The sequence below is a fragment of the Anolis carolinensis genome, chromosome 2 (genome assembly GCF_035594765.1).
Source record: "Anolis carolinensis isolate JA03-04 chromosome 2, rAnoCar3.1.pri, whole genome shotgun sequence".
Lineage (NCBI taxonomy): Eukaryota > Metazoa > Chordata > Lepidosauria > Squamata > Dactyloidae > Anolis > Anolis carolinensis.
In genome coordinates this window covers 288,821,990-288,882,937 of record NC_085842.1, presented here as the reverse complement: position 1 = coordinate 288,882,937, position 60,948 = coordinate 288,821,990, and the positions used below count along the sequence as shown (strand labels likewise).

At 39.1% G+C, this 60,948-nt stretch overlaps 2 protein-coding genes and 1 non-coding gene across 3 annotated transcripts in view; 1 reads left to right on the top strand and 2 right to left on the bottom strand.

The window, feature by feature from the left end:
* The first annotated feature begins 13,330 nt into the window (after positions 1-13,330).
* Positions 13,331-13,462, top strand: LOC134297281 (small nucleolar RNA SNORA47). The gene has a single exon (XR_010004009.1). It is a non-coding gene; the product is annotated as a small nucleolar RNA SNORA47 (small nucleolar RNA).
* A 2,090-nt stretch (positions 13,463-15,552) lies between these two features.
* aggf1 (angiogenic factor with G-patch and FHA domains 1) lies at positions 15,553-36,814 on the bottom strand. Its single transcript, XM_003216305.4, has 14 exons — positions 36,397-36,814; positions 33,219-33,321; positions 31,642-31,826; positions 30,816-30,962; positions 29,834-30,022; positions 23,914-24,253; positions 22,161-22,272; positions 21,372-21,423; positions 21,162-21,263; positions 20,756-20,921; positions 19,725-19,807; positions 18,641-18,768; positions 18,230-18,329; positions 15,553-16,978 (listed from the first exon to the last, which is right to left on the bottom strand). The coding sequence occupies exons 1-14, from the start codon at positions 36,532-36,534 to the stop codon at positions 16,781-16,783; spliced, it is 2,043 nt and encodes a 680-aa protein (XP_003216353.2). The 5' UTR covers positions 36,535-36,814; the 3' UTR covers positions 15,553-16,780.
* A 23,509-nt stretch (positions 36,815-60,323) lies between these two features.
* crhbp (corticotropin releasing hormone binding protein) overlaps positions 60,324-60,948 on the bottom strand; it is a 14,602-nt gene continuing 13,977 nt past the window's right edge. Inside the window, exon 7 of the mRNA XM_003216306.4 lies at positions 60,324-60,948. This exon is cut by the window's right edge and continues 126 nt beyond it. Within this exon, the coding sequence (XP_003216354.2) occupies positions 60,917-60,948 (32 nt within the window). The 3' untranslated portion in view covers positions 60,324-60,916.

Below are 60,948 nucleotides of genomic sequence, written 5' to 3'. Positions count from 1 at the left end.
CCTCCAGGAAATAATGCCCGGCTGCCCACTGGAAGGAAGGATATTAGAGGCAAAAATGAAGTACTTTGGCCACATCATGAGAAGACAGGAAAGCTTGGAGAAGATCATGATGCTGGGAAAAATGGAAAGAAAAAGGAAGAGGGGCCGACCAAGGGCAAGATGGATGGATGGTATCCTTGTAGTGATTGGCTTGACCTTGAAGGAGCTGCGGGTGGCAACCCACCAACAGGGAGCTCTAACTTAGCTGGTCCATGAGATCATGAGGAATCGGAAGCGACTGAACGAATAAACAGCAACGACAACATCTGAAGAGAGTCACACCTTCTCCATTCCTGGAGTGCAGTCTACTGATGAGATTGTTGTTAGAATTTTATTTTATTTTTGCAACAGACTGGAACTTGTGTTGTCGAAGGCTTTCATAGGGTTGTTGTGTGTTTTCTGGGCTGTATGGCCATGTTCCAGAAGCATCAGGAGATAATGCTTCTGGAACATGGCCATACAGCCCGGAAAACACACAACAAGACCATATCCAAAAGTTGCTTTAGGTAATGAATGGTGTTTGCTTATTAGATGATTGATCCCATAAGTGCTTTTGTGGGCAGAACTGAAGATTGACCCAGGCAGAGGGTTGTCATTTTAACTTATTTCAGTTTCAGACAATTTGCGTCATGCCTAAAAACATACGTAAGCATGTGAAAAGTTTCTATGGTATTAGCAGCTCATTGCTCAGATATTAATCACTTATTGTTAAACTATAATATTTGTATCCTGCTGTTGTAGCCATGCATGAAAGAAATGGTACCGGGTTCAAGGGAGGGCAGCAGCCATCAATAAAAGCTGTATGCGTAAGTCATTAATATTTATAAAGCCCAGATTCACCCCACAGAGAGGCGAGTGAGTGCCAAGCAAACAAGAAGGAATTGCTGTCAACACATCTGTAACTGAAATGTACATAGGTAAGGTAAGAATAATTCAATAAATTATTACACAACAACAAAGAAAAGTCAACAGATCAAAACTGAACACATTCTATGGTAGTACTGTAAATCTTTCCACATCTATAATTCTGAGAGACTGACACACAGCTCAATCTCTGTCTGTAATTTGGGGAAATTGCTTCAAAAGACTACCTTTTATATCCTTTGGACATTTAGCAGTGATCTTATTGTTCCCCATGGCCTTCAAAAAGCATCAATTTATTTGATGAATTGCATGAATATTTGAGGGCTGTATTTGGATCCTTTTGTAGCTCTTTGTAGTATATTTTGGTTGTCAAAAAGGTTGGGATGTTGGCAAGCCAGCCAGTATTTCCTTCATGGATTTTGGCAGATGGAAAGAGTATTTTTCACTATGAAAGTGTTATAGTTGATACAAATTATATAATGCAGTCATTTAAACATTAAATATGATTTAAAGATACGTAAGACTAACATTTAATTTAAATTCCTCACCTTTCAAAGGTATCACCATACATATTGTTTGACATTTTCTCTCTTCTCTATCTTTAGTATTTTTAGCTGTATATACTTCATGCTCTGTCTTTCTCTCACAATCATTAGACTTAAATCCCAATGGCAAATTGTGGGCTTCCCTTTTGGGAGGATGGTGAATCTCATCCATACCATGGACAGCTCCCAAATAGAGCTGTTTAAGGTGCTGAAACTATTTTCAGCAGCTTGGGAACTCATTTAAAGTCCAGATTAAAACCTGAACTAGATTCACATTGACTTGGATCTATCAGTTTCCACTGTAGGTGGAAAACTAATGAAGGTTTGGGAGTGTATTTTCTATACAATTTTATATGTTAAACAAAGGTCCTGGGGTCAGCTACATCCTCAAAGAGCACTTCAACTGGAACCTGGGGGAAGATGTTTCTAAAAGTGTGTCTACACTTGGTATAGTGGTTTGAGCTTTGGATTATTACTCTAGAGACCAGGATTCAGCCATAAAACTCACTGGGTGACCTTGGGCAAGTCACACTCTCTCGAAGGAAGGTAATGGCAAACCTCCTCTGAATAAATCAAGAAAACTCTGCAAAAGGTTCACCTTAGGGTCATCATAGCTCTGAAATGATGTGAAGGCACACAACAACAACAAAAACAACCTATACAATGCACAGTAACAGCTTGACCCATTTTAATTGTCATGGCTCTATCTTGTTAAAGTGTGGAATTTATGGTTTTTGAGTCCTTCAAGAATTCTCTAATTCACCTACACTGTAAAATTCTCTAGTAGAGAATTTTAAACTGTTCTCGAAACTACACATCTCTCAGATCTTTGGGGTACAGCCATGACAATTACAGTGTGATGAAACTGCTCTAATTGTGCAATGTGGATGACCCCTAAACTCTAATATCTTTGACTGAACTTACAAGGAATGTTACTGGAACCCTCGATCATGTCACCACAAAGGCTCTTGAAACTACCTCCAGGAAGGAGGAGATCAACAAAGCTTCTGAAGCCAGAAAAAAATCAAGTGGAAGCTGATAAGAAACAATACTTGGCTATGAAGCAATGCAGGCGGTTAGTCAGAAGGCTCTGTAAACTAAAGATGAGGTCATTTGAGGAGTGCCAGTTAGTGACAGAAAGGCTTGGCAGCAGATTTAAATGGAAATGGGTCAACAAGCAACAGCCATGTATGACTCCCATAAAAAACAAAACAAGAGCCAAGTCAAGTACTACTAGTTCCAGAGTTTGCAAATAGTAGCCTCTCTCTGTCCCATTAAGCAGCCTCCGGTTTACAAACATTAGACTTAAAAATAAGAACAGGGGTGAGACAACAGGAAGTGAGAGAAATCTACCCCTCGGAAAGAAAATTCACTGCTGAAAGAGTTATCATGGGCAAAAGATGTCTCCACTGAACCTTTCTCACCAATCCTTGTTTCCATAACAAGCCATTTTTTTTTCCAAAATCCAATTATCACAGGGACAGAAAGTGAGCTAAAATCTTCGGAACAGGGGCACAGACAACAAAACAAACACCACAGGGGTCTTAACCCTTCCCAATGTTATCCAAAGAGTATATAGAGTATGTAAATCCAAAGAGGTACATTCTTTCAGTGTACCCTGTTTCCCCTAAAATAAGATATCTCCAGAAAATAAGACCTAGTAGAGGTTTTGCTGAATTGCTAAATATAAGGCCTCCCCCAAAAGTAAGACCTAGCAAAGTTTTTGTTTGGAAGCATGCCCGCCAAACAGAACAGCAGAGCATGCAGGATCGGTAAATGTATGTACCATAAAGTGTTGTACATGGAAATATTGGTAGTAACAAGAAATTCTTGATAGGATTCACAGTTTATCTGGTTATGCTGGTTTACGATGACAACTACTGTACAGTATATAATAAATGTTCATTTTTTTTGTTCACCAATAAATGTGAATTCTTCTTCATGGAAAAATAAGACATCCCCTGAAAATAAGACCTAGACCATCTTTGGGAGTAAAAATTAATATAAGACACTGTCTTATTTTTGGGGAAACATGGTAACTCCAGCCATATATATGGCATGGAAGTTTGCTTCCAGGAGAGGCAGGAGAAATATACACACATAAACACACATAGACTTTCGCATGATTTTGTCGAAGTCTTTTGGATCCTAGCTCAAGCAGCTTAATGTAGAGTTTAGGCAAAGAAAAATCAACCTTTGTGTATACATGTTTGGGAATTAATTTGGAATTTAAAACTTTTGTATTACTACCTTGTTGTTTTCTTTGTTGTTGCTGACACTCATATCACCTGCTTCTCTTCTAGCCAAACAGTTTTCAAAGGACAGGTATAAAACAAAGAGGAGAGTGAAGCAAAGGAGCGACCTAAGCGCAGTATAATGGGGCAGCCATTATTTACAAAATAGAGCTAAGTATTTTTATGCATATGAATAACCAAAATGAAACACAGGCTGAAGAGCAATAGATGAAAAACCATAACTCACAGACATTGCCGTGGTAGTCTGAAAGATCAGTAGCACCTTTAAAACTAACAGAGAGAAAGAAATTGTAGCATACTGTAGTGTAGAATTATAGCCGTCTGACACAACTTTATCTGCCATGGCTGACTACTATAGAAGTCTAGGATTTGTAGTTTTGTGAGATATTTAGCTTTCTCGGTCAGAGAGCTCTGGTACAACAAGAAACTACAAATTCCAGCATTTGTATAGCATTCATGCATGGCGGCTAATGTCATGTCAAAATGTGATAATTCTGTCACATCATCTACTCAGAGCATGTTAGGAAGCAGATAAAGGGTATATTTACTCTGTAGAATTAATGTACATCGACACAGCTTTAACTGCAAAGGCTAAGTGCTATGGGACAATGGGAGTTGTAGTAGTTTTGTAAGGTCTCTAGCCTTTTCTGCCAAAGAGTACTGGTACCTCACCACACTACAACTCCCAGGATTCCATAGCATTGAGCCTTAGGAGTTAAATTAGTGTCAAACTGCATTAATTATACTGTGTAGATGTGCTTGTGTTGACAAAGGCTTATGCTACAATTCCTTTCTATTAGTCTCAAAAGCACTACAGTTGAGAAAGTAGTCAAGATAGTTTTAATGTATTTTTTATTTGCTTACTTGCTTCCTTGATCCCTCACCTTTCTTCTAGAATTGAGACCGGAATAGAGTTTTGATTCAAGAGCAAGGAAACACTTTTTACCTCCTGGATAGAAAAAGAAGCATTTGCTTAATCAGGTTCTCCTAAGATTGCAGCATTGGTGTCCTCTAGTGGTAGAAGTGTCACAATGAAAGCAATACAGTCACAATATTAATCAGAATCTGAAGCTGTGCTGTTCTGTGATACAAGTTAAAACTAAACTTGTCATCACTATATGCACAGGTTTTGCATTTATACTACTAGTCACACACACACACAGCATCCATTCTTTGGTATGTACCTTCTATGCATCTGATTAAGTAGACTCTGCACTGAAAGATTAATGCAGTTTGGTAAAGGTAAAGGTTTCCCCTAACGTTAAGTCCAGTCATGTCTGACTCTGAGGGTTGGTGCTCATCTCCATTTCTAAGCCGAAGAGCCGGCATTGTCCGTAGACACCTCCAAGGTCATGTGGCTGGCATGACTGCATGGAGCGCCGTTACCTTCCTGCCGGAGTAGACCTATTGATCTACTCACATTTGCATGTTTTCGAACTGCTAGGTTGGAAGAAGCTGGAGCTAACAGCGGCCGCTCCCGGGGTTTGAACCTGGGACCTTTCAGTCTGCAAGTTCAGCAGCTCAGTGCTTTAACACACTTCGCCATTGGGGCTCCTTTAATGCAGTTTGACATCACTTTAATTTACATGGTGTAATGCTAGAGAATCCTGGGATTTGTAGGTTGGTGAGGCTCCAGTACTTTGTGTCAGAGGATGCTTTGTAAAACTACAACTCCAAATATTGTATAGGCACACAACACGAATGATAGGTCCTTCAGAATGATTGAATGATAGATTCATACAGGGAGACACCTAGAGAGGGCATTTTAATCAATATGTGAATAACAATATATAACAAGATTTTTGTTCCTGGATAATACATGTCATTTCCTAATTGGTTCTATCATAAAAACATTGAAAAAGTTAATTAAACTGCAAAAACTTTGTTTTTGCGGGACATCCTGCAGCACATTTTGCTATAGTTTTTCAGTTAATATCTCATAGAAGCTCAACCAATTCAGCATAGTTTGTGGCAGCCACAAAAACAAAGTCTCTGGAATATTACAACTACTTTCAAAGTAAGTCCTGCACAATTAAACAGGAATAACACTTTCAAACCAGGAACACCACAATTGGAGATGTTGACAAGCTGGAATGTGTCCAGAAGAGGGCAACTAAAATGGTCAAGAGTCTGGAGAACAAGCCCTATGAGGAGCGGCTTAAACAGCTGGGCATGTTTAGCCTGCAGAATAGAAGGCTGAGAGGAGACATGATAGCCATGTATAAATATGTGAGGGAAAGTCATAGAGAGGAGGGCACAAGCTTGTTTTCCCTGGAGACTAGGATGCGGAACAATGGCTTCAAACTACAGGAAAGGAGATTCCACCTGAACATCAGGAAGAACTTCCTCACTGTGAGGGCTGTTCGGCAGTGGAACTCTCTGCCCCAGACCTTGGTGGAGGCTCCTTCTTTAGAGGCTTTTAAGCAGAGGCTGGATGGCCATCTATTGGGGGTGCTTTGAATGCGATTTCCTGCTTCTTAGCAGGGGATTGGACTGAATGGCCCATGAGGTCTCTTCCAACTCTATTATTCTATGATTCTAACAACGGGACCTCACCCCGCTCCCTGGATTCGAACCACCAACCTTTCAGTCAGCAAGTTCAGCAGCTCAGCGGTTTAACCCGCTGTGCCACCACTATATTGTATATTGTATTTTATATTTATATTGTTAATATTTTATACATTTATATTATATTTTATATGTATATATTTGAAATATTTTAGACATTTAGATATACAACATATAGAGAATATTGTGTAAATTTTTGTAATGAATATTTTGTAAACAAATATTTAGCCACAATTTCCCTGTGTAACGCAACTTTAGGGACACCTTGTAGTGTGATCTACATGTGATTTAGAAAGTTAAAAATTGGGTTTGCTCTTTTTTTTGCTGCTTAGGCTGCTTGAATTTAATTTGCCAAGGCAAGTATAGGCAATACTCTACATGCTTTCTATTCTTGCTGTTTTCTTCAGGATGACGTGGAGCAGTGCTCAGTGGGAGGGAAAGTGAAAATCAAGAGCGTGGAGAGACATGAAATTGCAAAGGAATTGGAAAACATGATCAGAGCAGCTAAATTAGAAAAAGGATCGCCTTTTTAAAAAATTCAATTTCATAGCAAGTTGTCTTTAGTTTCACAGAACGCACCCAAGTGCGGTGGAAAATAGGGAGTCTGAATCAATCTGGACGCAAGTACTACACAGTATGGAAGTTGCTGAAGTTGGACTAATGTATTTAATTACAAAACGCTGAGGAATCGGTGTGAATTCTTTCAACTGTTTGCCTGCATCAAGGATGGAAGAAAATTTCCAAAACAACAGGAAGTGTTTGGGGGAAAAGGGGAAATTCATTTGCACATCCTGTCCATGATACCAATGAAAAATCGGAGAATGGGCTCCACAATAGATTATCAATGAATTAATCTACAAAAACTAGTACTCTTGTCCCTTGTTGATACAGTTTGCTACAGGGAAGGAAGAAATGCAGTGAAATCCCTCCACAAACAATGTGAGCCTCTTATGCTGGATGTAGTAATGTGAAACTATATTATTCCAGAAAGCACACACTAGAGTCCCATCTACATTGCCATATACCCCAGTTTCAGAATGCAGATTTATTTATTTATTTACAGTTATTTATATTCCGTCCTTCTCGCCCTGAAGGGGACTCAGGGTGGATCATAATATATATGGCAAACATTCACTGCCATTAGACATACAACATAGACAGACACAGCTTCTGGCTTCATGGGGGTATGATCGATTGGGGCCACAGGGGAAGCTGCCGCTTCATTGTCTACTTGTGACATTGAGTCCTTGATGGACTACTTCTTCATTCCTTTCTGCATGCTGCTGGAAGATTTCATGTGTTGAACTGGATTATATGTAGACTCAGGCTGGATCTACACTGCCCAATATCCCAGGATGTTACACCCCTGGGCAACGAGAGCACTGAAAACCAACACAGAGGCCAATAACAATACAATATCTTTATTGAAGCATATAAAGCTTCAAAAGAAAATAAGCAGAAAAGTTGAACAAGCAATTGACCTTCCAGGAAAGATCAAAATTAGTCCAATAAGTGAAAGTCTTATGTCCAATATTAGAGTCCAAAGTCCAGAAACTGAAACACACTCAAACTCGGCTTGAGTATTGAGTGGGGGGAAAGGGCAAAGTGGCACAGATGAGTTGTCTGGAGTAAATGTCCAAAAGCAGGATTTCAGGGCAAAGCAAGAGCTGGATGTGCAGGAGCTGAAATGCAATCCAAACTTGGGCAAGAAGGTAGACCGGCGCCCGATCTACTCAGGAGTAAGCGCACCGTCAGGCCGCTTGGATTTCAGGAGCTAGAGATGATGATGCTTCTCAGTAAGAAGTAATGTTGACCCAGCGTAATATTTTTATTGTTCATAAGCTCCCCCAAACCAGGTGCCTGACTCCCTAATCCTTCCCAAGAGAACTAAGCTTGCCATAGTCACCGCGCCAGGTGCCTGACTCCCTAATTCTTCTCAAGAGAACTAAGCTTAGCCATAGTCACCTCACTCCGCTAATCTGGCGCTTCTCCTCAAGCTTTGTCTCTGCGATCTCTCTGTTTTCAAAAAAGCCCTGCGATCAAACACTAACCCGTCAGGAGAATCTGGGAGAGCCGGCACTGTTTCAAGGGCATCCTTAATTGGCGCTGGGTCAGCAATGTCAATAGAAGGCATCTGGAAAGGAGTTGAATCTTGCTGACGTGGAAGAAAACCAAAGTCTTCTTCATCCTGGTCAGCAATGGCCACAGGGTCAGGGGCCAAAGGTGCCTGAGGTATCACACAGGATCTGATCCCAGATTATCTGCTTTGAGCTGGATTATATGAGGCCCCTTCTACACTGCTATATAACATCCAGATTATCTGTTTTGAACTGGATTATGTGGCAGTGTAGACTCATATAATTCAGTTCAAATCAGATATATGGATTATCTGCTTTGATAATCGGGATTATATGGCAGTATAGAAGGGCTCTGAGGCTACACCACCAGATAAAGTGGGATAAGAAAATAATCTGGGATCAGATCCTGAAATATAGGGCAGTGTAGATTCAGCCTCATATAATCCAGTTCAATGCAATTCAATTTGCATTATGTGAGGCTGGGTCTACACTGCCATCTAACCCAGTTCAAAGTAGATCATCTGGATTTGAACTGCATTATATGGTCAGCGTAGACTCCTATAATGCAGTAAAGCTTCATTGAACTGCATTATATGAGTCTACACCATGCACGAGTAAACTTCGGCCTGTTAGGAATTGTGGGAGTTGAAATCCAAAACACCTGGACGGCCCAAGTTTGCTCATGCCTGGTCTACACTGACAAAATAATTTGGTTCAAGATGCATTATTTTGCAGTGTAGATCCAGCTGTGCTGCGATAGAAAAAAATTCCAGCTGCAACATCCGCAACTGAGCTGTACCACTGGAAGTAAAAACAAACAGTCTTTGTGACTTGAAATCTTTGACAAACAAGGGTCTATTGTCCTACTGATTCTTAGCTTCTCTGGGCAAGCAGAATAAATGCTCTTTTTCATTTTATTTATTTAAGCCTCAGTGTCTGATTCCTACTCCAAATTGAATCACTTTGGGCAGCTGCCATTGCAGAACTACGCCATAAGCACCACAGCATCAAATGATGTGAAAGCAGAACAAGGAAGGAGCTGATCTATGCTAGGCATGGACAAACCTTAGCCTTCCAGGTGTTCTGGACTTCAATTCCCACAATTCCCAACAGCCTCAGGGCGCTTCCTTTCCCCCTCAGCCGCTTAAGCTTTTATTTATTTATCATGTCAGAAGCGAACCGAGGGTACAAGTTGCAATGTATTTGAAAACACAAACAAAATTAAAAACTAGTACAGTAGAGTCCCACTTATCCAACACTCACTTATCCAACGTTCTGGATTATCCAACGCATTTTTGTAGTCAATGTTTTCAATACATCGTGATATTTTGGTGCTAAATTCGTAAATACAGTAATTACTACATAGCATTACTGCGTATTGAATTACTTTTTCTGTCAAATTTGTTGCATAACATGATGTTTTGGTGCTTAATTTGTAAAATCATAACCTAATTTGATGTTTAATAGGCTTTTCCTTAGTGCCTCCTTATTATCCAAAATATTTGCTTATCCAACATTCTGCCAGCCCGTTTATGTTGGATAAGTGAGACTCTACTGTATTAGTATTATGTCCTTTGATCAGTAGCTGGCCACTTGGAATGCTTCTGGTGTTGCTATAAGAAGGTGCTCCATTGTGCATGTGGCAGGATTCAGACCACATTGTAGTAAGTGGTCTGTGGTTTGCTTTTCTCCACACTCGCATGTCGTGGACTCCACTTTGTAGCCCCATTTCCTAAGACTGGCTCTGCATCTCGTGGTGCCAGAGCACAGTCTGTTCAGCGCCTTCCAAGTCGCCTGGTCTTGTGTGTGCCCAGGGGAGAGTCTCTCATTCGGTATCAGCCATGGCTTGATGTTCCAGGTTTTAGCCTGCCACTTTTGGACTCTTGCTTGCTGAGGTGTTCCTGTCAGTATCTCTGTAGATCTTAGAAAACTATTGATTTAAGGTGTTGGCATGCTGGCTGATACCCAAACTGGGGATGGGTCAGAGCTGTCAGGTGGTGCAAAACCGGCTAAACAGTGTAATTTTTCCAGGCGTGTGGGGTGTAGGCATCCTGTGATGATGCGGCATGTCTCATTAAGAGCCACATCCACTGTTTTAATGTGGTGAGATGTAGCCCATGCTGCACATGCCCAGTGTGGAACACATGCCCAGTGTGGGACTATATAGCTAACTAATGGAGAGAAAAGCACACTCTGTCCATGTTCAGAGACAATTTAGGTGCATATGCAGAGAAACAAATTAGTGCATTATGAAAAGTATGTAGGAGGGATTACAGATGAAACGCAGACATCCAAATGATCCTTACAGAGTATATGGCAGGCATGGGCAAATCTCAGCCCTCCAGGCGTTTTGGTCTTCAACTCCCACAACTCCCGCTTTTAGGTATTGTGGGAGTTGAAGTCCAAAACACCTGGAGGGCCGAAGTTTGCCCATGCCTGGTATATGGGATATTGCTATTGAAAAAAGGCTATAATTTTCGCACTGTTCCTTTAAGAAGGCTCTCATTTCCGCACTGTTCCTTTAAGAAGAAGCACGTGGCGCACTTCCTCTTTTGCAGCCGGCCAAGATGGCTCCCCATGCTTTGGAGCAAGGAAGTTGCTGGGCTTTTTGTAACTATCACCTGCAAACGCCGGATAAAACGAATCCTTCCAAAAACAAGCGCCGACGTGGATTTGGAAAAACCCGACCCGAAAAGAAGTCATTTGCGAGGAGAGCAAAGTATGTATGAGACACAGTCAAAGGGAGTACTAAGGGAGACAGGATGCATCTACACTGTAGAATTAAAGTAGTTTGACTCCGCTTTAAGTGCCACGGCTCCATGCTGTGGAATCATGGGAATCGCCAGCTCTTTTTTGCGGGGAGGGCTTAAGACCTTGAGGAACTACAACCTCCAAGATTTCATAGCCTTGAGCCAGGGCAGTTCAGGTGGTATCAAACCGCATTAAGTCTACAGTGTAGATGTAGATGCACCTTAAGAGCATCCTCTAAGGCCTGATTTATGCGTATATAAACTCGTTGACAGTTTTGGAGGTGATTTTGAACACTGCTTGAACAAAAAGAACTATTTTTCAAATATTTTCTTGTAGGAAGACTGATATCAGCCAAATCTCTCATGGTGGCTCAGTTTTCTGTATTGTAAACCTAAGCTTCTTTGTAAAAACCTCAGTTCTGTGACCTATTCATACTACCCAGTTACATTAGTTTTAATTAACATTTATATTGGGTTGCTGTAAGCTTTCCGGGCTGTATGGCCGTGTTCCAGGAACATTCTGTCCTGACGTTTCGCCCACATCTATGGCAGGCATCCTCAGAGGTTGTGAGGTCTCCTAACAAATGATCCCCCCCCAGGCAGGAAGCAGCCAGGCTTTGAAACCAAAGGGCTATTCAGTGCTAATCCAGGTGGCCAGTTGCAATATTCACACTTGCCTCAAACAGACAAGAGTTCCTTCTCCCACCCTGGACCTTCCACAGATATATAAACCCCACTTGCCTAGTTTCCAACAGACCTTACAACCTCTGAGGATGCCTGCCATAGATGTGGGCAAAATGTCAGGAGCGAATGCTTCTGGAACATGGCCATACAGCCCTAAAAACTCACAGCAACCCAGTGATTCCAGCTATGAAAGCCTTTGACAAATCATTTATATTCATATTTTTATCCAAGTTTTTATAGTTTTCTGTTGTTTGAAACATTAGATGCCATGTCCTATTACTGGTAGACAAGCAGGGATACAAATGAATTGTTACACTTTTACATGGTTTGCGTTTCTGGGTTATAAATGTCATTGCCTAATTGGTTCTATCATCAAAGCATGGGAAAAGTTTATTGAACTGCAAAAACTTTGTTTTTATGGAACATCTTGCAGCATATGTTGTTATAGTATTTCAATGAATAATTTGAGTCTCAACCAATTCAACATGGTTTGTGGCGGTCACAAAAACAAAGTTTTTGGAGCATAGCAACTACAGTAGAGTCTCACTTATCCAAGCCTCACTTATCCAAGTGTCTGGATTATCCAAGCCATTTTTGTAGTCAATGTTTTCAATATATCGTGATATTTTGGTGCTAAATTTGTAAATACAGTAATTACAACATAACATTACTGCGAATTGAACTACTTTTTCTGTCAAATTTGTTGTATAACATGATGTTTTAGTGCTTAATTTGTAAAATCATAACCTAATTTGATGTTTAATAGGCTTTTCCTTAATCCCTCCTTATTATCCAAGATATTCGCTTATCCAAGCTTCTGCCGGCCCATTTAGGTTGGATAAGTGAGACTCTACTGTACTTTCAAAGCACATACTGCATAATTAAACAGGAAATGACACTTTCAAACCAGGGACAGATTTTTTTTTTCAAAAACGTTGTTATGTAGTGTTATTTTTCCTGGTGAAATCCTGTGAAATTGTGGAATGTGTAGTTTGATGGGGCACTAAAGCTCCCTGGCAGAGAATTTCAGTTATAGCAAGCAACTTGGAGACACATGGCCACTGTCTGCCAGTTCCAGGATCTCAACTCATTCAACTACATGTCAGCAAAGTCAGCTTCAGGGTGAGAGACTTGTCAAGAAAGTGGGTCTTCATGGCTCAATAGGGATTCAAATTCAGGTATCCAGAGCCACATTCTAGTGCTCAAACCATTACACCTTGCTGGCTTGAAATCACAATTACATATATGCTAATACACTTAACAGAGAGCCAACGTGGTGCAGCACTTCAGGTATTGGGCTGGGACTCTAGGAGACCAGAGTTCGAATTCCTCCACAGCCATGGCAACCCCTTGGGTGACCTTGGACAAGGCCCACTCTCTCAGGCTCAGAGGAAGGCAAAGACAAAACCCATTCTGAACACATTCTGTGAGGAAAACCCTCGTAGGGTCACCTTAGGGTTGCCAAAGTCAGAATTGACTTGAAGGTACACAATGGCAAATACTGTATTGTTGTATGTGTTTCTACTCCAAACGTAGGTGTCACATTACGGAGGACTGAGAAAATAAGGCAGTTGCATGTACTGCATTTATTGGTTATCACCTCCAAAATCAAAATGGTGCAAACGCAAATCATGTTCCTTTGACCATATAGGAATATGGCTGCTGGTTGCATATACAGTATGCTTTTACAAACCTACAGGCTATTTAAGGAAGCAACTAAGAATTCATAGTTGTTTAGAGTTATTATTTTTTCAGGCACATGCTTCTGCGTATGAAGCAATGGGCTGTTTCTATTTCAAGTCAGGCCACAGATTTCAAAATTTCATTTCTCTCCACAGGTTAAGAAAGCTGTGAAATTGGACGGTAGAGCCTTGCAGCAATGAAGTTCTTACATCATGTGTTTGGAAGAAAGAGAAGAAAAACACAATCTTATTTTTTTTTTAAAAAATGTTCTGCCAACATGTCAGTTTTGACACTTTAGAAGGGGCAGAGCTTTTCTAAACCATGGAAAATATATGCACCTTCACATTTTAAAAAGACTTAACTAATTAACATGCTCAATAAAGTTAAATAAACCCTGCCCACCTCTAAACCACTCTAAATATTTCATATAGTCATAGATTTGGAAGAGACCCCAAGAGCCATCCAGTCCATTCTGCCAGATAGGAACACAGTCAAAGCACTCCCCACAGATGACCATGCAGGTTGTTTAAAAACATCTAGATTCCATGACGCTTCGAGACAGCAGCATATTCCACTGCTCTTACCTTAGGAAGTTCTTCCTGATCTTTAGATGGAATCTCTTTTCCTGTAGTTCTAATTTGTTGCTCTGTATCCTTGTCTCTAGAGTCTAGAGCTGGTAGGCTGTTCGGAATTGTGGGAGTTGAACTCCAGAACACATGGAGGGCCGAAGTTTGCCCATGTTTGGGCTAGAGCAAACTTGCCACCTCCTCAGTGTGACATCATTTCTGATATTTAAACATGGTGATCACGTTTAGAGCTCACGGTGAAAGCTCTTAATGACTTTCATTCTACTGCATGTGTATTAATATGTTTTTAAAGTAAGTTTTGAGACCTGCATTTCCATACTTTTACGATGAAATGGTGCAATCTGAACCCCTCTTGAAATGTTACACAATTAGAATGATCACAGCTGTAATAATTAAATTATGGAAAACCTACTTGATTAAAGGCAGTTTCAGTAATACATTGCTTGATGTGACTTAATTTTTAGAAGTTGATTGCAATAGAAACATGGAAGCACTGAGGTGGACAATACAATTAGATTAAAAATTGTGTGTGTCTAATACTGCTATAAATGCCATTTCAATTCATAGAGTGTCAAACTGCAATCTGCTTCAATAAGAAGCCCAGTGATTTCTGAGCTAAGGTGAGATTCTTCCAATGGTAAGAAAAAGACTGATGTGGCAGCACCTGGATCTAAATGGATTATTTCTTGGAACCCTGACTTGAGAAAGTGGGTTGGTTGGTAGATGGCAGGGATCCTGAGCTGGGCTTTGACAGTCTCCTATACCACAGAAACAGTTGTGCCTTTGGTTCTCCAAAATCAGACTTGCAAGAAGTGAATGCTGTTTTCTCCCACTGCTGCATGAAATGTATCAAACAATTTGCATAGCAGACTGTTAAGTAAGTCGTTTGAAGCCAGAGGGGTTGTTTACGCCATGTCTAATGCTTGATACATTTCTGAACAGTCAAAGCTGCAACACTTGAGCCTGAAATTGACTACAAATTGGATTTGAACATGTTTAGGATTAGGGCTGAATTATGGTCTCCTTCCAGGTTTGTGGTAGCAGTAGACTGTAAGAACCAGGAACACGATTCTTTAAAATTTAAATGAATGGAAAGTATTTTTGTAGTTCTGTGTCTCTTCTCAGACTACAATTTTTTTGGCCTGAAAAGTTAACTGATGCTGGAAAGCTTCTGTGATCAACAATCAATTTTTAAAATAGGTTTCTTTCCATGATTATTTACCACAAAACAGTCTCAAAACTAGAATTGGACCTTTAGCCTCTTCCAGAATTTTGCTAATGCTTGGAGTTGCTACTTTCCCACTCCTCCTTTAAGTCCAATAAGGCTGTACAGAAGAGGACTGAGAATTCTTCCTAAGGTGTAAGTCAGTTTAAGCAGTTCAGCATCTTTAAATAAACAAAATGGTAACTCTTGAGGAAACATGCTATTAGAAACTGCAATAATTTTAACATAAGAGTACACATGAAACTCAGGAGAAGCATGAAGTGCAGACACCTGGTAAATTGAAAGCATTATTTTATTGAGATTTCAATAAATAAGTATTCTGTTCTGGAACAGAGAAAAACAATATTATTGGGCTAAGTTCCATTGCCAGCAATGGATACAGAATAGGCCTAACAGAGTTATAATGGTGGTCAGCAGAAAACCTCGAGCCACTCCAGTGAATTTGTAAAGGCCTACTGCCACACGGCGTGAAGGTGCAGCATCTCCTAAGGCTAGTCCACACATGGATGCGATGGGGCACCCTTCTAGTGGCTTCATGACAGCATGCCACTTGTACCCCATAACATGGACAACTGTCCAAGCCATGTTGCCTTAATGCTGTGGTCCCATCCAGCATTTGAAAAAATTGTGGCAAAGCCAGCAGCCTCCTGACATTTCCCCCTTGCCATCTGGTATTAGCATGTATGCACTACCAGTGAAACCAATAGGATGTCCTTTAAGAATGCAGTACAGACTTCCGAAGTACCACTTCAAAATGCACAAATGAATATTTCTACCTCAGATCTCCCTGCATATTGTTAGTAAGTATTGAGAAGATCAGGCTACAGTTGTGCTTGCATGCTAAGTGTTCAAAGTGGCTCCTTGGGTACAGGACTCACCTGACACCCCCCCACCACCACCACCACCACCACTTTGGTTTCTGCCACAAATATTGCTCTTAAGAGTGTCCTTTCAATTTTTAATGTGTAGAACAGATTTGGATATCATGGCAGTTTCACAACAAGCTACCCAAATTCTTCACAGAAGAAAACATGCTCTTTTTGAGAAATACATTCTTGTTCATTGTTTCCTCATCCCAAAGAACAATAACACATTTACAATAGATGTCTCACTTGTGAACTTCTAGAAAGTCCAATGATTTCATAAAGAAGTGGATCACTACTGATTCTTTCAGGTTAAGGATACCTAATTTGAACATAGCACAGCCAGTCGTTTTGCATAAGCTCATTAGATCCACAGTCTGAAAACAGACTAAAATAATTGCTATTTAAGTGAGCAAATAACATCTCTCCTAAATTTCCTGGTTGTTCCACAATATAAATCTCAAATCCCTTTAATTAAAACCGGCACTATTTTAGTTCATGAATATCTTACACTCAGAAGTAAAACAAAAACATAAACCAAATAATAGATTGCAGGTGATCTACCTATAAAGCTGTCTAAGAAATATACAGTACTAAAAGTTATCTAACATACTTTAGCAAAAAATAAAAAGGTTCTATTTAAATTAAATCAGTTTCATTCTGTAGATCCTTAGATACATTCTTCTTGGATTTAGAGTTCTGGAAATTTTCTGCAAATCTTTCTCTTGCTTTATCCCAGTTTCTTTTGTTCTTGGTGTTGATGATCTGAACGTCTTCAGTAGAGATAGGAATACTTGAACCAAGGCCAGCATGTTTTCTGTGCAGCTGAAGCTTGATCTGTCAGGTATCAAATTCATATAAATATATGTTCAACATATTATTTTATAACCTTGGCAGCATGTGGAAATCTGAGAACTACTTTGCTAGTTTTAATGTATTTGTTATGAATTTTATGCTGCCATTTTGGTTTGGGGAACACAATGTGGCTAGTTGCAAACTAATGCAAAACAATACAATCCTTACATTTTTAAAAGTCTATAATGTTAAATGAGGATAGATATTAACAAGGAACAGTATCAGATGTTGCTACTTTCCTATAATTTGCAATGGCCACTTAGGCTGAATGTTTATCAAATACCCTTTTTTTATATATAGTGTAACGTGGTAGTTGCAGTTTGATATTTCTTACAAATCTCACTTTCAGCTGCTTTGAGTCTCATTTAAGAAGGGAAAACAGGATATTATAATTATGATGGTAATTATGATATTGATATTTCAGGCATGTGAGCCATGACTGAAGGGAACAGCTCTTTGACTTCTTTGCTATGGCTCCCTGTTTATGTGGTTTTGCTGTCCTCTTAAAGATCTAATTGTCACAGACCTTATTGCCTTTATTAAGGCCTTTTGGGCCCCAATTGTGTCTTTAGTAAGTTTACATGGTTGCAAACTATTTTACCCTTTCAAACTGTTCTCCCATGGTGTATTGTACATGTTTTAGTCAGTTTAAATTATTTTTAGTATTTAAACTTGTTTTTCCTGTTTACAGCCCTGAGGTTCCATGATATAGATGGGATGTAAATATTTTGACAAAATAAAATAAATAATAAATTGAGTTCAAACAGCTGCCTTGGGCTACCCATACCACACATAACAAAGACCTGCCCAGTCTGTTCATTTACCCAAGGTTTATTTACATAATGCAAAATATGAAACATCTGGAATGGCTACTCGCTTTTTGTTTCTCTACAGCCATCATAGTTCTTATACACATTTCATCATCATCATCCAATTAATAAAAAGATTTGTTAATCAATTCTTCCCAATTCAGCAAAATAATTTATCCAAAAGATAGCATAAAGTATCTTCTCAGTACAGTCTGCTAACAATACAAGGCACGATCGGCACAAGAAGTGCCGATACTTCAGTGGTAATTACTCAGGCATAGAAACCCTAAACATCCACTGGAGGGAAATCCCCTTTTTCTCCCTCTTTATATGTATGTATGTATGTGTGGGCACTATTCAGAAATAATTATGATTTCAGTGGGATTGCAATTCCTGTGGAATCTGTATAATGAAATACACCTACCGGATCCTTTATTCCTCCACCTTTCTTTCCAAGTCCTTCTCCTTTCTTCCATCCCATTTTCTCCAACATCTTATGACCTCTGTTGCTATCACTAATTTCACTGTCAAAACAAAAGGTAAAAACACAACATTAAGAAAAGTGTATATTATTTGCGGGAAAGGTGTTTCTAAAACAACTTCAGTAAGTAAATTAGATCATTAAATTTATCTGTAAGCACATTATTGAAGTTATTTAATTTGTGATTACAAAAAGCATGTGGCACACACTTTTTGTAATTACAAATTAAATAAGTTGGATTATATACATAATCATACATATACATATACACACTTAGTGAATTGCCATGACACACAAGTGTGTAAGAATAACAACCATAATATATTCAAAACAATAGAAATCAAAATGACTTACACATGTATAGAGGCTGGAGCATCGTCTCTGTGAAAATTTCCTTCACTTCCAACGGTTTCACGGCGTTTTTCTGCTCTGTCTTTGTAATTTGGATTTTTTATAGCTTTATCGTTTTCATATTCTGTATTCTTTTCAAAAACACAAATCATGTTTGTTATTTCCCCCCCCCAAAGAAACACGAGCACGCACTTATAGCTAGTTAAACCAGTTCACTGAACATTGTTCCATACTTTGTCAGTGATTTTAGAAATATTACTTTTCTCAAATTTCAAATTTAGGAAGAGGTAGTGAAGACGGGGGGGGGGGGGGGGGGTTGAATACATTCCTTATGAGGAAAGTTAATGTTAAGAAAGAAGATACAATTAATGAAGAAGGTAACATGGCAGGTTTATAAAACTTGCCTGATCTGGAGAAAGTGCTACTTTTTTCTCCTCATAATATCAGGATTTGGGATCATCAGTGTCAACTAGTAATGATGGTTTTAAGACACTTCCAAATTCAGAGGTCAATTTTTTAAAGCACTGAATACAAGTTTCTGAGAAAACTGGCACATAAAGCAACTGCCATATTTTAATTCTTATCTTACCACACCTGTAACTATAAAGTGCAACTATTAGAAAGGGATTCTCAAATCCATTTGCTGTAACTCATGTATAATTCTACAAATTTTAGTCCAAAAATCAGCCTTAAAAACCTGGGTTGATAAGTACTGTACGTTAATTCTTATAAAAAAGGAACCATTCCCATCTCTGAGTATGGTGGCAAAAGGTGAGAACTTAGCCCATCCTGGGAGAACCTAAAAGAAGAAGTAATCCCCTCTACTCTCTCTGCCATGATGCCACTTTGGCCTTTTAGGGTGCCTGAATAAGGAAAATGGCCGAAACTGTGGGCAGGGGCCGCTGCCCCCCTTGAGGTGGGACTAGCAATTTCCGTTCTCTGTGGGATGACCCTTGACTAATTAGTAAATCATATCAAAATGCATAATTTTGACCCCAAACCTGCCCTTGACTTAAACATGAGATTGACATATATAGAAGTATACATGGTATGTATAAACATATCTTTTTTTAAAAAAGAGACATACCTGCAAACCATATTTTACACGTATTTGTTTTAATTCTTTTCTTCTAATTAATTCCTTTTCTTCCTTTGTCAATGAAAGGCCAACTAAAAGAACAGAAAATATAATTTCACTTTTTAAAAAAGACCACAGTAAAATGTCCATCCAGAGAAGACAATCGGATAAGAAAAAAATTGATTCAGATCATGTTACATAATGTAAGGTGGCAATTTGCAATTCTGCACAAAATGCTTGAATCTAATCAAACTAAGGAGACGAGTTACACATACACTCAAATCCAGGGGTAGTCTGGAGCACTGCAATAGATAAAAGGGAATGGTGGTGCGTGGCCATGTGGACAATGGACTGCTTCAAAGTTGAGTCGGTCCAGCTGTATGGATGGTAGAGCTGCTCCAGATGTTTGTCAAAATTTCATAGCATTAACCAGTTTTACCGTGTTAGACACTGGATGCCCCTGCATGTCATTTGAATTTCCAGGAATTGTTTCTGATTGAAACCAGAGTATAGGACCAGTGCAGACAAACCCTAACTACAGCCATCATTTATACTTGTGCCTTATCCTCTATTTCCTGTTAGGATTCAGATTGTCCAAACTTCATGACCCTAACATCCTCCCCTCCTTCTCATCTTGTCCAAAGACAATGCTCAACGTGTGTATCTGGATGATCCTAATACCCTAATGTCACCAGACCTAGTGCTTGTATTGGAGAACACCAGTGAATATGAGGTGCTGTTGAGTTAAATTTCAGAGGAAGGAACTGGCAAAACCATATCTGGGTATTCCTTGGTTAAGAAAACCCTATGAAATCCATAGGTCAGCTGATGACTTGAAAGCACATACAAACATGATAAGGATACTGTTTGTGTAGGGATTTGGAAGTTTTACTAGAGACCAACAAAGCTTACTTTGCTTTATGTTTACTTGGTGAATCATTTATTTTATTAAAAATATCTTATTAAGAACATGTTTCCATCTATGTTTTTCCCCTGGAAGTTGCCAATGAGATGTTTGTAACCAACAGTTTATCACTTACCAGAAGATTTGTTTTTCTTATCAAGGCGTAGATGGGCTCTCACCTGCCCTGGCTCACATCCATCACAGGTTTCACTGCCAGGATGTATGTGAAAGGATAATACTGTCTCCCCAATCTTCACTTCATCTCCATGTTCCAAAACTTGGGGCTCACTTTTTGCTTTGGGCTATGGCCAGAAAGAAAGAAAAAGAAAAATCCAGGCTACAGAAAGTAAATATTGATAAAAAGGTGTGGGGCCTATTGCTTCAAAAAGGACAATAAACGATATGGAATATCATAAAGAAAATGCAAGTGGCAACAGCACTACAAAGACACTGCATGTTCAAAGCAAAGATATGGCAATTTTCCCTGTTGGGCAAACCCACAGGATTGAACAACACAATACTTTCCCCTTTTTAATACTCACCTGCAGAATTGGATTTCCATTAACAACAGTACCATTTTGACTGCCTTGATCCACAAGAACATAGCTTTGCAATTCGTGATCAAAATATACTTCTGCATGAAACTAAAAAAACAAAAAGATGTTTCTTTAACAATGTATGATATAACTTAATTGTTTTTATATTTCCTTAATAGATTTTGAATTATATATGGAATTCTATCAAGAATTTACCTTACTAACGCCCACTTCTGGAATCTGGAGCGTGTGTTCCATATTTTTTGCTCTGTAAAAGGATGCAATAATTAAGGAACATCAGGAAATGGCTTGAGACTGCCTTAGGTTATCAACAGTACACTTTCATCAATGGAATTAGAACTTTAAGAAAGGACATCAATCTCTAGTAAATAACCTCTAATTCTTCCCAGAACAAGAGTTCCAAGGAGAACTGCTGAAATGCTACATTTAGTTTCAGTATGAAAAGGGGTGATGGCCTTGCATAATTTACTGCTAAATGAGCTAGTGAAAAAAAAATACAAAACATGTACTGTACTGGTTCTTAAGATACAACATAGGGAATTGTATTCAGAAAGTTTTCTACTGCTTTGGCCAGATTCTAACAAAATCAACAAGGGCACTTAACCACCAGAATAGTAATTTGAATGGAGACAGGTTGGAAATATGAGAAAACGTTTGGCAGCTTTCTTCTGCTGATGCACATATACATATATCAACCTGTGGTAGCTTTAAATACCCATTCAAACAAAATTCCACACAAGAATTCCCTTTGTTCAGCTGCTCAGCACGTATTCCTCCTATACTACAATATGAGAACCAGATAATGTTAGTCAAATACTTTTTAATTGGGTCGTGTTGCATGAAAAGTAACTAAATGAATTTACCATAAGTATATATTTTAGTTTCACTACAAATGGGAGTCTTTGGCATTTCAAATAAAATAAAAACTAGGATGTAAAAAAAGGCAGCCAGTTCTGTTTTCTCTTCTACATGTACTTGCATTACCTTCCAATTGTGGCAGGTTTGACAGCTGTGATGATATACAGAGATCCCATCTGGAGTACAGGTGATCTAACTACAATCACTCTAATACAAGGTGGCCAGATCTTGTCTGCATCTACATCAATTTTAAACAGAAACATAAGGGAAAATAGTAATTCTTTTGTAAAACCTTTTTATTTTCAAACTATCAGTATAGCCTAGTCATTAAATCCATTTAAACCATGCCTCCCCGAACTGGTGCCTTCAAGATGTGCTAGACTAGTGCTTCTTAAAGGTGCCTCGTAAGAGAAAATGGGGGTTGTGAAAAATTTTGAAACAGTAACAACTTTCTGAATACCGCTTAGTGGTTGTTTCAGTTATTTACATAAATCTGTTAGGAGGCCTGCACAATCTGCAACCCTTCAGCTGTTTTAGGCTTCAACTCCCAGAATTCCTGACCACTGAACAAGCTGACTAGGGCTTCTGGGAGTTGGAGGCACAAACACCTGGAGAGCTGCAGGTTGGAGAAGCCTGGTAAGACATTCCTCTTGGACTAACTTGGCTCTAGGCATTCAGATACAAGTGGCTCAGACCTGGCTGTGATATCCTTTTATGAGAATCACAGCTTCCCTGTGCTAGAGGGGAGGAAGTGCAATCACTAGAATAATGGAACACTATCATTGTACCTACAACATTTCTACCATCGATGGCATCAGGTTAAGGAAGGCAGGGTCTAACAGATGGGTCAATGTATCAAACTAGGTGAAATGAACTGTACATGTGCATTCATTTGAAAAAATGATAGGCATAATTCGAAAAATTAAGACATCCAGAAACCCATCTAACTGACCACCAGAACTATTACTGTTGGGTCAGAGAGATGCATTTTGGTTACATATGTGAAAAACGCAGATAAAACAACATTAACAATAGTTTCTGGTAGAAATTGAGGCCAACAGATAGAAGACCCACTACTTCTAAAAGCAGAAAGAAAAACCATACTAAATTCTCAAAGTGATCCAGAGATAATATGGTCATATTAGGTGAAAAGGAAAGCTGCTAGACCTGAGAGGACAGCTTTTGAGAGGAATACTATGGGATGATTTTCTAAAAGCCCTGACAACTTCACAAACACCTAGAAATGTGTTCAAATGAGGTAGATATTTTTATTACCTTCTGCTATAGATACCAACCACTTGCTTAACATTCAATATGCCTTTCAACTGCAGTTACTATGGGAGGGGTTGTAAAAGGAGGGTATTGTTCTATCCTGCTATGCACCTCATAGGTATCTGATTGGCCACTTCTATAGGAACAGAAAGCTGGCTTAAGTAGTCCTCTTGAATGATCCAAGATAATTATGCTTAAATTCTTATGAGTAATATTTAATGGTACCAAGACAGAAATGAACCACCTTTATGAATGCTAAATTCCAGAGGCAGGCAGACATGTTCACAGTGTGGACCAAGCAAGTAGGAAAGTAACATATATATTTTAAGAAGCCTATTTCAGCACCGTGTCACCTAAACAGTCCAATTAGTTATGCAGATTGTTTAATACATGTGATACATAACAAAATTTGTACAATACTACAATCCACATTTAATTCAATACTGGAACATTATACAATGGAGAGACTATCGGGCAATTTTTGTAATTTCAGTGCAGACACTGATTTTGTCTTAATTCAAACTTACAGATTTCAGTTTTTGCCATTATCTATTTTGTTTGTTCACCAACCTGCAATTATTTAAGAATATTTGGTAAAAAAATTCACCTTCACTGTCATTATCTTCTGAATTTACAGTGTCGTCACTTGACACTTCATCTTCACTGCTATACTCTTCTTGTTCAGAGTCTGTAATTTCACCTTCTTCTGGTTCACTCTCAGACTCTGTTTTACCGTCATCTATAGAAGTACACTGTGTGTTCTTGAGCTGTAAATTGGTGCTATTTGGAATACTTGAGTCTTTGATTATTAAGCTGTTTCTTCTATCAATGTCCAATTTAGCTTTTTTCACATGTAGAGAGTCTTCCTCCTCAAGCAAGCTTACTTCATCAGTGGTAGAAAGGCAGTTCAAACTGTTGGAAGATTTCTGTTCATCTGTGTTCAATTCCTGAAGATTTACAGAGAATGAAACTTGAGAATTTTTTTTATTAAAATGAACTGGATTTTGTGAACCACTAGACACAAATATGCGAATAAGCTGGTATATTTAGAGATACCTGTTGTAATAATATCAAGTGATACCTGATCATCAGTTCAATTTATTGTAAGCCATTATGGTAAAATCCTCTTCAGTGTTGACTATTAGTCAACTTACCCTCAATCTTCAGGTCCCATCATTAACTTTTTAGTGTCAGTCTTTTTTTAACCAGGCAGTTCTATCCATTTCAGAGATTTCTATATTAACGTTTCTTGATCCCTCTGACCAATTAGCATTTCCTGTGTTTTCTGCCTCATTTTCTCTCAGCAGTGAAACCACCAAACTGATCAGCAAACCAACCAAATTGTCAGAAAGCATACGGGAAGCAGACACAATATTTTCCTAACAATTTTTTCTCCTAGAAAACACCATAGCCAGGCCTGAAGCTCCTGCAGCATTAGCTAGCTAGACAAAAAAGTAGGCAGGCCCGAGTTTCCTTCTAAAGTGCACGCAATTCCCAAGTCACAAACAAGGTAGGTTCTGTCGATTTGTTCTTAAGTTGAATTCGTTTGTAAGTCAGAACAGGTGCATTTTTTGAGTGTAACTCCAGCCAAAAATATATGTTTCAGTCTTGGATAGCATACAGAAGGGTAATCATCCATGTGGTGTTTGTTTTGCTGTCTTGTGCCCGTTTATAAGATTTCACCTTACTTTCTGTTTCTGTGATAATTGAATTTTAAAAAATTTGGTTTATTGTGGAAAAAAGGATTGATTAGAAAACTTTTCCCCATAATAACTCTTCCAGGAGTGAATTTCTTTTCCGAGGGGTAGATTTCTCTCATTTTCTGTTGTTTCAACCCCATTATTGTGAGTAATTTTTAAGTTGGGTGTTTGTAATTTGGGGACTGCCTGTAGTTAGTTACATCAACCCTCTTTGAGGAAGATTTGTTAGGACGAAAAAGCTACCAGGAAGCAAGGATTGGTGACAGAGCTTCAGTTGAGACACCTTTCCCTCCAGGATAACTCTTTCAGAAGTGAATTTCCTTTGTGAGGGATAGATTTTTCTCACTTCATGTTGTCCCACCCCCATTCTTTACTATGAGTCATTTGTAAGTCAGATGTCTGTAACTCGGGGACTGCCTGTACTTTGGTCAGGAGGCCACCAGTGAATACCAAATGCTGTAGGCTGTATTTCACAGGAACCAACTGGCAAAAGCACCAACAAGTATTCTTTGTCTAAGAAAACTGTATTAAATTCATGAGGTCACTATCAGTCAACAGGTGACTTGAAGGCACACACAAGAGTAGTGTGTACTTACAGATACATTACAGTCTTACTATACTAGTTTTTATAATCTGAAAATGAGAACTACTCCATGAGTGTGTTAACACCCTGATCAAGGTAGTTTCAAGAGAAAAATACCTATCTAACATTCAATGCTAAAATCCTCATCCTAGATGTTCTTTTTTGATTTGCTATCTCACTACCAGGTAGCATTTCTTCACAGTTCAAACAGCATCACCTCTAGAACTGTTAGTACACTCTCATCCATTGCTGCACACAGGGGCAAATGGAATCAGAGATATCAATTAAATAGATTTTTGCAACCATGCAGTATTGAGAACATCAGTTATTTGATATGTAAACAATGCAACTATTTCATATGAAATTTGGATTCATCTAATAGATGCTATAGTAATTTACGGTTATACTGAAGTGCTTAAAGCTAACTTTTTTGTATATATTTCAGATGTCAATATTAATGTCAAAAATACATAGTATGATTTTACATAGGATTTGTGTTACATTAGAACAGTAAAGACAAATATCACTTAAGTAAAATAAACATTAAATATTAAATAACCAAAAAATTATTCAATTTCAGTCCCAACAGTATGCTGACAATCCCCAAAGGTTTCAATAATGCCACCTGTGTTTAACATTCAAGAGATTCCTGACCTTTGTAGAGCAAAGAACCAGTTAGCCTGCCCATCTTGACTTCAGTCACAGCCAGAGACACATTTACGTATCTGTTTGCCTAACCACCTATTAAGGATAATAGTATGGTTTTCAATGTAAATCATGGTGAATTCTCCCCAAACCTCTTGTTCAGTTGCTGATCAATTTCTCTGTTTGCTGTGTGCCGTAGAAAAGGGTTAAGGTAGAGGCAGTGGGCGGGGTCATGTAAATTAAGGAACCATGAAATGTCTATTCTGGAAGAAAAATATAATATCTAGGATGAAATGCTACCTGTATGAAAGCCTTCACTTGAGTGGTGGGCAGGATGATGTTTGTGTCTGTCAGGGGGCTACCGATCAAACTGAGAGCGCTCCCAAACTGCGCCTTTTCCAAACACCCTGTATAACTGGCCCTACTTTACTCTTCTAAACTTTATTTCTACCTAATTTCTACAAATCAAATTGATCAACCTAAAAGTAACGAAACTATTTTCCAAATTAGCCAAAATGAAGCCAGATTATATTAAAATAAAATCATCCAAGCAGATAACAAACTTCTAATTGGAAAAAGCTGTATTTGTTCCGTTTAAAAAAGTCTATGCTGGTTGGGCATCAACTTTTATATACTGCCAAATTATAAGCACACACTGATCTGAGATATCTAAGATTTGTCTTCCAATTCAACAATTTCCATTAGTGTAAAGCTCTTATACGAAGTACAGAAACATAAATGTTGGATTATATGAAATATCAGGCAGAACAAAAAGTAATTAAAGAAGATATGACAATTCCCTGATAGCAAATAATTGCATTCATTAGGGAGACAATGCACACCAGCAAAAGCAGCAAACAGAAGTATTACTGAAAACAGAAATTAGGTGGCTGTACATCGATACTGACCACATACAAATGAAGCTTAATATGAAGCTTGTCATATGTGGCAAGGGCAAAGCTTCTGACTCTTAAGACAAATGATTAATCATCATTATCATTTACAAACCATCTCTAATGATACTTATGGAATTCTGGAATTTTGATGATATACCAATTCTCTGCCAGAGAACTTTGATGCACTCCCCTGAACTATATAACAGAATTGTAAATACTCTATCAAACTATCAATTCCTGGATTCCACAGGATGGAGCCATGGCAGTTACAGCAATTTCAAACTATTATACATGTCAAGTGGAGCTATTTTCAAATCTTCCAGTTAAGTCACCTTTTCAATATATTAAGTCTTGAGTTCATGTTTTCTTTTCTCACTAATCATTACATTAGAAATATAATAATATTACTACTAATAATAATAATAACAACTTTATTTTTATACCCTGCCTCCATCTCCCCGAAGGGACTCGGTGCGGCTTGCATGGGGCCAAGCCTGGGTAATTACAATCATCATCAGAAGAAAAAATATATCACATAAAAACACTTCACATCACCATTATACTCATTAAACATTAAAAAGCAGTAATATCAATTAAACATAATCTTAAAAACTGAGCAAAGATTATAAAAACGAACTGGGCCAAAGTGCACATAGAGTATATTGTAAACTAGGAAATGAAGTAGAAAGCCCAAGTGCTGCAATTAATAGGGGAATTTGGGCTGAGGTACTGTGCCTGGTGGCACAGTGTGTTAAAGCCCTGAGCTGCTGAACTTGCGGACCAAAAGATCCCAGGTTAAAATCTTCACTTCACTTCACTTTATTTCTTAATTAGTCGCTCTCCACCAGAGTGCTCCGAGCGACTTACAATTTAAAATATCATTCCACAATATAAAAAACATTCATCATAAAAACATTCAACATAAAAACATTCAACAGTGACTATTTGGCAAATTAGATCTGATTTACTTAAATGCACAACCAAACAGCCAAGTCTTGAGCGCTTTTCCAAGAGGTCGCAACTCCGACATTGCTCTAAGATATGGAGGCAATGAGTTCCACAGAATTGGAGCATAGATCGAAAAGGCTCTACACCTTTTAGCTTCCATGTGTACCTCCCTAGGGCCCGGTACGTATAGGAGATTTTCCTGGGAGGATCGAGGTGACCACTGATGGAAAAAAGGAATGAGGCGGTCCCTAAGATATATTGGTCCTTGGCCATTTCGAGCTTTAAATGTCATGAGCAGTATCTTGTAAGAGATCCGATGTTCTATTGGTAGCCAATGCAGTTGTTTCAGAATCGGTGTAATATGGGATCTTATAGATGATCCTGCTAGCAGCCTGGCTGCCGCATTTTGGACCATTCGGATCCCAGGAGCAGAATGAGCACCTCAGCTCCTGCCAACCTAGCAGTTCGAAAACATGCAAATGTAAGTAGATCAATAGGTACCGCTCTGGCAGGAAGGTAACGGCGCTCCATGCAGTCATGCTGGCCACATGACCTGGAGATGTCTATGGACAATGCCGGCTCTTCGGCTTAGAAATTGAAATGAGCACCAACCCCCAGAGTTGGTCACGACCTGACTTAACGTCAGGGGAAACCTTTACCTTTAGATGTTGAAATTGTTTCTAACTGATGGGATAGAATAAAGTGCATTGGATATAGTAATGGTCACTGGGATGGGAACCTGACATAGGATGAGTATTCACTCTCCAAAAGCCTGCTGGAAAAGCCAGGTTTTTAAGCTTTTCCTAAAGACTAACAGGGTGGGTGCCCGCCTAATCTCCCTGGGGAGTGAGTTCCAGAGCTGGGGGGCCACCACGAAGGAGGCCCTCTCCCTCGTCTCCACAAGCCATGTTTGAGATGGAGGCGGAAGCGAGAGGGTCTCCCCCGACGATCGAAGAGATCACGCAGGTTCATGGGGAAAATGCTGTCACGAAGGTACCGTGTTTCCCCAAAAATAAGACAGTGTCTTATATTAATTTTTGCTCCCAAAGATGCTCTAGGTCTTATTTTCAGGGGATGTCTTATTTTTCCATGAAGAAGAATTCACATTTATTGTTGAACAAAAAAAAGAGCATTTATTATATACTGTACCAGCATAACCAGATAAACTGTGAATCCTATCAAGAATTTCTTGTTGCTACCATTATTTCCATGTACAACACTCTATGGTACGTACATTTATCAATTCTGCATGCTCTGGTGTTCTGTCTGGTGGACATGCTTCCAAACAAAAACTTTGCTAGGTCTTACTTTCGGGGGAGGCCTTATATTTAGCAATTCAGCAAAACCTCTACTAGGTCTTATTTTTTGGGGATGTTTTATTTTAGGGGAAACAGGGTAGGTGGGTCCCGAACCGTTTAGGGATTTGTAGGTAATAACCTGCACCTTGAATTGGGCCCGGAAAGTAAATGGCAGCCAATGGGGCTTCTTGAACAGACAAAAAAAAAAGGAACAACAAGAAATACTTTATATCCACAAGCTTTAAGAAATAACATATATTAACTACGACCAATTCCTCACTACTTTATTTTCCATACCACCAGACTTCGCCACGGTAACGCGTGGCCAGGCACAGCTAGTTTTAAATATGATCCACAGCACCTCTATCATAAAATATGTATTTAAAATATTTATTTAAAATAAATGTATCCCAAAATATATGTTTACTAAAACAAAATTGCTTTTTGCAAAAGTTACCTTCTGTTCAGTTGCCACAGACCACTCTGCATCTTTTTTCTTCTTTTTGCTTTTTCTGTCTTTGCTATGCTGAGCATTTTCACTTCCATAAGACTGGAGATCCACTCGTGAATGGAACTGATATCGACCACTTTCAACATCACAATAGTAATAAATTCCAGTGGTGGGGTCATAATACAATTGGGATTCCTTTAAGAAAATTATTTAAAAGGAAATACATATTTTAAAACTTAATAAACAAGTCATACACAAAAATACCATGATCAAAAATGAAAGTATGCACAATTTTAGAAAACAGAAAGTAAGCAAGGATGAAGTATAAAACCAAATCTAAATCAGTAACAGCTTAAAAGATTTCAGTATATCAAGCAAAAGTTTAGCAAAAGTGTATGTACCTATCTGTATAAAAGATGGTAAATTATATTCGGGACCATCAAAAGAATTAAAATATGCATAAGCAAACCTACAGAACGTTCTGATGTTCTTATCATCTATGTATGGTACAATGTAGACTGGTAGAGACAATTTAGACATCCAACACTTCATAATTTAGTTCTTGAACATCCTTTGCATAGAAATGTGATATGCAGAAATTACTGAGTTAACCATTATTACGTATGTGCAAGTAAAATAGATCAAGTTGAAGGAATGGCCTTCACAGCTCACCTTCAGTACAAAATTGCACCTATCAAATCCTATTTGAGAAATTAACTTTTCCACTAAAGCAATGTATCAAAATTTTAGTATCAGCTTTCCAATAGAAGGTTTTTGTATTGTTCTAGACCTTTGTTATTACTAGTCTTGTGCCAATTTGTATGAAGTTGACAAGCTCCTTAGAAAGTGGTATTTCATTTTGGTGCTCATTATTTTTGTTTTCTTAGCGTTACTTATTACTTCAAGAAAAAACCATTCATAATCCGATTAGCTTATATTTGTTAGTAAAAATGTATTTATTTCACAAAGTAACTAATTGAATATTTACCGAATTATAATAAAATCCAGTGCTATGGTCATAGTATAATCCAGTACTTTCATCATATATGAATCCTGTTTGTGATACAGCAGCCTCTGCAGCAGCTCTTAGACTTTCCGCTAATGTACCTTCTGTTAACAAAAGATCTTCTGTTTTCTAAAACGAAATACAACAGGTGAAGCACAGAATATTTTACGAGTTGTTGTTTCCTACCACAAAAATACTAGAAAATATAACTCCCATAGATGGGAAACAGCATGCCAGAAATACTGATATTCCCAAGGCTGTTTTTAAGACTCTGATGGACCCTCCACTAACCACTCTGACAACTATAATAAGACTGTCTTATGCATTTTGTCCACTTTTTTCTACCTGTATTATTAGCACAAGAGTTAAATGTTGATCCCATTTCATTTATAATATTAAAATATGATGGTATATGACACTAATAATTAATTAATTAAGCTCTTTTTATGAAGCACCAGGAGTTGAGAATGGTTTTATTCTCTAGTGTGGATACAGTATGGATGAAAAAAATCAATAAAACTATCTGGAGAACTCAACCTCTTTCTTCATCCAAAATTGTATTGTTGACTGCAGCAACATAAGGTAGGATCACATTGTATATGAGAACATATGAAACAACAAGAGCCATAGTAGTTTTCTAAAAAGATGGATAAATGCATGCAGGTTCAATAATGCCTACTTAGCTAGTGTTTCATGGATCCGCTTTTAGACTACATAGGGCTGTCACAAAAATAATACATGATAAATGTACACATCAGCATCTTGGCGGCAGAACAGGATAGAACTATAACAACAAAATGCAGCTCACCTGATCATTGTGGATTATACAGTCATGTTCGCCTTGCTCATCATGCTTTGTGCCATTTACATGTGAATGATCACTTAACTGTAACTCATCTGCACTTTCGTAGTTCGGTTCTTTATTATCTGACTGCACTGGTACATTGGGTAAATCATGAGGATCAGAACTGTTATAATAATTATGGTAATAATCTGCAAAAAAAATGTAAAATGAGCCATATTTTATATAAATTATATAGTATTTCATTTCTATTAAAATGATAACTTATCTTCCAGCACACATGTAATACAAAAGTTCACAAGATTTTAAAATCACAATATAAAAGAAAATAATTGATCGAATTAAAAATTCAAAAACAATATAGCTGTATTGGTCTACTGCACTTAAAAAGGAAAGTTAGATGGGGAGAACATCTGTAAAACTAACTGGTTTATTTCAACATGAGCTTTTGTAGCTTTCAATACACTTCCTCAGATGCCCGAAGAACTGAAAGCTCCACAAAAGCTCATGCTGAAATAAACCAGTTGGTTTCCCCATTCTATTTTTTTATAAAAATATTCTATGATTCTATGATTTTAGAGATTTATTTATTTCGTGTCAAAAGCGTTGCATTTTAGAGATCAGAGCCACAGATAAAACAATCTGTAAATGAAACAAACACAAAACAGGGAAAAAAACTTGTGGGCAAAAGACATTCAGCTTATGAAGCTACTCCTACATCATAGCGCAAAATGTTCCTCAATACTAATGCAGTCAGTGAGAACACCTTGTCTCTGATCATCAGCTGGACACAGAGAAGAGCAATAGGCACACATACATAACCTCTTTGCTACTGTAGTTTCAAATGTAGCCCCACATTGAGAATATTACATCAATCCAACCTTAATTTTTTACATTAAGATTTAAATTAATATTTTCCCAAACTGTCTGATTACATGCAAATAAGGGCTACTATAGAACACAATTAAATCAGCCAGGAAAAGCCAATGTGGCAGAATGTTTAGAGCAGCAACATTAATTTAGTTACTTCTGTTACGTATGTACATCAAGAAGCAAAGCTACAAGTTTAAAGTCACTGAGCAAACCATCTGGCCTTGAACTCCAAGCCCTTAGAGAACCCTTGCTGTCCTGTAACAATCTCCAGTGAGGGGTTTGAAAGCATTCTCTTAATATCCATGCATGGAATTCAAATATCAAGGGTACCTAGAGGCATTTACATAGTATGTTCTTTGTTTTTGATTATTCTTTTGTCTTGAAAGTTTGCCCAAGCTTTAATCTTTGCAAAATATGGGAGCTAGATTTAAACAATTCGAACAAAGTTGAATTTCTATGTATTTATATATCAAAATACTCTTTGATTCCCAGCATTTGGCACTGATGAAATACAAATTCAAAATGGATGAATTATAAACTTGAAAGCCATGGTAAGAACAATTATAAAGCTTTTTACAGTGGACTAAATAATTTACATTTCTCTACCTCTTGAGATATAACTTATATCAAGGAAATAAATACAATAAGCAGTGGCCAATTAACTGTTTGACTATTTTAGTTATCGTTTCGTTGTACCATTGGCTAGTTACCTGAATCTGACCACGATGAAACATCTTCTGTCTGTACTTCTACAGTGCATGATGGCTTCTTGTTTCCTTTGCTTTCACTGATTTCCCTATTCAGTTCTTTAACCTGCAAAACAAGAAACGTACTTAGAAGTTGGATGAGAGAAAATCAGAAAGACTGACAGGAACACTTTACAGCCAATAATCAAGACAAAAAAGCCAGACATCAATGATAGTGGCCATACTTTCTATGTATAAAATCAAAGACCAGTTGGTCAAAAAAATTCTCCACCTACTTGCTATGTAGAAACCTTACAAAGTCCTCATGTATATCAGAACTTAATTGCTATTTTTACAAATAAGACCATGTACAACCTGGAGAAAAGGGGGACAAGTGCAATCTCTGGGCCCTCCATGGCTGTCAGCAATCAGTATAAGGTAATTTCATGAGGAGAGAGAATGCTGATATTCAGTACTACTATACCCGTCACTTGACCATACCAACATGGAACAATATAGGTCATCTGTAGGAATTTTATAGGTTCTCCAGATAATGTTATGGCATGCTTAAGGAAAGTTTCCTTGAAAAATGGCAAGATATGATAAATATGATAGATATAAAATAGAAAGCAATTTTTATAGATCTATAATAATATTAACTTTATTTTTATATCCCACCTCCATCTCCCCGAAGGGACTGGGGGTGGCTTACATGGGGACAAGCCCAATCCGTTCCTTTTACTCATCAGATGCAGGAAATCCTTTTACTCATAAGATGCAGACGCCCAGAATAGCAACTCCCACAATCTCTGGTCACTGGCGATGTTATGTGGGAAGATGGGATATGCCGGCTGTTTTTGACCTAAATTAATCCAACAGAGCACTCTGAGCAAGGGAAAAACAGAGCAGGATGGTTTTGCCATAACAGGAACATTTCTGAGGAAAGTTATGTTAGAGAGGAGGAAGGGGTGGTTACGCAACATTCAGCCCAGAAAACATACAACAACCCTGTTACGCAACAGTTTGTTGTTGTGATGGTGTGCCTTCAATTCATTTCTTATCATGGGGTTTTCTGAGAGTATACGACTTATCCAGGATTGATAGTTTGTTGAAGCACCATCACTCCTTGGCAGAGAAGAACTTGTAAAACTACAACGCCCAGAATTCCAAAGCACTGAGCCATGGAAGTTATAAAGTGATGTCAAACTGCATTAATCCTATACTAGGCTATGAATAGGAAGTATCTTCAATGCTCAATGCTATGTATCCACGGGAGTTGTAGTTTTACAAGGCCTTCTCATGGTCCCTCCACCCTCACAAGCACAGTTGGTGGGGATGAGGGAAACGGCCTTCTCAATGGTGGCTCCCCAAGCTTTGGAATGCTCTTCCTAAAGCAGTAGTTCCCAAACTTAGGCCTCCAGGTGTTTTGGACTTAAACTCCCAGAAATCCCAGCCAGCTTACCAGCTGTTAGGAACTGTGAGAGCTGAAATCCAAAACATCTGGAGGCCCAAAAGTTAGGAACCACTGCCCTAAACAAATTAAGACAGGATCTCTCCCTAGCTTCCTTTAGGAAAGAATTAAAAAACATGGATGTGGAAGCAGTCATTTGAAAATGCTTGATTTATCATCAATTGTGATGATGGTGGTTTTATAGCTATACCAATAACAACTGGCTTGAACTGGTTTTGCCTCTGGTGGACAATATGTCTTAAGGACTGTATGGCCATGTTCCAGAAGAATTGTTTTCTGACATTTCGCCCACGTCTATGACAGGCATCCTCAGAGGCTGTGAGATATATTGGAAACTAGGCATGGTAGGTTTATATTATCTATGGAAGGTCCAGGGTGGGAGAAAGAACTTTCGTCTGTTGGAGGTAAGTGTGAATGCTGTAATTATTCACCTTGATTAGCATTGAAAAACCTTGAAGCTGCAAGACCTGGCTGCTTTCTGCCTGGGGGAATCCTTTGTTGGGATGTGTTAACTAGCCCTGGTTGTTTCTTGCCTGGAATTCCTCTGTCTTCTGAATGCTGTTCTTTATTTACAGTCCTGATTTTAGAGTTTTTTAATGCTGGTAGCCAGATTTTGTTCATTTTCATGGTTTCCTCCTTTCTGTTGAAAACTCACAGCAACCCAGTGATTCCGGTCATAAAAGCCTTCGAGAACACAATATGTTTTAAATCCAGCGAAAAATTAATAATAATTCATGTTTTTTCTACTGTGTTATTGTTATGTTCGTCTGTTAGGTTTTGGAGATTGCCATTTATGTATTATGTATTTATTTTTGCTTTTTTTTTTTTAACTGTGTTTTATTTTCTGTAAGCTTCCCCGGGTTCTGTTTGGAAAGGGGTTGGGATATGAATAACAATTATTATTATTATTACAAGGCTTTAGCTTCTTGCATTACATCAGTGGTTCTCAAACTGTGGGTCCCTAAATGTTTGGCCTTCAACTCCCAGAAATCCTAACAGTTGGTAAACTGGTTGGGATTTCTGGGAGTTATAATATAATAATAACTTTATTATTATATTCCGCCTCCATCTCCCCAAAGGGACTGGGGGCGGCTTACATGGGGACAAGCTTGATCCAACAAAAATTAAAACCAAACACAGATTAAAACATATCTCAATAAAATCAACAACATTACAACAAGACAATAACATAAATACAGCATCATCAACAGCCAATAGTCTGAGCAGTACTGAGCTATAAACCAAAACACTTGGGGACCAACAGGTTGAGAACCACTATATTACATAGTGCCTCGGTTTCACTAAATCAACAATTCCCATGTATATCTTCGAAGTGAAGTGTAATAGAGGATGCACTTACACTGTAGAATTAATAGTCTGGCCCAACTTCCACTGCTTAATGATACGTGTTTCAAGGAGTTGTAGTTTTCCAAGACCTCTAGCCTATTTTGTTCATGAGTGCGGCTGTCTCATCAAAACTACAACCCCCAGGCTTCGATAGCATCGAGGCATGGCAGTTAAAGCAGTGTCAAACTGCATTCAATGGACAGAGAACAGCAGGCATGGGCAAACTTGGGCCCTCCCTCCAGGTGTTTTGGATTTCAACTCCCACAATTCCTAACAATCTCCCGGCTGTTAGGAATTGTGGGGCTTGAAGTCCAAAACACCTGGAGGGAGGGCCCAAGTTTGCCCATGCCTAGTGAATTAGATGCCCGTCATCGAAACTGGTACCTGTTTCCTCCACTTGGCGGCGGCGGCTTGGGCCTTGAGGCGGCGCTTCTTCTCCCGCTCCAGGCGGCTCCGATAGGCGCCCACCTCGGCCTCCAGCGCGGCCACTTCCTCTCGCAGCGTCTCCAGCTCGCCTGCCATCCTCGTTGCTGCCTTCTCGTGAGGGGGCGAATGCAGAGGCCTCCTCAGCGGGCCGGACTGGGGCGCAGCGGCCGAAAGGAGGAGGAGGAGGCGCGGCAACAAGGGGAAAGGCCGCGCATCAGAGCCACGGACCCACCTCGGCCGCCGCCTCCAACGCCCCTCGGCGCTGCCATGGCAACGGCCGCGCAGGAGGGAGGGGGCGGGCCCAAAGGTTTTCCCTGCCGGAATAAACAGCAGCCACTCGACTCTGAAAACTTTCTCGAGGACCAGAAGCAGGCCCGGATGTTACTCCTAACCAAAGAGGAAGTGACGTCCGGCGAAGGCGCGGACGTCACGAGGGAGCAACCAGTAGGTCCCCTACCAGGAGTTTTGAACTTCAACTCCCAGAATTCCTCATCGTTAACCTACTTGGCTGAGGCTTCTGGGAGTTGAAGTCCTAAACAACTTGGGCCTTCCCACAATGCCTAACAGCCTCAGGTCCTTTCCTTTTCCCCCTCAGACTCTTAAGCTGTTAGGCATTGTGGGAGTCGAAGTCCAAAGTGCAGGTTCCTCGCCAAACGACAACTCCCAAGATTCCATAGCACGGAGCCATGGCAATTCAAGTGGTGTCAAACTGCATTAATTCTGCCATGTAGCTGCAACCAGAATTTCATCTGGGTTGCTGTGAGTTTTCAGGGCTGTATATCTCCCGACGTTTCGCTCACATCTATGGCAGGCATCATCAGAGGTTGTCTGTTGGAAACTAGGCAGGTGGGTTTTATCATATCTGTGGAAAGTCCAGGCTGGGAGAAAGAACACTTGTCTGTTTGAGGCGAGGGTGAATGTTGCAATTGGCCACCTTGATTAACATTGAATAGCCTTGCAGCTATGTGGCCCAATTGCTATCTAAAGACCTGCTAAGAAAATCTAACAAATGCTGTATTCAGCAAAGGGAAAGAGGGATCCTCTCACCTTTGCAGGAGTCTACCTATACCATGCAGCTGTGAACAAGTCTCCATAGGGACCACCAAACGCAGTATTGCCCAAATATGATAAAAGAAACATGAAAGGCACTACAGACGAATCCAACCAGAGAAGTTAGCCATAGCAGAGCACTTGATGAACCAACCTAGACACAGCATATTATTTGAGAACACAGAAATGCTGGACCACTCTAACAACCACCATGTCAGATTACACAGAGAAGCCTCTGAAATCCACAAGCATGTGGACAATTTCAGCAGAAAGGAGGAAATCATGAAAATGAACAAAATCTGGCTACCAGTATTTTAAAAAACCTTCTAAAATCAAGTCAGTAAATAAAGAACAACACTCTGAAAACAGGAATTCCTGACATGAAACAAACAGGGCCATTTAACATCTCCCAACAAAGAATTCCCCCAGGCAAGAATCAGCCAAGCTTTGAATCTGCAAGGCCATTAAATGCTAATCAAGGTAGTCAATTGCAACATTCACACTTGCCTCAGACAAGAGTTCTTTCCCACCATGGACTTTCCACAGATATATAAATCCCACTTGCCTAATTTCCAACAGACCTCACATCCTCTGAGGATGCCTGCCATAGATGTGGGGGAAACTTCAGGAGAGAATGCTTCTGGAACATGGCCATACAGCCTGGAAAACTCACAGCAACCCAGTAATTGTGGCCATGAAAACCTTTGGCAACACATTAAACATCTCTTGGTTCTTCCATTAATGTCCAGTAGGTGGTGATAGGGGACTGTTAGCCATGATGGTGAAATTTTGATTTGCATGCTAGCAAGGCAGCTAACTTCACTCTACCGGTATGTCCTTTTCTTTTAGAAAAACCAGAATCAGTTTTACATGAGCAAAAGTTTCTGTTTCAAAATAACAAACTACCTTTGGATAAGGATCGCCCATCTCCATGATAAATCTCGTATCTGTGACCATTTCCTCATTGGTTGCACTTTTCTTTCTTTGTTAACTTGATATAGCCACAGGGTCCATCCCCATCCCAAGTTGCTCTCTCACAAATTTGCAGCACTTTATCAACTACCTCGTGTTTCCAAAACTCACTTGGTGCACTTTGCCCAGTTCATTTTTATGACTTTTATTTTCATGTTTAAATCATGTTTTATTAAACTTGCCATTTTATCTTTATATTTTAATGTTTAAAATTTTATAATTGCGCATTTTTTTTTATTTAGTGTGTTTTATTTTGTTTATTGTATTTCCCTGGGCTTGGTCCCCATATAAGCCACCCTGAGTCCCTTTGGGGAGATGGAGGCGGGGTATAAAAATAAAATTATTATGTATTATTATTATTACCTTGAAAGGCGCAAAAAGGAGGGTGTGCCAACTGGGAGATAAGGGTGTTGCTGAAGCTATTATTTCATAGGGCTTTCAATACTATATTATTTTCTTCCCCACCTGCAGAAGTAATGGGGGCTTTATGTCCTGTAAGCGGGGGGAAACCAAAAGGATCTGCAAAGGGTTAGGCAGCAGTCGGGTTGCATCTATACTGCAGAATTAAGGCAGTTTGACACCACTTTAACTGCCACGGCTCAGTTCTCTGGAATCCTGGGATCTGTAGTTTCACAAGATCTTCAGTTTTCTCTGCCAAAGAGTGATGGTGCTTCACCACGCTGCAACTCACATTATTCCATCGCATGGAGCCATGGCAATTAAACTGGTGTCAAACTGCATTAATTCAACAGTGTTGTAGATGCATTTTCCATCATCTCAGGTTTGATTGGTTGATTTTCAAGCTAAATTTGTGTTCTTCGCTTTCCGACCTGGCAGCTGCAGAAAGTGATTGTGTCTTCCATAGGTTTTATAAATGTTGACATATTTGAAGTAAAATGGTTTATATTTCTGTAGTTGATTAATAAAAACAATTCTGGTAAAATACTACCTATAGCTAATTCTCGCCCTCCGCCCCCCCCCCCCCCAATTGCAGAATTACACTATGTGTGATTGAATAATTAATTAATAATTTTGTAATTTTTGAAACAATGTTCCTATTTTTGTGGAATGATTGAAGTTGAAATTCAGCTGGCTACAAAGCAGTGGTGTGGATCCGTTGTCTGGCACACATTGCTACTTTGACAGCTAGATGTTGAGTAAATAGACCAAGTTTGAAGGCAATAAACAGAGGTTTATTAACTTTCAGGCCTGAAAGGATGTCTTTCAGAGTCTCCACTCTAAAAAAATCAGACGTATCCTTGCAACATAGTGCAAGACATTTTATCCCCTGTAACAGCCATTCAAAAGACCTGCTTCTTTCTCTGATTAGCTCAACAATGGTCAAATTAGGATCCGGGCTTTCATTGCTAGCTTCAGTGATGAATGGAGTTTGCCTTGCAGCAGGAAGAATAGAGAGCTGTCATTTGACCATTTGAAGTTGGAGCATTTCAGAGAGTCTGCCCAGGCTGAGCTAATCATATGGTTTAACGCAATGCAAAGAGTCTATGATAGGATAATTATATAAATAATACACAAAAGGAGTCAGCTTCTGAGACATTGAAGAGAATCATGCAAATCTAGACAGTTCAGTGAAAAGCAGACAGAACAATACAGACTTTATAGAGGCACAGTTCATGTCTGATATTTATAAACAGGTGTCTGACTCTCATTCAACCTCATCACATGGGCTTTCAGTCCCGTCCTAGGATGCTGCTGAGATGCAGAGAGGACAGAGCCTAATGGAGCCCATCACATGATGCAGGGCTATTTCCGGCGAGGCTCCATGCCGGCAGCATGCTAAGCGCCAGTCTTGAGAACATGGCTGACTATCTGTGTTCTCATAGGACAAGCCGAGGACATGGCAGGAACAAGCTGGGGACAGATGGATTTCAGCATGGGATGGCAAGCTGCCTGACGGATCTGCCATGTTGCTCCACAGATGTCCCCACTATCCCCCAGCTTAAGGATCTCAATGTGATAAGGTCCATTGTATTTTTAAATAGGGTCTTTTCCTGTTTGTTTTGCCTACCTGAGGGGATTTCCTCTTAGCAGGTTACAGAACCAGTTTCACAAGTACCAGCAGTTCTACAAGCCCCAACATAATATCATGTTGGGTGTACTGGATCATATCTGCCCATGTCTTTATCAACGTACCCCCAGTTGATATAACGCATACGTAAGGGTTCCCCCTTCTTCATGTTTAACTAATAAATCATAACTATCAATGTAATCAAAAGAATGCTTAGTCAGCACAAAACTCTTTAGGTGAGAGGATTTGGATTAGGATTTGGATTGTCTAGGAACATTTCCCTTCCATCTCCCTGGGGCTTTTGGGCTTGACAGATGATTGATTTAGCCATGAATTTGAATGCTAGTGCATTTCACTTGCAGGCTTTGTGAAACTTGTATTCTGAATTCTGATCCTATGTTTTTCAAATGATTTTATGTTTATGTATTTGTAAAATAAGAGCAGAAAATTATTTTTCATGCAAGTATGTCATTTCAAAAGACATCAATACTTCCCTGACCCTCTTTGATGGAATATCTGTGTGTAAGTGAGCCCAGAAATGTGGAAGGAAGTGTGGCTTGAATTGCAATTAGAGAGCACCATCCGTGAATATTTCTACTTGGTGGTTCTCTGTTGCTGTGATCCCGTCTAGTTCACATACATTAACTGAATATGGATCTTGAATCCTGTTTTTGCTTGCATCAGAAACATAAAATTATTCATAGAAGCTATGTTGCAAAACTTTCAAATGTGAAGTGATAAGTGATATATCCTTCTCAGACAACTCTTTGGCAGTGGAACCAAGACTATTTCTGAGGTTTGGAAATGTCTCAAAGTTTCAGCTCATTTTTTAGATCATTGCTTCAATCTTGTCTTCGCTTTAAAAGCTGTAACTTTTCCCCAAAGATTTAAGTCGAGTATATTTAAAGAGTGAAGATATGTGACTGATATGCTAATTTTTAACAAAAAATCTAGCAAATGATTGATAAGGTGAAATTGCTGCTGCATGAAGAATAAAAATGCAATGAAACTTTAGCTAATTATAGCAAACAAACTTCATAATATAGTAAAAGTTGGTGGTGTTCACTGTGCATATCTTTGGAAAGTTGCTCAAAAAGTCTTGAATTCAGTGATTTGCCTTTTTATAAAATTGATAAATTTGACTGATTCATTTAAGGCACTTAAACTGTGGGTATCAACCCCAAATGGGGTCCTCTTGACTCAATGATGGCAAAAACAATTGGCAACAGAAAATGTTTTCTGAATGTCACACTTTTGGCTGTTTTAGACATTTATACAAATGCGTTGTGCAGAGTTTATAGTGGACTCTGCAGAAGTTGCTTCAGCTATAGTATACATCATAAAAAGGGAAATCAGCCTGTTTAGCAAGCCTTGAAAATACTGATTCAGTCAGTAAATGCTTGGTTTTTATACCTGCTTTATGTATCTACATATCTGGGATCATATAAATATTTCACACACCAAAAAGGGCTGCAAGTGGAAAGTTGAAGAAGGCCCAAATTAAAATATGTTTTAGTTTTTCGGATATTTTCTTAGCAACCAGGGTCCCATCCAGACAGGCCCTATATCCCAGGATCTGATCTCAGGTTTTCTGCTTTAAATATGATTATATGAGTCCCCACTGCCAGATAATTTGGGATAAACAGAAAACCTGGGATCAGAACCTGGGATATTGGGCCTGTCTGGAAGGGCCCTAGAGATCACTTATGTTTGCAGAAATGATACCAAGTCACCAACAGTTATGTTTGAAAGTTATGAGTATCCCTCTCCCTCCTCCCAACTAAGTTCCTAAAAGGAGATTTTCAAACTGAATAATTAAAGTCACCACCAGGTGTTGCATATAATTGAGTTACACCTAGCAATGCATTTTGAGGTGATGAAATAATGAGTCATCACCATTTTTGGAATGGAGACCAGCAGCAACATATATCTTTTCCCTCCTTTGATGAATTTTTAAAAATCTGTTAAGTTTATATCCCAGCTTTGGTGGAATGAGCTCAACATGGTGTTGGGTAAACCACTGAGATTTGGTTTCAGGACCTTATGTGGATACAAAATCTGTGGATGCTCAAGTCCTAATATATACCTTGGCATTGCAAAATGATGTTCCTTATACAAAATGGTAAAAATAAAAGTTTGCTTTGGCTTTTTAAACAAATATTTTCAACCCATGAATGGTTGAATCCATGGATATGACGGCCTGATTGTGCATGGTTCTGTTCTTTCCCACATTTCCACAAGATGCTTATGGGATAGATCAGACTGAGTGTGAGTTTATGTCCTATGGTCACCAAGTACGTTTCAGGTTCTGTGGACTTGAACCTTATCTGACTTTCCCATGTAGACATAAAACAGAAATAAAGAAAAGTGTAACTGCAAAGCCTGCTATTAATCTTAGATAGTACAATGGGGGGGGGGAGGGGAGTAAAATTGTACATAATGTCAAGACTCTAGGGGTTAGAGGGAATGAGGGCCTCAATGTAAAGTCCCTTTTGGGATAGTTTTATCCAATTACCTGGTCATAGGTTAGATTGCCTTTATGTTATTACATGTATGTGTTCATTTGCCTGGACAAACTTGTTTTCCCCAACCATTCAGGTGTGCATTGGAGGAAGTGTTCCTATCTCTTGCAAATGAAGATGCTGCCAACTGACCCTCCTGCATATTTCTTTAACTTGGGAGTTCTGCAAGGTCCCTCGTCAACTTGTGGAAGCAATCAATGCATGAGTCACCATGCTGACTTGACTCACAGCATATCTAGTAATAACAGAAGAAAGGAACACATGCTATGAATATTTTTTATCAGCAATTACAGCTTGGACCCTTTTCTGCCAAAAGGCTAATTTACCAGAGGATACAGAATTGATTTTTTTAAGGCAGTTGCCATCATGTAAGAATAAAAGCCTGTGTCTCAAAGGTATGCCTCTAAAAAGTATTGTTCAAAGTTAGCACTTTTTAGAGTTAGTGGATGGTGGTGGGGAGCTGGACCAAATGATGAAATACTTCCTACATACAAATATATACAGAGCCAAGGAGCAGCCATTTCACCAGGCTGTAAATAGGGGAAATGAAGCAAAGTACGTTCAAAATCAGCCTTCCTGTTTGTCAGATTTAATCCCTTCCTTATTGTTACCCAGCAGCCATTCCAAACTAAGGAACTTTCCATCCATTTCTAGCTATATGTTCTAAATCTTACAGAGAACCAACATAGTATTGTAGTTTGAGTGTTGGAGACAGGAGACCAAGCTGCAAATCTCCACTAGGGAATTTGGTGACCTTGAGCAAATTGCACTTTCTCAGCCTCAAAGGAAGACAATTGCAAACTCTGCACAATTCATGCCAAGAGAACCCTATGATAACACATAAAAATCTTGAAAGCACACAGCAACATCAAAAAATCATATGTTCTGAAGTGACACCATCCTGAGAGATCTGTGCTATATGCTATTTATGAATATATAGTTTGGCCCTAATCAAGGATGCCATGTTTAGCAGACTGAATTGTTGATGACTAGGGCTCTTGGAGGTCTCTCATTCATTTGTGTCCTTGTATGTACCTTCAAGTCACTTCTCAAGTTTTGGTGATCAATTAATTTCTGCAGCAATCTTCCAACAATGTTGTGCAGAATAGTCAATTGTACCGCTTGTGGGAAATGCAGTCCAGAACCGTCTAGAGAAGGGGTGTCAAATCCATTTTCACAGTGTGCCACATTAGCCTTCAAAAGGCTATTTGTAATTATAAGACTGTATAAATGCAACTATGGACCTTATCAGGCACAGTCTTCTCTGCGTCTTCTCCCTGTTTCTGTTGTTGTTTATTCATTCAGTCATTTCCGACTCTTTGTGACCTCATGGACCATTCCATGCCAGAGCTTTCTGTGCTGATCCATTTAGTTTTCATGGCAAGAATACTGGGGTGGGTTACCATTATCTTCCCCAGGGATCGTATTTGGTCTGACCTCTCTGCCATGACCTTCCCGTCTTGGGTGCTCCTTCATGGTTTAGCTCATGGCATCATTGAGGCGTGCAAGCTCCAGCAACGTGTCAAAGTAACGATCCTTTGCATGGGGTCCCCGTTTCTACATGCTGCCTAAACGAAGCCTCACGGAACCCAACACATGATGCAGAGCAACTTCCGGTGAAGCCCAGGGTGCCTTTGGAGGAGTTGGGTGTTACCTGTCCTAATGGCACAAAGCAGAGAAAAGCGGGGAAAGCCGGTCCTGAAGGGGAAAAGAATATGGGATGGCAGCAGACAGACCAGGATGAGAGGGAATAGAGTGAAATGATTCCCTCTGCTGTTCAACGCTGTCCCACACTTTTCCTCCCTTTCTCCCTGCCCGTCCAATGAAATCTTATGTTTCCCTGGAAATATTTTGGTAGTGTCAGAAGCGACACTTTTGATGTGAGAGAATTAGCCGTCTGGAGTAGTGGTTCTCAACCTGTGGGTCTCCAGATGTTTTGGCTATTAACTTCCAGAAATCCTAACAGCTGGTAAACTGGCTGGGGTTTCTGGGAGTTGTAGGCCAAAAACACCTGGGGACCCCAGGTTGAGAACCACTGGTCTAGAGAGACGTTGCCTAGGGGGATGCCCAGATGTGTTGCTGGGAGGCTTCTCTCATGTCCCCAAAAGCTAGAGTTGACAGACGAGAGCTCACCCCATCTTGTGTACTGAAAGTTTTGCAGGCCACATAAAATGATGTGGTAGGCCTTGCATTTGACACTTGTGATTGAGAGGGTCATTGTTGCCCAGTCTTTTATTAGAACAGTGGTGACAACTGTGGTGGGTAAGAGGGACAGGGTCATTCTTGGAGTTCTCTGGAGGCTGAGCAGACAACTAACAAATTGAAAAATGGGAATTTAACAATGTTAAACAGAATAGAGGGAGGAGGGCAAAAGACAAGCCATATTATTAGGATGGATTACTTCCAAAAGAGTGGGTTCAGCCTTCTTTCCCAGTTTGGCCAACAAAGGGTAGCCTGGGAAGTCTGGAATGGCCAAAGTTTGAAGAAATAGTTTGGGAGAATACATACATTCCCCAAGGGCTGAAGTACCCCCCCCCACACACACACACACACACACATCTTAGAACATAACTAGAGGAGGATAATCATTGCAAGCAGACCTGAGCTGCTGAGAACAGCTTTGTTCATTATTCAGTCCCAAATGAAAGAGATGGGTAAGTTATACGTCTTACATGATGTTGTGGGGTCATCTAGTATTCTTCGTTCACAGCTCTCAATATTTTTCTGCCACTATTTAGAAAGGCTAGCAAAAGAATATGTCTGGATTTTCCTCTTTTTCCAAGCTGTTAAACTACTAAGCATAGTCACCCCTGCAGTGCAGATAATAATGCAAGTATTTTCAGATGTCAAACTGTAACAGTTCCACCATTGCAGTTTCAAAATAACAAATCTTGTTCATATTTTATCAAAGAAATGAAACAATAAATGAAACAAATTGGAACTGTAGCATGAAAAAGAATAAAAAGAATGAGCAAAAATAAAGGATTGCTAAGTTAATTAAAGTGGGAACTTTATTTAGTTGACTCATATTTTCTGAGAAAGTCTATAAGCGTATCATTTTTTTATGGAACAACTGGAGGTGTTGTATCAGAACTTATGACATTTACAGCCATTGAAAAATATGTTTTAAGTATTAATCTCCTTATGCATTATTACCCCAGGACTATAATTCAGAACAAATTGAGTGAAAGATATTTTAATAGGTGTGTTACGTAAAGAACCTGACCCTGTATTTGATATGCATTGTAATGGCCTCAAGTAAATTATTACCTTGAAGAGGCATGAGTGATTCTCAAAATAGTTTCAACTAGACAAAACTGGAATTCTTGTTGTGTAGTCTGGATAGTAACTGGCAATAAATCCGTATTGAATTGGACTGAACCTGGCTTTTCTCAAGATTTTAGCAAAATTAGCAAATCTCATTTCTCCTTGCACAAAATGAATGGCTGGATGCATTGCTTGTGCTGCAAATCCAGGCGTATGTTGTGTGGACTCCCCACAGCAATTGAAAGGTGGCTCCAATTTATTTGGCCCCAGTTTAGTGTTGGGGACAAACCTTTGTGCTTACACGAGATTTTGGGTAGGCCAAGTTTTCATGAACAGTTTATACAAATGCTAAAGCAGTTTACGCTTCAATTGTTCACTAAAGGGGAAAAAACATATAGGTGTTTCCTCTAGAATTTTAATGCTTGAGTGATTCAGTAGTTAAGAAACACTTTCAAATTAGACATGACAGTGAATGACACTGTACAATTTTATACTATTGTGTACTTATGACATACATTCATTAGGTAAGCATTAAGGCTATTCATAGAACTGCTCAACCTGCTGCATGCACAGTTTTACAAATGTTACGTTTTTTAAAAAGTACATTCTCTATGTAAAGTTTCAAGATTTAATGCCAAAAATAATTGCCACAAATGATGGCTATGAACTAACTTTCCTGTAGAACCAGCATGGTGTGATGGTTAAAGTGTTGAACTAGAATGCTAGGAAGATAGAGTTTGCATTTCCTCTCAGCCTTGGAAACCCACTGCGTGGCCTTTACCAAATCACATTCAGTCTTAGAGAAAGGCAGTAGCAACCTCCCTCTGAATAAATCTTGCCAGGAAAACTCTACTACCTCGGCTTTGTATATGCATATGTGCCTTCAAGTCACCTGTCAACTTACAGAGATTACATGGATTTCATAGGAATTTCTAAGTCAAATAATACTCAAAGGTTGTTTTGCCAGTTCCTTTCCCTGAAATGAAGCCCACAGTACAGCCCACTCATTGGCAGTCTACTATCCAGGTACTAACCCCAGGTACTAACTAACCAGAGTTAGTACCTGGATAGGAGACTTTCAGGCACTTTCAGGCATGGGGTTCGGTGGACTAAAAGGAGATGGGCAAATGGGTGAATGAGCATGTGAATAAGTGAGTGAGTGAATAGGTGGGTAGGCGAATGTACTTGTGAGTGTGTGTATGAGTGAGTGAGTGAAACGCCGGCTGGTGGGCGGATGGATGGGTGAGTGAAGTGTCCTTGTTGAAAGGGGATGGGCAAGCGGATAACACTGTTTAGGACAGGGCAGCAAGACACGTGCAAGATGGTTTAAAGTGGGGAGGTTGTGTGCTGGTCAGAATGTCTTGGTGACAGTAAATAGGGGTAAATATAAATGCTACCATATTTCATTGAATAATAGTTACCATTATGTAATAGTTACACCCCTTTTTCATTTTAAAAAGGGGGTGAAAAGTGTGACTATTTTGCAATGAATATGGTAGAGCATTCACTGGTGCTTTAGCCTTTATATTTTTCGATACTGGAAGTTTCATGATCTTAAATATATATTTCACATTGCTTTTTTAATAGCCTGACTAGAGGATTCTAGGATGGTTGGTGCAAAAATATGATTTCCAAGCTGTAATTTTCAGATGTTTTCACTGACTACATTTTATAAGCTGTTTTTCTTCCTGCATTAACACTGTCAGTGCTGAAGAAATGCAGAGATGTAGAGCTACAGGAATTTAAATGTATTGTAATTCTGTTGTTGTTGTTGTTGTTGTTGTTTGCTGCTGCTGCTGCTGCTGTGAGCCTTCATGTCATTCTAGCTTATGATGACCCTAAGCCAAACCTATTCCAGGGTCTTCTTGGCAAGATTTGTTCTGAGCGGGTTTGCTTTTGCCTTCGTTGGAGGCTTGTGACTTGCTCAGGGTAACCAAATGGGTCTCCACAGTTGAAACCCATTTCAGAGTCATAGTCCAACGCTCAAACCACTACACTCTGCTGGTTCTCATACCTAAACGCATATTTGCATGTTCAGTACAAATTTGTATATACATTTTGTCTAGAGGTGGGTAATGTGAGAGTAGTTGCACTATATACTTTGAGCAGAATTGACTAGTAATTGTGCTTATTTTTTTAAAGTTAGTAAAAGTAACTTGGTTGGTAGAATTGACTAGTAATTGTGCTTATTTTTTTAAAGTTAATAAAAGTAACTTGGTTGGTATTTTTTAGTAATATTTATTCATGGAAATGGCAGTGCTTACATGGCACATATAGGAAATGAGGGCCTCAACTTCAGGGAGAAAAAGTTTGCATTACAAAAGGGGATTTGCTGTGCCTTTGCAGAGATATGTACATAGTTTACTTATAGCATGTGAGAGTGAAGAGCAGGAAACAGAGGTTTATATTTTGAGGGCAAAATTTGCATTTGAGGGGGATGATTAGTGTGCGTCATACAAATTCGGTAGGAGTTGAATTGCTGTCATTGTGAGAAAGCTACAATTTACACTGGGGAGGGATTTGGGTTAGAAACGGCTCCAGGTTTTATCCTTTATTTCCTACCCCCCCCCCACCACCACCACCACCACCACCGAGACTGTGCTGTAACAAATTCTCAAACAGTAGGAAACTCCAGAGCTATTCTAGCCCAATACAAGAAAACCTTTGAGGACAGCAATCTAGACCTCGGTTCCATGAAACATCCTTCTAGCTACAAACCAGTGCTCGGTTCTCAGATTTCTACTCATAGGCACTGGGGGGGGGGGGGGGGAGTAGCAGCAAAGGAAGCTGCAAACCAGGTGGTTTTCTTTGGAAGCCAATTGTTTTTGTTTTGCATCTTCAAGTCATTCCTGATCATGGTGACCCCATAATTGGATTTCCTTAGCAAAACTTATGTGAGGGAGGTTGCCATAACTCTACTCCTATTTCATTATTCAGTGCTTTAAAAAAGCCTTTCCAAGCATTCAAAGTAGTTGACTATCAGTAAAAACAAAATAAACAATAAACCTATTTAATGCATCACGTAAAAAAAAACAAATGAATTATAAAATCATTAAATCAATCATCAACAAACATCTCAACAAGTTAAAAGTCCTGTCGGAAAAGATGTGCCTTTGCATTTTTTTCTAATTGCAGCAAAAATAAGAACTTATCATAATTATTTGGCTATCAGTCTTTATTGATGGAACTGAAGAGTGGTTTTCTCTTTGTCTCTTACCATTGTCATCTCATATTGAACACTTCCAGTTTTGGAGAGTATAAGCCAGAATTATATACTGGGTGCTAAACAAAAATGAACACGATGATGAATGAAAGCAACCCCAATCTTTACATTTTTTGAAAATAGCAGATATTATATGTGTGCTAATTCTGAGCATGGAAGATTTAATCTTTTCTATTGTGCCATCTTACACCTCATTTTTTTCTCACTGTTTGAGACTGAGTATGTGTTATAAACAGGGCTGCTGATTAAGACCTAAGTCCAAATAAACACCCGAAACAAGTAAACTAGCTGAAGTCAACAGTTCAAGTCAGTGATGCTGGATACAAGAGATCTCAGGAAACAGCAGAATATCCAGAAGCCAGTCCAAAGAAAGAAACATGAAGTACATTGTTCCCTCACTACTTCGCGATTCGCGGACTCGCTGTTTTGAGGTTTTTTTAATAAACACTAAAATAATATAAATCATAAAAAAATATGATTTGCAGTGGCGGTGGTCTCAGTTGGGTGTGGGAGGCGGGGTGGAGAAGGAGCCCAAACGGCAGCGGGAAGAGAAGGAGGCGATGCTATGTTCCCCTGCCTCTTTCTTCCCTTCTTCCCTTCCTTCCTTCCTCCTTCCCTCTTTCCTGAATTTCCTGCCACCAAGAGAACCATTAATGGAAGCCGCTTCACTGAGCTTCCAGCCAATGGAAGCCTAGATCCTAGTCGGGCTGGTTTTCAGCCAATCAGAGGGTGTTGTGCGTATTATGAATGGCTGTCAAAGTAAATAAAAATGCTCTGTCATTTCTAATGCATTATGTCAGTAATGTGAGCACTAGCTCTACTGTTTTTACCTTCACACCCATCTATGTCTCATTCAATCTTCTGGCAGCGTGACACACCAGGCTCACAGATCCACGATTTAGTGGTAGCTGAAACTACTCAACAACTACTTACTATATAATGCAGCAGTGAACAAATTCTTATCTGCCTTTCTAGTGACGTCATCATTATTATTTCTAGCAGCACTGCAGCAAATGTGAAATTGATTGTAAAACTGAGTAACTAGGATAATGTAAAATGGTGCTGTATAACAGTAGATGAAAGAAACTTAATTTGAACCATTCGTTTTAGAGACAAACACAGTATACCTGTTCAGTGTTAGGGGATCCCTAAAATCTCTCATTAAGCTGAAATTATCTAAAGTTAAAACTAAATAAAACTGTCCATGAAAGTTTTTTGGGAAAGGGAATTGTAAAAAGATTTTGTTAAGTGGGATTAAATTGCCTTGACATGGGATTAAATTGCCTTTGGAAGAAACAAAAGAGGGAGAGCCTTTTTGGTGTCTTATCCTGCACTTTGCAACTGGGGGCACTTATACACTGACACTATAATCCAGTATGGAATTGGTTTGGGAGGAAGCTTCAAGTTGGCTTGAAGCTGTGTTAAATGGTCAATGTAGATGTGACCCTTGTCAAAAAGTTTTATGTTACAGGCGGGTAGATTTTCCTCCTTCCTTTAGGCCATGAAGGTATCGCTGCTGATGCCCACAAAGCCACCCAGTGACTGCCACAAGCTCTCCACAACTCTGTGACCTGTGCACTTCAGGAAAAGGAGATGGGGGGTTTTTTTGTAGTTAATGGACTGGTTCAAATCAGGACTGGTCTAACTGTCCACACCAACCTCAATGTGCAGGGCTGCTCCAGAGCTTCAGGACAAGTATCCAGAGTACAATATTCTTCAACTTCTGGGTTAACCTGTTTTAGCCCATGTTACAGACTGGAGAGCCCTGGATGTCCAGAGTGACTTCTATGAATTTGTGTTTCTGGCCAGTATAGACAAGTCCTCAGAAATTATTTTTGACTAGGATATCTTTGCCGGTTAGACCAATTTGGGACTATAATTTAATGTGGAAAAATGAGAGGAGGGTGGGGCAAATGTTCAATGCTTTGTCTTTGACATTCAGATGAAAATAAGCATGAATGTTGAAAGAGCATCTCCAAGTCCTAATTAAGACTCTTCCAGGTGAGACCTGCAATAGTGTTATTAAAAAAAGCCTTCCCAGTGGAGGCTCATACCACTTACCTGTCTCCGGTCCACAAGTTGCAACTTGTTAAGTCACGGCTCCAGTTGTATGACAGAAAAACGAGGCTGCATATTATATTTTTCATGCTTTGGAAAAGAGGAACACAATAACAATGAAACTTCTGTGACCTAAAGCCATTTGAGACTGTTTCCACAGCAGAAGGCAGCAGAAGGAAAAACCAAAATACAGGCAGTCCCCATATTATGAACAAGATTCTGTAGGTTTGTTCTTAAGTTGAATTTGTATATAAGTCAGAACAGGTACATTTTAAAATGCAACTCCAGCTAAAAAAGAGCCTTGAATAGCACAGGGAAGGGTTAAGGCTCCCATGATGTTTGTTCTTCTATCTGTACCCCTGTTCAGAAGATTTCACCTCACTTCCTGTCTCTGTGATAACTGGATTTTGAAAAAATAAGAAAAATCCAATTTATTTCTAGTTCCAAAAATTTCTGATAAGGGATAATCAACTTGTATTTCCTTTCAACTGATTGTGCTGGTTGCTATTCATCTGGAAGCTTCCCTACACTTTTGTTTATTTATCAATATGAAATTGATGTCATTTTCCAGCATGTGTATATATTCTATTCTTGAGCTGATTTTGATTCAACAGAAAAGTCTTTTTAATTCTATGGGTTCCAGAACGTCCTGTCCTGTCACATTCTTATCAAAAGTAATTGAATAAAAAAATAAGAACCGATTTGAGAGAGGACAAAGAAATAAATTGATCTCCATATTCAAGTCGGGTGCTTCTTTCAGATGTAGACTTGACAATAATGCTTTTATCAGTACAAAAGCAACTACAGACATCAATGACCACAGGAAGAACCATTGTTCCGTCAGGCATCGGGGAACGCATTTCAATTAAAAAAGCAGACCTTATAAATAGACTTAGAAATGGCCCTCATTGAGGAAGAAGTGAATGAAGCTACTCAAGATTTGACAACAATAGCCACAGTGATTTGCAATCATGAATGCTGAAAGATAACATGTAATTTGCATTGTGTAAAAATAGAAAGATGAATGGAATATATGCTGTTGTCCTATCTCTATGCTGTGTCCTTTCGCAACCTACTCCTAAGTGTTTAAAGACACACAAAGCTTCAAAAAGTTGTTTTTGAGAGTACAGCCCCCCAATTTCCAGATTCTGGGGACTAAAATCCTGAAGAAATAGCCTTTCCATGCTCTCTAAAAAAACAGGAGATTGTTCAGAATTGTGTAAATGGCATTGCGTTGCATAAATGCCATGACCCAAGTGTTTATATTTTTGTCAGAGATTGTGCAATCTCCATAGCTGAGTGGGGATTTGGATTCTAGTTTCCCAGTGTCTTTGTCCAAACTAAAATTAGTACACCAGCACATCTACTCTGATATAATTTTATGTTACAAACAGGGACATATTCACCACTGCAAAACTATAGCAGTTTAATGCCACTTTAACCATTGAGGCTCCACCCAACAGGTTAAGTTGCTGTTCAGGTTGACTATGAAGTTGAAGACATGGCTTATATGCAAACGTCGATTGGAAGTACATGTAATTTGCTAGATACACACAGTCCAATGTGTTCTGAGGCCAAAACAGGAGCTATCTTTGAAAGTCACTTGTGCGGTTACTGGAGGCGCTTCTCTTTAACCCTGCATCCCATAACAAAATGTAAGCCTCTTGTATCTTCTCATCTACTGAATCCCACACCATTCTGGAGAATTCTCCAACCCTCCCATGTAGCTTTCCAAGGGGTGTGCTGCAGGGAAGAAGTTGGAGATCTAGTCTCTGGATATCTTCTAAAGTAGTAGTTCCCAACCTTTTTTTGACCAGGGACCACTTGACCAGGGGCCACACTCCAACATTAATGCCAAAAGGATTTAAAATTGGTTTTTTGTCAATTTTAGATTCAGTTTGGTTATTTGGGGTGCTGGTTTAGAAAATTGCATTGGGTAGACCACATCAACTCTAGTTTTTGATACAGAACATTTGCCACCCAGTAGTTGCCATCTGCTCATCCACATAAAACCATATTTAATAATCTAGTGCTGTTGTGGTCTATCCAATGCAATTTTCTGAATCAGCACCCCAAATAACCGCTGGAACAAGCTTAAAGACACCAAGGTGCCCTGCTTCCAAGTGCCACATCGAATGGCTCAGTTCAGGGGGAGGGAGGAGGAGAAGAAGCAGTCAGGAGGCTTGTTGTTATGCCTTTCATGGGTAGTCAGCCTCTTACCTTCCAACATCCCCATTGCCTCCGCACTATCAAAAGGTCGATCTTATTGCCACGGAGTAGTAATGGTGAGGCCGCAGACCATATTTTAGTTCTTGGGGGCTACTATTCTATAGCAAACTTTCTTAACCTGCAGGTTGCAATTCCATTTGGGGTCCCCTAACTGAATGTGGGGGTCATGGAAAAATGTGTACTTTGCCACCTAGTGACTGTTTTAGACATTTACATTAATTGTTTGCAAGAACGTGCAGCAAATGCTTCAATTGTACTTCATTTTAAAAAAGCAAAATCAGCCTGCCTTGTTTAGCAAACCTTGCAAATGTTGATTCTGCTTGATGGCTATCTTTTCAGTTTCAGAAATATTTCCCTTCAAATTTGTATTCTAAAAAACTAAGCAGAAAGGGAAGGGTCAATACCACCTATTTATTTTGGTGAGGAGGAAAGGATAAGGATTATATGCATGTATATGAACATAACAGACCATGATGAAAACAAGAGAGAGGTGGGTAATATGGGTCCATTTCAGGCACTATCCCACTCCGCAGCCTGGTAGAGTGGAAAAAGTTTAAGAAGCCCTGTTCTAAAGCTTCTCTGCATGCTACTTTTGTCTCTATCTGACATCAATGCATTTTAGCCAAAAAGTGCTGCACAGGCAGCTACTGATTTACCATTAAGAAAAGGCATTATATTATTAATATTGTATTCTTTTTTTTTAAAAGAGGGGGAGAAGGAAGGGAGTTTGAAGCAGTGCCATGCCTTTTGTCATTCTGTAAACGTCAATTTCGTTTGAAATAGTGGCAGATAATGAAAGCTGTTCATTTTGTAGTGACTCACGTGTAATATACTGCATTTCCTTTTATAGGAAATGATGTGCGAACAAAATCCATAGCTGCTATGATTAGTAGTTGCTGATCTTTAGAGATAAGTAGCCAAGACAAAGTGGAAAAGGAGGGAAAGTGCGTCACTTTCCCAACAAGAAAATCTCCTCAGATACTAGAAGTCATGAGGCTGTAAATAAAAATGATGGTAATGAATCACTTCTTTGAAGTGCAGTCTAACTTGTGTTGTAAGGGAAAGCACAGCGGATATACGAGGTCGTCACTGAGTTCATCAAGGAGAAGGAAATACTCTGGGGAAATGGAAAATGTGTTTTTGTTTTGTTTTTTAAGACAAATAATGATGCCAACCTAAAGAGGGTTAATTATGGAAATTCCAAACCTCCCTTCACTTTTATATGGACTTTCCTTGCCATATAGCCTACTTACTACCAAGGCCAGCTCAATACATTTTTCCTAATGGTCACAATGGTGTCCATACTATAGATTCTGCACCCATAGATTTCAACATCCATGGCTTGAAAAAATATTTTTAATTCAAAAACCAAACCCTTTTTGCCATGTAATATAAGAGACACCATTTACCATGGCATTGTATATAATGAGATTTGAACATCCACAGACTTTGCTATCCAAAAGGGTCTGGGAACAAAATGTCAGCAGATACCAAGAGCCCAAGGAACAGTTTGGAAAAATCACTGTATTGGATGGCATTCCAGGCATCTCTGAGGGTTCCTTTGGTGTCCTCATACCCAAAAGAAGAACTGAATCCCTAAACAAATTCTACCCAGACGTATCACTTGGCCAACAATCAAAACCCTATTGCAAACAAATATATAGGAAGTTCTTGGACTGGGAGTCAATCTCTCAAAGGTGAGGCTGATGGAAGATGTGTTTCCAAGGGTTATATAATGCAGAGACATGCAAAGAAAATCAAAATGTGCAAGAGTGACTCATCGTCCACCTAATAGCAATGAGAACTGTAAAAGCAGCTTAGCAAGAGAGAAAAATTCACTCCTGGGTTCATTGTCAGACTTGTTCCAGTCTCAAACTGCAAAGAGATGCAAAAAAATAGCCATAAAGTTCACGAAATATAAACAAACTTTTTCATGTCACTGAATAACTATTAATGTTCTGCAATGATGCAGACAAGGACTCCAAAACCTGATGACTGAACTCACTATGCTTGATTTTGGGGCTAAAACTCCACAAATTGAATAAATATAAGCAAAACATTAGGGAAGCAAAAAACAATTCTGAGGAACATAAAGACCAACAATACAGCAGTCTTCAGGAGGAGGTGTAAAGAATTTATTTATTTATTTATTTATTTATTTACAGTATTTATATTTTGCCCTTCTCACCCTGAGGGGGACTCAGAGTGGATCACAATGTACATAGCAAAAATTCAATGCCATACGACATATAAACAGAGACAGAGACACAGAGGCAATTTACTATTTCCAGCTTCCGACTTCATGAGGGTATGCTCAATTCCGGCCACAGGGGGAGGTGCTGCTTCATCATCCACTGTGACACTGAGACCTTGATGGATTACTTCCTCATTCCTTTCCGCACGCTGCTAGACAATTTTTATGGTGTTGTAAATTAGTTAAATTAGCCTTCCCACATAAGCGATACCTACTTCATAGATGCAACTATCTTTTGGGTTGCTTAGGTCAACAACGAGCTAGGCTATTTTAATAGTCAGGCGCTCAATCCGATGCGGTCTGGCTTCGAACTCATGACCTCTCGGTCAGTGGTGATTTATTGCAGCTGGCTACTAACCAACTGCACCACAGCCCGGCCCAACATTGTTCTGAAAGAACACATACACATAACTTTAACATTTCTGTCCAATTTTTGTCTTCTTTTTTGAAAGTATGTACAAGGCTACTTCATATTGTCTGTCCATTTCTGATAATCTATACTATTGTTCTCCCCCAGACCATTAAAAAGACTCTTAGGTTTGAGGGTCCTAAACTTATGAATTTCATCAGCACAGAAGCCAGCTGTGACATGGCATGCATGGATCCTGCCCCAATCTGTATGGCGGCATTAATTCCTGACCTATATGTATTAGGACAGAATGTGGGAACAAACTGTACACAGTCAAGCTTCATAATCATAAATGTAGGCTCCCTCCCTTCCTCAATTGGCTAGGACTGAGAAGCTGGCCAGCATTTCCCAGGCCTCTGATTGGTTGAGAGGTGGACTTTAGCCAGTGCACCTTCCGACTTGTGGAGGCAGCAATGACGTGGGTAGGGATCTCCTTCTAGCTGGGCAGGGAGGCCCTGGGGCTTCCAATGAGCTGGTGGAGGTGGTCCTGTGGGGCAGAGAGATCTCCAAGGGCTGTGTCAACCCCTGGGTGTGTAGCAATGGAACGCTGAAGACATAGAAAGTTTGAAAAGATGATTGATATGATCCTGGATGAAAACACGAGTGCTGGATCTCCAGACAAAGAAAAAGCTCCCAGAAATGTCTGTTGGTGATGGGAGTGCAATCAAAGTTTCTTCCTAGACCTTTGTCCCATGGATCCCCAAAAGGGAAGTTTCAGGTGGCAGGCGGATGGCATGTAGGAAGATTCTTTGTTCCACAGATTATATCCCATCTCTGGTTCCCACAAGAGTGTGGAAAGAGTATCTGGAATTGCTGAAGAGGTTATTGTAGTTCATAAGTTCATGTGGTTCATAAGTTCATGTAATTTTATATAGTTTGGTAATAATAAAAATTAAAATATAAAATATACTGTATACTCAATAATATATGGTACATTTATTATTTTTCTCTATTATTATTGGTATTATTATCATTATAATTCTATTCTGAATGTTATTAGGTTCCTTTCATCGGGATATTTTAACCTAATGATTTTATCTTATATTGCTGCTATAGTCCCCCCTCCAACCTTTGAAGTTGATGGATTTGCATTGGTGGTTGTTTGATATTATTACTGTTGTATAAAACTTTGTTTTAACTTCTGTTTTATCATCTTCTTGTGTTTTAAACTGTGTATATTGTTTAATGTATTTGCGCTGTTGCTTTTGTAATGTTGTGAGCCATGCCGAGTCCCCACGGGGAGATGGTGGCGGGGTATAAATAAAGTTTTATTATTATTATTATTACATTTATTATTTTTGTCTATTATTGTTGCTACTATTACATGTATTTTACTCTATTTTTATTATTATTAATAATACATTTATTATTTCACTCTGATCTTATTTATTATATTTATTATTTTTACTCTATTACTACATGTATTATTTTCCTGTATTTATTTATTTATTTATTTATTATTACATGTATTATTTTACTCTATTATTATTAAAAGGATACATAAGCACATTTACATTGAAGAAGATGAGAATAATGATTTGATCAGAGTTGGACAGACTTATCTTAAATTTGAGCTTTATGTAAATATTCAAAAACATTTAACCTACTGATGCCTCAATTAATGCAATTTTATTGGTATCTATTTTATTTCTGAAATTTACCATGCTCGGTTTATACTGGAGTCAATGTTTTCCCAGTTTTTTGTGGTAAAATTAGGTGCCTCAGCTTATATTCGGGTCAGCTTATACTGAGTATATACGGTAGTTCATGTGGTGTTTTAATATAGGTTCTTAGGTAGAAAGGGGGTGAAAGAAGAGAGGCCTCGCCGGGGCTGCATGCAGGGCATGGAAGGTTATTTGCCTTGTTTTAATCCATTCCTCTGTGCTGATGTCCACATTCGGATAAGAAAGAAAGAAAAACAAAAAGAAATATAGAAAGATACTTTGTATGGTAGAGGGTCTGGAAATGGAGGTATATGATGCATATTAGCAGTTTGGGTTGTAACTTGATCAGGAGAGAGTGGGGCCGTGAGGCAAGCTCCAGCGGAGCTTCAGAGCAACGCTGCTGAACAGCTGAGCCGGGGTGTATGCATGTATGGGGAGCTGGGGACTATGGAGTCAGGGTTGCTGCTGGTCCTGGTAGGCTTGGGGCAGGATGCAAGGTTAGTGGCCAATTTCCATTCATTTGGGCCTCCGTCCTTGGGAAACTATGTCTCCTGTGGGGTAGAACTATGTCTTTCTTTTATTAGGGGTGGGGGTGGTCGTGTTCGATAACAAATTTGGCATATGAACAAAGAAGCTACTGATCATGCACTACCCACAATCCTAGAGCAAAAGACAGAGGACAGGAGCCTGAGCATTCTTTGCGTGACACAGCAATTTCTGCAGAATGGTGTTTTGATAAACACATAAAAGTTCAATTTCCGTCTCACAATACAAAATATGTTTGAATATATGTGGCAGCCATAATTCACTGGCGCATTATGCCACATGCTTCAGAATTTGGGAAGAGGGGTTTTTTTTTTTTTTGGTTTTTTTTAATGTCATCCCGTTTTGAGGGTCTGATTTCAATCTGAAACTTGAAGCAAAAAGTGGTACTAACATAACTCATTGGTAAATTAAGGCAGCACTTCACCATTTGACACTCTTCAACATTATTATCTGCGTTTCAAGGGTATTTGCAGCATTCTAGATGCAAAGTATGGTGTACTATAATTCACAGAAAAACCCAGGAGAGGGAGCTCTGAAGTACTGCTGCTAAGATCCTTGAGGGAAGAAAGCAGGAGACGGCAAGGCCCCTGCTGCTAAAATTCACGAGACCTAAAAAAGGGGACAATCTGTTGGCAAGTCTTCTGGAGTTTAAAAAATGTAGGGCTAAACAGGAGGCATCACAAACCCCTCCATTGGTATCAGGCACAATTCAGCTAGAAAACAAGCAACAACTCCCCGAGAGCACCTCCAGGCCTATTTTATTTTGAAGATCTACTTGAAATTTCTTCATCCCAAAGTATTTCTTGGAGATTTCAGCACTATCAAAAACTTGTAATTCCTACTTCCCAGCTCAGTTTAAATTAGCCCAGTATTTTTCTGAAATAAAGCATATCTTTACTTAGCATTCTGTTTGTATTATCCTTAAACAACCTAAAATTCCACCCAGCAGTAAAACACAGGTACTGTTTCCAGGATATTTCAAGAAAGAGTCTGGATGAAAACCTGGAAATATGGAGGCAAAATCAAAACAAGAACTGGAAAGTCTTGCTATTTCCCTTTTTTCTTTCCAAATGAGCCCTAATGCACAACAACTGTATACAGACCTGTGCAACACTAAATACATTTGAGCTACTTTTTCATTTGCTTGGATTTAGAAGTCCTAATTTACTTAATAAATTCATCTAATACAAATTAACTTCATCCACTGAATAAAAACAGATATCCAGAAACCTAGGCCAGTCTTCTCCCCTCTTTGTTGCAAAAGGATGTGAAATGGGTATCTTTTTGTAAACCAGAGTAATATATGAGAGCCCTGAATATTACTGGTAATGATACCTCTGGAAATATCATCTTGCTGCATTGCCAGCAGGGATTCCCACAACTAGATAAATGCTCAGGGACAAACATGCCTTTGTATAATCATGTCTCTCTTCATGAATACTTATGCCCATTTATTTTACTATAATAAAATATGTTCAAACGTTTCACAAATGTTTTTAATATTTCTACAATCTCTTTTTAATGTTCACATTAATGCCGCTGTAATGGTCTACCAGCTTTGTAGTGAGTGGAGCCCACAGTGGCTGTTTTGAGTCAGAAAACATACCAGTTGATAAGACTTAATAGGTGGGGGAGCATATCAATGAAATTAGAATTTGACAGTACTTTGCATATATTTATTAGTGTCTGGGCCAGTAGAAGGAAAACGTTTTTCATGCTATAAATTTTATTAAAAACAACCATCTATACATTTGTATTAAATAAATTAACAAGCAATTAATTTTTACACACACAAATACAGAATGTTCTCTTACAAAATTGAGGGGTAATTTCAGTAACGGTATCTTTTAAATGCTTGTAACTGGTATAGAAGAGAAATTGCTTAGTGGTTTTCAGCATCTTCTCTGTTTTGCATGGGCCCTCAAAATAGTTACAAAAGTTGCACACACATTTGAACTAATACTTGCATTGTAAACATGCACCCAGATTCTGTAGTGTGTGTGCTTGTCTTTTGCTTTGAATCAGTGGATGTGCACATACACAAGTGCTGCTTTGGGATTTCATACAGATTTGAGTACACTGGAAATACTAAACACACTTGGTGACGGGGTGGACAATATGTTGGAAATGCTAAGATTAATCATGGCAAGAATGACTCAGTATGAAAAGGTAAGTGTTTATACACTAGAAAGGGTTCATAAAGTTGGCCGTTCAAAATCAACTGTGTTACAGACGAGAATGACTTGTCTGCCTTTTCAGACGCTCGAAAGACAAAACTCCTCAAGGC

Bases quoted from the DNA above. Each gene is read 5' to 3' on its own strand.
- aggf1 (XM_003216305.4), bottom strand. From the start codon at position 36,534: ATGGCAGGCGAGCTGGAGACGCTGCGAGAGGAAGTGGCCGCGCTGGAG. The intron at 30,963-31,641 runs GTGAGCTGCATT...ATTTCGTTTTAG, and splicing joins GTATAATCCACAATGATCAG to AAAACAGAAGATCTTTTGTT. The intron at 30,023-30,815 runs GTAAATATTCAA...ATTTTCTTAAAG, and splicing joins CTGGATTTTATTATAATTCG to GAATCCCAATTGTATTATGA.